This window comes from Corvus hawaiiensis, chromosome 8 (genome assembly GCF_020740725.1).
Source record: "Corvus hawaiiensis isolate bCorHaw1 chromosome 8, bCorHaw1.pri.cur, whole genome shotgun sequence".
Taxonomy (NCBI): domain Eukaryota; kingdom Metazoa; phylum Chordata; class Aves; order Passeriformes; family Corvidae; genus Corvus; species Corvus hawaiiensis.
Genome location: NC_063220.1, coordinates 2,038,443 through 2,104,484, shown reverse-complemented (window position 1 = coordinate 2,104,484; position 66,042 = coordinate 2,038,443). Strand labels below are relative to the sequence as shown.

The following is a 66,042-nucleotide window of genomic DNA, read 5'->3' as shown; positions in this document are numbered from 1 at the left end:
GGAGATCCAAGCAAATTTGCTCTGAAATGAATTGGCAGGATTCACTCAGTTCTATGATTTAATACTCCCTTGTAAATTCAAGTGGTCCTTGAGCTGTCCAAAGTTAAATTTTGCTGCCTTTTTTGTTATTTACCTTTTTTTGCTTGGTTTATCTGCCAGCATAAATTCTCTTGCCATTGTTTTTAAGGCACCCATCCTCCTCCTCAGCAGCCTTTGCTGCTCTTAGGGAACATCTTGCTGTGGGTTCTCCCCTACCAGCTTGTTTTGGTGTCGATAAATCATTCTGTCCCTTCTCAATATCCTGCTCCTTCCAGGGGGCCCATTACACACATTTTATATGAGAAATCTGTTGATCCTTTGGCTACTTTGGGTAGATTTGGAAGTTTCTTTAAGTTGATGTGTTGGGAATTGTGTCCCAAGCACCATGGGGTGGGGAGAACCTTTGTCCTTTTGCCCACCCTCCTTGTGGGGCACACACCAGCTTTCCTGCCTCTCTAGCCACGATCAGCCTGAGTTAATTTGTCTTTATTACCATTTGTAAGTGGCGGTCTTTTTAAAAAAATCTGCTTTTTATACTATTTTTTCCCCCCTGAATTAAATCCTCTCCAGATGATTTAATGTTATGATGACTATTTTCAAGGGTCAGCTCCATCTATTTCCAGAAGTAACTCCAGTGTGTTTTCCTAGAACAAGGACCACATACTAATTTTAATGAGCTGGCCTTGCAAGCAAAGGTGTCTCTGTGCAGTGCTGGGACCAGGGCATGGCCCAGAGCCAAACCCTTCCCAAATAAAGGAGCAATCCCTGTGTTTCTCCCCAAAAGGCTCCACGCTACAAACGGGAGCGTAAAGGTTCTGTCCAAGCCCCTGCTTTTCATCTGGTTTATCTAAACCTGAGTTTTACCTGTGTGTTACCTGATCAACTAAGCCGAGCCTGGTGCTGCCACAGAACAAGCGAGTCAGACACGCTCAAGCTGAAGGGGAAACAATTCAAAAGTTTAAGGATTATTCTTTATTCAGACTGTGATCCCTCAGCAAGAAATGTCTCAGGGATGTGTGTTTATCTTGGTCTGGGCCCACTTTAGCAGTTTTTACCCTTTGGCTTCACCTCAAGCAAAACAATATCAAGTGAGCCAAAAGTGATGATAAACACACACACACACACACAGAGCTCTGAAGTTTCTCCTTCCCGAGCAGGGAAAAAGCTCCACCAGCATCGTGCTGGAGTTCCTCTCATTCCCAGCACTGCCGAGTGACAGCTTTATTGTTAAATAAAACAAATTAATTGCCCCAACTGTCTTAACTAGTTGCTAGAAATGAAATTCTTCACTTGTTCAGCTGCCAAAAATAATGACAGAAATATAAACATGTAACAAAACCGAGGGTTTCTCAGGAAAGCTAAATATAATGGGCCTAATTTTGCCCTGGGCAGATGCACTGGGGCACTTCCCAGTGACTTCTGAGGGAATTTCATGAGTTTTTTTAAAGGAGAGTGTATCCCCCACACTTGACATATCAAGTGCACATCCCTCTCTCGTTGTTATTTTCACTCGTTCTTTTCTCCTGTGTACAAGTGCCTTTGTGCCTTTCTCTTTGCACAAAGACTGATCATAATAATTTCAAAATTTGCTTGTGTTCCTTACAAGGCTTGTGTCTCCCTGAAAGGATTTCCTGCAAGCCTTAGAAGGAGAAAAACCATTTTAAGTGTGCTCAGTGGAGATGAATGTTTTGAAAAGCTTGGCTGATTTCTTGGCATTCAGGAAAACCAGATGCCCCTGCCGTCACAAAAGCAAACACCCACACGTTTGCTGGTAAATGGGCAGAATTTGGGAGCCTCTGGAGTTAGGGAAAAGGGACAGAGAACATCCTGATGAGGTAAAAGGAGAAGTAATTTAATTGTCTAACTCCTTCTGTGCTCGAGAATATCAGACAGATGGGGAGGATAAAACAAGGAGCTCAATAATTAATTTTCATGTTCCTCACTAGTGGGACCTCTTTAATCCCTGTTCCTGTGATTATAGAGAAAGGTTGGATTCTGAAGTTTCACTCATTAGCTACGTGTTGTATGAAAATACCTGTATTTTCAAAAGGAATAGTGACAAGAATGAAAAATTTCTGCTATTAGAAATATCTTGGTGTCAGGGACTTTTGTGAAAGAACAAAAACTCTCTGATTCCCTCAGATAAATAATGAAACAGATGGTTGTTGGGGGGTTAAAGGTCAAACCTTCCCTGTTGACTAAAACACAAGGTTGACTTAAAAGATTTCCTGAAGTTATTCAAGATGCAGCACATCAGCCTGTGTCTCCTGCCTCCTAATGAAATGGTGTGAGCTTCCTTAAAAACACAGGCCCATTCCAGGGGCTCCTTGCAGGAATTCCGACACCCATTCCAGCTCCAAACTGAGCTCCTGCAAACTGCATCTCTAATAAAGGATATCGGTGAATAATTGGGTGAACTCGTCCAGGGATACAGGTTAGGAAAAGGCTAAATATTCACATTTAATCCATTTCCTAAGCCAACCGCTCGCCTCTCACCTGAAACAGGAGTTGATAAAGTCACCGTGGAAACCTGGGAAGTTCTCAGAAAATTATCAATAACACAATTTGGAAAAATGGGAAGAAAACAAACAAACGCTGTGTGTAGGGGCGAGCCTCTGCATTCATTAGCAGGCTCCTGTTAAAGGAGACCAGGGCATTTCTAAAGCAGCCCAACTAAAGAGACAGATGCTGGAACTCGGATGATTCGACACAATTTGAGTGCAAATTGTCCAATCACTCAAACCCACAAACACTTCAAGGTAATTTTGGTAAATCCCCATTGTGATCTAATTTCTTATTAAGGAGAATAAAGCAGGCTGCCATTGTAATTCATCAGCCCCTTGCACTGCAGAGAGATGGCTGGAGTTCATTTCATGCTTTTCGCTGCAAAAAATAGACTTCAATTTCTGGAATTACCAACAACAACCTTTGACTAAATATCTACATTATGTATTTTTATTTCGCTAAATAGAATTTAAAGCTAGAAAAAAAAAATGTAGCTGAAATCTGAGGAGGCCATTGAGATCAGAGCTGGTTCAAGGACCAAATCCATGAGTGTTATGGAGGAGCTTTCAAGGTTCAGAGCAGAGGACACGTTTGGCTTCTTGAAAGGGCATCACTGTGGTACAGAGCAGTGAGGTGTCACATTAAATGTCTCCTGTCTGCAATTTTGGTGCCATCCTAAACCCAATTAAACATCCCTTCCTCATCCAGAGCTGGACCCGGCTCCCACAACCCTCCCCAGACCACCTCTGCAGGCTGTTGCACCTTGAGGAGTGCCTGGAGGAGCTGTTCCCCACAACAAGGGAAAGACTTGGGCATTTGGTGTGCAGGATCTTGCAGGGTGGAAAAGAGACAGTGTGGGAAACTCTTTTAATCCTGTGGAAAATGTTGTAATTCCCATGGAAATTTTCTGTCATGATGAAAGGCAGCCTTCACAAAACTGAAGGAAAAATCAGCCTGATTTCCTAGAAAAATCAGACTGAGGGCCAAGAAGTGTTAGGGTCAAGTGCCTCCTCCAAGCCGGACAAAGCAGATCCTGATGTGCAACTCCCCCATCTCCTCCTAGAATTCTCCTTGCATCAAAGCTACTCTCTCCAGGCATTATACAGCAGGATAAAGTTCTCCATTCCTGGAAGTGTTTGAGGCCAGCTTGGACAGGGCTTGGAAAAATCTGGTCTAGAAGTGGTTGTCCCTACCCATGGAGATGGGTGACCTTCAACATCCCTTCCAACCCAGGCCATTCTGTGGTGATTCTGTGAACACCAGTGTGGAAAACACCTCGTGTGAGTGTATCCATGTGTGTCCATGAGCATGCAAGCACGCTTCCTCCTGCATGCACACCTTCCCTCCCCACGTCCCCATTCCGCGTCCCCGCCATCCCCTCACCGCCACCAGCGATGTCACAAACGTCCCCGCTCGCAGCAGCAGCCACAGGAATGCAATAAGTAAGACAAATAACAACCTCTTATGTGGTAATTTACAAATAAAAGTTCATTTTCCTTTCAAGGAGGAGCACAGCCGTGCGCGCGTGTGTGAGCAGAGAGGGAATTCCGCGTCTCCGCTGCCACAGGGATGAGGAACGTGGAGCCATAAGTCGACCTGATTTTTTTTTTTTTCCAAATACAAAATGACCTGTTACAGCATCCCAGGGAGAATATGAATTAGCCCAGGTCAATAGGAGGTCAAATAGACAGGGTGCTAAAATCTCTTTACTACTTTGTAGTATCTTATGCTAATTCAGTTCCCTTCTCTGTGATAAACAAAGCCAGTTGAAAGTAGATAGCATCACACAGTGATGGGTCCCAAAGCTACAATTTAATACAAATCTAGTAATTCCATTATACAACACATCCAGTTCATTTAGAGGCAACGAATACTTAAGAAGGTCCAGGATTGAAATGCCTCTGCTGATACTTTAAAAATATAAATAATCCAGTAAAATTTCATTTGTCACATAAACCTAATGGGTGTGTGAGATGGAAATGCTGTCTGTCCTTTAAAACATTTCTTAAATGCAATTCATAGGTCCTAAGTGCTTTTACACCAATATTGCAGGGGTTTAGGCACATAATCAGCAGATAAATAATTAAAAAAAAAATAAAAAAATCCTCACTGTTTTCTCTTTGCAAGAGGTGATATTATAAGAGTCTAATGAGAATTGCTGAATTAATAACGCTGAACCTCTCCCGGTGTTTTACAGGTGATGCTTTTCACCTTGGAAGGGTTTTGCAAGAGGACGCTGCCACCTCGCAGCACCTGTGGGGCACAGGAGAGGAGAGTCGTGTGAGCCAGGAGCAGCAGGGCGCTCTTGGGAAGCGCCTCCGTGTCCCTAATTTTAACAGGGATGCAGAGTCCGAGCTTGAAGAAGAGCCTCCCGGGTCAGTGCTTTGCAGGTAATCGAGAGCAGCCAAGGTAAAACTCCTTTGCACAGTGTCGGGATTGTTATGGAAATGTTTAAAATCAGATAGGAGAGTCACACGTGTCTAAAGAGACAACTAGAAAGCAGTTCCTGGGAAATAAAGAGGTGTAAACAGCTGAGGACTCAGTGCTGCTGGTCTGTTTGTTTTCCAAGAGAGCACTTAGGGCAGGAAAGTGAACGAAAAGTGAGGTGGTGATTCAACCTCAGGCCTCTAAAGTGGGTGTCTAAATTAGGGACACGAACTTCCCAAAGCCTGACAAGGATATTCCCGTGAAGGGAGACTGTGTCCTCTTCCATCTTCCCATATTATTGATGCTTTATCAGGCCACAAGACGATTTATCCCTGCTGCTTGTTGTTTCTATCGATTTTAGCAACTTCTATCCACGTCTGGGTATAAATTTCACGTCTTTCAGAGTTTTATTTTGGATTCCAGGTTTTAGATTGGATCTCCAGGCAGATACCTTCCAGCTAAGATCAGGGAGAACAGCAACAGAGCTCCTCTCCCTGCTTATTTGTAGGTTCGGGTGGTTCACCCGTGGTTTGTTACGAGCTGGGAGAGAATTAAGGGGATCTTCGAGAGGCAGGGTTTCTCTGCGCCATTCTCCTTGGAGATGCAGCATTCCAGCCCTTTTCTCTCCCCTTCAAGGACAGGGACAGCAAGGTTTGGTCAGTGCTGGTGCGGCCAGCTCTGAGTTAGGGAGGAGCTTCCGCCCTGGAGCAGGAAATCCTCTGGCTCTCCCTGGAAAAGGTAAATACAGGTGGGGACTGGACAGCAGCACCCTGGGAGGAGGAGGGGAGTCCTGGAAGTGTTTTGCAACTTGGAGGGAAATTTGCTGCTGCTGAATGGAGTTCTTTGCCATCTACTTGACATTCTCTTTCCAGGTGAGTGCCAGTGACCTTTTCACACGTCCTTGATGAACTCGTGTCCTGTCCTCCAACCCCTTTTGTACGAGATCTGCGGAGTCAACAGATCAGTTGTGTCAGATGCCAGCTGGGTTTTTATTAATAGCATCATCATTTGGGTGAGACGTGCTTTTGGAGGGATAATAACACTTTTTGTAATGATCTCAAAGCTCTGCTGTGATTAATAGTTTTTAGAAAGTCTTGCTAAAGCCACATTAATGAAAACGTTGTAAACTTTTGTTTTTCTTTCATGCTGCAAATGAAACAATCAATGCTCAGGTGAAGGAAGCTGGATTTGTGTCACCTGGAGCTATAAAGGAATTGTTTAATCTGTCAGATATATATATTTTTTTTTAGGTGGCAGATATATATATATTTTTTAGGTGGCAGTGCACTCTGTTTGCAGCCAAAATTTATTGGTAGAACTCCTGAGTTATGTTTAAACTGTGTTTCTGATTTTGGGTAAAATAATGTGCTTGCTTCAAGAAAAGCAATTTTTAAATTGGAAATTAAGTTTTTCTTTTAATAGACTTTCACTGTGTTTTAATACTGCTTCACATACATAATTCTTGCTTTTCTCTCTGGCCTTAAAGAAAATACAGTTCTATCCTAAATACCTAAAAGTTTTAAAGACAAATGGATAAAATTTCAGCATTGCCTGTTCTCTACTCTCACAAATTCCTTCTTTCAGCCAAAGAGAAGTTTATTTTATGATTTCTCTGCAGTTTTATGGGCTTTCCCCTCTGTTCAATATTCCAAGTACTCAGAGTTCACCACTGCTCCTTACTTTTACCAGTTCTCGTTGCATCACCAAAAAGATCCCAGGAGGTTCTGGCTGGAAAGATGCTGAGGATAAAACGCTGCCCAAATGAAACTGATCTGGTCAAATCTGACTTGAAATCTTGTTTTCTTTCTTTAAGCTACCTTGTGTTTGAGGGAGGTTTAGGCTGCGGTGCAGGAACAAACACGTTGTTACAACTGGACCAAATGTGAACAGTTCAACAACTGGTCTGGACTTTAATTCAATTATTGTGTTTAGTATAAATTTCCGAGTTTAGTCTTAGGATCAATGCCAGGTGAAAGAAATGATGCATTAAATAGTAGTTTCTCTCTCCAGTGCCCTTTTGGTGTGCATTCCAGCAAGGAAGTCCTGCAAGATCCTCCAGCTTCCTGAGCTGAGTTTAACTGAACTAAATAGCGACTACCCAGGAGGATTTTAAAATTTTTAATTTTAAGGATTTCTTTTTTTTTGTGGGTTTTGAGCTTTTTTATTTCCAAATTATGATACACTTTCGGTGTTCTATTTCTACACACCGCCTAGTTATTTCTGCAGCTTAAACTGGGCTCACATTGGTGATATTCAGTGAGTTCCTGCCCCGCTGAAGTCTGTGGGAAGAGTAAGCCATTTCTTTCCCTGCATGATTAGGATCTTACATGGCAAGGTGCTTCTCAGAGTATAAAACCAGCTAAAATTTCCCATCTTGTTCCACCAAGCACTGGTGCAGTCTCTCCCCAGACTTTGCATCCAAGGACTCGGCAGCTGTATGGGAAAATACCAGCGAACACATGGTGCTGGAAGGCTGCTCTCAAAGCTCAGCCTTTCCTTAGGCTTAACTCTTCCAGGAGCAGCAGACAGCACCTGCGAGCAGCTCAGCCACAGCCTAATCTTTGCATTCAAGAAGAACTATTGTTATTTCAGCACTACTTCAATCTCTACATAAAATTTGTTTCTTTTCTAAATGTCTCGTTCTTTTTATTTCTTTCTCTCTCCTGACAATCTTACTCAGAAAAAGGCAAAAATGAAAAAAAAAGTGCATTTATTTAAGCTTCAAATGCTGTCCTGCTCTGGAAAAACAAGGTTTCCCTGCTTTCCAAGCCTTCTGCATGAGACTTTAACGAGTCACATCTGGAGGTTCTTCCCGTCATGTTGCGTTATGAATCTTTATGGGCAATTAACTGGTTGGGTATGAAAACACCCACACTGGTAATGGGTCAGTGGGCACAACCAGTCTCAGAACTCAGCTCAAATTGTTACGTCTGTCTCCTAAAGAAGCAGCAGAGTGCTTTCATTCTGATGAATTTGTCGAGGCAGTTGGAGAGCATGGAGTAAACACAAAACTTTCTCTGACATGTAAATATCGACTGGTGGAAATGGACAGTGCTCCTCCCTCCTCGTCTTGAACTTCAAACAAATGGCAACAGCCAAGTCACAGCTTCTGTGGTTGCACTTGTTGTGGCCATAAAATAATTGGGATGATCTAAGTTCCTTGAACTGTTCTTGGTTTAGAGGTGTCAGTGGATTATAAAAAGTACTGCCCACATTTCCAGCTCTAGCAGGAAATGCAGCCAAAAAACCTCTGACACTGAGAAGCAGGGCTGGGTCACTGCTCACGGTTTTTGCTTCTTTCTTTTTGTGTTCTCCCTCCCTGTCTTCCCCCAGAGCTTTACAAGTGAATGTTTTTCCCTGGATATTTTCCAGGCTGATTTCTGAACCAAAGCTCGGTGTTGAGTTGTGCCAGCACCTTCAGCGTTCTGGAAGGGGCAAGGGAAGCCAAGCGTGGTGTTTTCCACCTTAGGCTTTTTCCTGATCTGGGATCAGAGCAGATTCAGCTGGAGGTTCCCAGTGCAGTGGCTGTTCTCATCCCAGCGATGCTCTGGTGCATCAGCCCCAAATTTGTGCAACACAAATCCTAAAGAGCAGCTTCCTTGCCGTTGTCCATGTGGGAATTCCTTCTCCAAAGCCCTCTGTGGTGATGGGAGAGGAGAAGAGAAAGAATTTTCCATGAACATTGGTGGTGCAGAGCAGGATTTGGAATGGCTACAGCATGTGAATACGTTGATAAAGTGTACTTTAATTAAATCCTAATGAATTTGAAGCCTGAATTTCAACAACAAAATGATGTTTAAGATGAAATACTGTGAGCTGGAGGGCCAGGCAGTGTGCCTTGGCTCAGCTCCTTGCTGCACATGGGAAGCGAAAGCAAACATTGTGAAACCAGCTCAGGTCTGAACTGTCTGCTCAAAAGAGTAACATCTCTAGTTTTTACATGAATTTTTAATTTTAGATGACACCTTTGACTGGAAGTGACAGTGGAGCAGATAATTTGTGTAATTACAGCAACAGTCATTGAGGAAGGAAGGGATCTCTCCAAAGCGTATAAAACACGAGGTGGATTTGATAGTGGATGAACCCTGTAACCAGAGCTGCAGGAACCTTCTGGCCCGGGGAGGGTACCAACCTGGGAATGCCTCGGCTCAGCTACTGGAACATCACCAGATCAGCCTCTCTCTGTGCTTAGGTGAAGCAAAGCGATAGATGAAGGGGAAGAAGGGGAGTTTTAATGAGTCTAAGGAGGTTTAGCCATCCTTGTAAGAGCAGAAATGCTAATGCAGCTCTGGCGGCAGATGGGGCTCGCTGCAGAAAGGTGTTTGGCGTGTGAAGACTACTCCATGCAAAGGACTGCAAGTTAACTTCGTCACGTGTATGCAGAATCCTGAGCAGGAAAACTGCATTCATTGACCACATAACACTTAGCCCTGCTTTCAAGCCACACCTTTTCCAGAAATGCCTTTTTAATCAGCCCTCAGGTTTTGTTCATGGCACAAGCTGGCCCGAAGGTGATAAATGTCCTTGCTGTAGCGAGAGGTTTTACACTTGGCTCTGGAAAATATGGCATATAAACAAACATCAGGGTTTCTTACAATGAATGCACAAATATGTAGAAAAAGAAGTAACCAGTAGGTATTTACAAACCAGGACTGGAAAAATACATTTCTGAGAAGGAAATTCCCTGCAATGGTTAGAGGGTGCTGCAAGGAACAAATTCTCTCTAAATACCCTGTATAAAGAAAATAATCTTGGGGACAGTAATTTGTACACACTTGAGAACTTGGTAATGATCCTAAAAGTCTGTTTTGGATAAATAGGAAAATGTTTGCAGCTGTTTAAAATGTAAAATCAAATGCAATTTTTTAATGTTGCTTAGATGAAGATCACAGCTAATTAGCCTTAGTTAAGTAAAGCACATCCTTTGAAAATTGGAGACAAGTTCCTTTGCCCTCCGAAGAATTGTCTGTTATTTACATTGTTAATATTAATATCCTGCAGCCTCTAAACTCGGAGTTGGTGTCATTGGAGACAGCCTGTAACAAACAACTCAGACCTCCAGTAAAATTATGACCTGAGATATCTTCTCTTTTGTTTTGCCACAAGTTGAAATAACCAGTGATGGAGTGGAGCCTAAAGTTCATGAGGCAAAACCCAGATTCAAGGATCATAGGCTGGTTTGGGTCAGAAGGGACCTCAAAGATCACCTTGTTTCAACTGGCTGGAAAAATCTGCATGGAAAAATGCCAGAGAGCTCCAGAAGGAGCAGGGCCTGAAAGTAAAGATTTATCCTGAGAGTTCTTGCAAACCTGCTGGAGTTTCCTTCTGTTTTGGAGGAGTAAAGAGCTGCTGGAGTTTCAGCTGGCATGAGTGAGGTGGCAGAGTGGGGTCTGTGGGTGCAGGCTTGATTTATTGTCCTGGGGAAGTGGGATGGACATTGTGTCCTCCATCACCTTCCGCTCCTCAGGCTTCTTCAGGGAAGAAGTTTTGCAGCCCTGGAGTTCAGCTCCCAAAGCACAGCTGAGTGATAATGGTGCCAGCACAGATCAGCTGGAAAACCATGGAAAATGTTCTTGGGGGTGGTGCAGAAATGAATGGACTTTATTAAAATAGAGATGAGCACTGAAGGAAAGGGGTTTCGGTGGCGAGTCAGCCAGCAGTCCTGGGGAAAGGCAGCAAAAATGCAGGAATTGGCATTAAAAGCTCCTTATTGTTCGTGCTTTGCTTGCACTTGGAGATCTTGGTAAAAAACAAACACTTTGTAAACTTTACACTGGGTGTGAACATGGGAAGACATGGGAAGGGCCTCCAGGAGCTGAGTGTCTGCTGCTGGAGTCAAACCAAACAGGAGAGAAGCACAGAACATGTCAAAACTGAGGATATTCATCAGTGCTGAAGCCTTCCAGATCCAGATGTGTCCAGAGGGGACCCAGGGATGCTAGCAGCCTTAAAAAATAAATAAATAAACAAAAAATCCCCTCATTGTCTGCTCTACTGAACTATCTGGACTGAAGATAAATATTGCAAATTTACAAAAAAATTAAATATTTACCAATAACGTGCAATTAAAAAATGAAGGCTATATAGTTTTGATTAGTTATATACAATTTTAGTAGGTTTTAATATGTTCTATATGGGTTTGATAGGTTTAATATTTAGGTTCCAGTTTCTAAACTCTATAGAAGGTTTGGAAGTCCCTGTCCCATTAATTACAGTGGGAACTGAGCATCCAGAGCCCCAAACTCACTTTGAAATCCTCTGCCTAAACATATCTTTCTCCTCAGTGTTCACAAGGTTGAATAGAAGCAAAGTTTCTGGGATATGATAATTTTGTGCTGGAATAAATCTTGTATAAGTTAAAATCCCTGGAAGCTCCAAGGTAGTAGGAGTTATGTATTGGGGAGTCTTTAACAAGATCACTGAGGAGATTACTGGTTCAATAAATGAAGATTTTTATCTGGGCTCCTTTGAGACAAGGAAGGCACCAAGGGAGTAGAGAGAAGTAAATACAACCCCAGTTTGGAGGGGAGGAGGAAAAAAAGGACTGGGGAAAATAGCCAGGATATAATAGCCCAGTACATCTGACCTTGGTGCTAGGCAGAGCTCTAGAAATATTAATAAAGGATGAGATCACAAAACATCTGGAGAAATAAACCAGTCAGCATGGTTTCATAAAGGGTAAATCCAGTCTGACAAATCAGGAGGATTTTTTTAGGGAGATGATGTGGAAAGCAGGCATGGGTGAGAATGCTGGGCTTAATTCTGTCTTTTTTGGGCTCAGGGCACTCATCTGAAAGGATTGCTCACGTAACTGGGATGTGGGTTGGAGTGATGCTGGTGTAAGAGGGAGGGGTGTGAGGTGTGAGTGGAGGCAGGAGAAAGCTCCAGCTGATTTAAAACCCCTTCTTCACTGAAAGGGTTAAACGCTGAAAGGGGCTGCCCAGGGAGGTGTGGAGTCCCCATCCCTGGAGGTGTCCAAGGAGCAGCACTCAGGGCTCTGAGCTGGTGACGAGGTGGGGATGGGGCACAGCTTGGACTCCATGGGCTGGGAGGGCTTTTCCAACCTTCACCCTGTGATCCTGAGGGTTAAACTCCAGCTCTATGCAACCTCTGGAAAAACCAGAGTGAAGGTGCTCTCCAGTGAGGTGAATAAGGTGGAGGTGATGGATTAAAGGTGCAGAGAACTCCTGTCCGAGGCTGAGGAAGGGTGGAAGAAAAGAGTCCATCAGCTCTGCCTGAGAGCAACTGTGCATTTTTACATTTGTAGCTCTGAATTGTGGGAATATTCACCCAACAAAGGCTTGGCAGAACTCTGGGTGAGAAGCAGGTGCAGAACTAATGCAAAGCAGAAGTTAAACCCGCAGAGGTGTGAACTGTGGAAATACAAGAGCTTAATCTGGCAGTTTGTAAAATACTTACCTGGATCTCTGTTGCTGCCCTGCCGCAGGCAGGGACGCTCTGGCATCGAGTGCACATCCCAGGGGTTGGGAAGGGCAGGAGACAGCAGCAATGACAGAAGCACTTGTGAAGCTGCTACATGCAGAGAGCCTGGGAAACCTGGATCTGTTCTCACTTGGGGGAAAAAACAAGCTGTTTAAAGGATGATCTGATTTGAAGATTTCAAGATGCTGAGGAGGAATTTGAGAGGAGATGAACTAGAGATAAACTCTTTAAGTTCACCCAGATTCCCAGGATGTGTGCTGATAAAACAAGTATAAAGACAGAAAAGGAGCAGAAATAAGAACGTGGATGTGTTTGATTCAAGCAGGGTGAAAAAGGAAGCAGCCTTCAATGCCATCTGGAATCAGCTCTGTCCTTTGCTAGCATAACCCATCTCTTCACTAATCACAGAGTTAAAGGCCAAATAATTAATCTTAACTATCAAGACATGCAAGGAAAGGTGTGTGGTGGGTCAGAGGGCAGGTGGTACCTTCTGTGTGTAAATGAGCTGCCCAAGTGACATGAGGAACAGGCAGAGTTGTACCTAAAGGTGTTTTCTTGGCTTTTCAGCTGCATCCTCTGCTGAATCTGCATCATTCCCAGAGGCCATTTTTTAATTTGTCTCCCTCTTTGTAAATAAAATCCCCCAAATTTGTGGTATCCGGAGGAAAACGGAATAAAATGTGAGGAGGGAAAAAAAAACCCAACCCAAACCCACCCTTTATTATAAAAATCCCATCGTATATATTAAAGATTCCTGAATTCTCTTAGAGCATGAAGTCACACTGCTGCAAGCACGACACGTGCCAAGGTCTGGGTTTGCCAGGCTCATGTAAACAGATAAAGACAAAAAGTACATCAGTCCTGAAATGCCAGTGAGCAAAGGGACGTGTCTGTGTGCTCTGACCTACAAGGAAGCACCCAGCAGAGATCTTACTAATTTTAGTGCTGGTCCAGAAATACTTCTGCTGTGTGCATGACCTGCAAAGTAGCCTAATTGTAAAGCTGTAGTAGCGTACTAATTCGTGCAGAGATGAGATGAGAAAAATGGAGGCAGAGCACCATTTTTTAGTAATGGGAGCTTCATGCGTGTTCTCTTATCCAATGTGTATTGAACTTTATGCACAAAAATAGAAATACCACTGTTGCCTCATGCTCAGTGACACTGGTGATGTGATGTGAGCCAGAACAGACAAGCACCACAGCCTCCTCTCTGCCCTAAAAAATCACGTTTTTCCATCAGATTGTAGGAGCACAGCACAAAGCCTCTCCCATTTTTCTTAATGCTATTCAAATCCACTTCCTAAACTGTGCATGTTTGGGATGGTTTTTTCTTTCTCCTTATTGCAAACAGTTGGAAAGTGAACATGGCTAAAATAAGACTCAGCTGGAACCTTAAAATAAATCTCTTACCCAATAAGAAGCAAGAAAATGTTTTTTAGGACTTGAAATTCTAGTCATAGGTTTGTGCAGTTTGTGTGCTTCTGCTCTTGGTGGGTTTGATTAGGAGTGATGGCTCTAAAATACTGGGTTTAGTACTGTTTAGTACTGGGTTTAGTATAAAATACTGTATTTTAGTAATTCAGTATTATATTTTAGTATCTGACTGCAAGTAGGAAATAAAATCTTGGGCAAACAGGGCTCTAGCACAGTGTGCTGACCCTGTTTGCCCAGAGAGGTTGTGAATTCCCCATTCCTGGCAGTGTCCAAGGCCAGGCTGGACACTGGGGCTTGGAGCACCCTGGGATAGTGGAAGGTGTCTCTGCCCATGGCAGGGGTGGAACAAAATTATTTTTAAGATCCTTTCCAAACCACACCAATCTGGAATTCTCTAATTCTATTTGTAGGGCCAAGATCCAAATGTCAAAGTTTCTGACTGCTTAAGTTCCTTTCTTTTCAGAACTGCCTGCTTTGAGAGTTCCCTGTCACTTTTTCCTGCTTTTTGTTAATTTTGACAGTTGTCTAATTGAACTAAACAGAAACTCTTGTTTCAGCTACTTCAAGTTCCTAGCAGGAGCAAAACCGGGAGTTGATAGAAGCTGGAATAACTCCAGTCTCTTCCCAGAGCATGAAGCTGTTGTGTCTATGAAACCATATTTCTTCTTTAACCTGCTTCTCATTTGTCTGCATCTTCCTCCGCTGCCTTTAGGAATGAGTCATTAATAGCTGCTATTCAGGAAAAAAGTGAGAACTCTTTCAGTCCATAATTCACCCTCACAATTCAAGCAGGGAGTCACTTTTGAAGCTTTTTCTACTGCATCATTCCAGAACCACCAAACCAGATGGAGTAGTCGGTTTGTAGAGACAACGCCAAATTCACCGTGAGGCTGCTCAGGTCTCCCTTGTAGAGTCCTCTTCTGGTCGAAAGGGTTTTATCCCAGCTCTCTACACTGGGGTCAGGTGCATGGAGCTGCTGTACAGGTATTTCTTTCCCAGTTAGGAGCTGTGCCAGTGCCTCATCCTGCTGCACAGGGTGCTGTGACCTGCCTGACCAAGCCCCGCGTGCCTCTGACCTGCCGAACGCGCTGGAAATCCGTGCTCAGCTTCAACCTGCCAGGCTCTTTTTTCACTACAGATAAAAGTCTGTTGATTTGCCAGCCCCGACTGTGAAACGCTCCTGCTGCCTGAACTATTTTCCACACAACACTTGTTTTCTTTGTAAAAGCCTTTTTCTATTGATCTGAATTGACTGGTGCAGCAAAGCCTTGTGAGTTCGATGCAAATTGTTGGCATGCACTTACCGGGAGCAGCAGAGCAATACAAAAGGATGTTTTGGCGTAGATGTGCAGCACTCTTATTTCAGGACATGTCTCCCTGTATTGATATTTGGCCTGATCTTGCTTGAAGAGTATAAGCAAGCAGTCAATTAAGGCGTTTTTAAATGTTTTGAGGAGATGCTAAAGCTAAAATCCGAGGAGGGCACGTGTTTGGGTGGAGGAATGCTGAATCTGCGTGTTTTCCTGGATTGAGCTGGAATTGACCTCAATCTTTCAGCTGAGACAACATCAACTTCTAGAATTTTATCCTACCTGTGTGTCAGGGCTGGGGGCAAACCAAAAGGCAAACAGAAATTGCATCTTTGTTTTAAAACTTACCAAACCCACTGGTTTTATGAAGTTTTTAGCCTGTTGTGCAGCTCAGTTACTTTCCCAAAGAATCATAAATAGCTTTGGGGCAGGAAAAAATCTCAATTCTTGAATGATTTATCCACAAATAGTTTAGAATGTAGGTCCTTGTTGGGGAAAACGGGCCCCACTCTTAGTGTGTTGATCTGGAGGTGGGATGAAGTTTTATTTGCTTGAGGAATATGGATACAGCAAGGATTTGGCAGTTCATCAGTGTTCATGTGGGTGCAGCCTCAAAAAGGGAGGGTGCAAATCACAAGAGCAGGGCCTATTGTGGGTAAACGTTTGCCCTCTGGTAGGTAAAGTATCCTCAAAAGGCAGCTGAAGTGTTGGTAGTGAATAAGGTTGAGGATAAGAAGGATTTGCTGTCAGAAAGGCAGATCCCTGCATCTTCTGTCCACAAAACCTGCAGGAGTGTGCAGGTGGGGGCTCACACTGTGGAAGATTTCCCTGCACAGCCCAAGCTCTGTCCCAGCAACTGCCAGCCAGCCTTTCATGGAATGGTTTGGGATGGAAGGGACCTCAAAGCCCACCCAGTGCCAGCCCTGCCATGGGCAGGGACACCTCCCACTGTCCCAGGCTGCTCCCAGCCCCAATGTCCAGCCTGGCCTTGGGCACTGCCAGGGATCCAGGGGCAGCCAGAGCTGCTCTGGGCACCCTGTGCCAGGGCCTGCCCACCCTGCCGGGGAACAATTCCTTCCCAATCTCCTATCCAGCCCTGCCCTCTGGCAGTGGGAAGCCATTCCCTGTGTCCTGTCCCTCCAGACCCTTGTCCAAATTCTCTCTCCAGCTCTCTTGGAACCCCTTTGGGTAGTGGTCCCCTTTCAGCCTTCCCTGAACACAAGCTGCAAATCCCAGTTCAGAGCTGCCAGCTAAACCATAAATTACCAGATTTATATGTGAATTAAATATCTCTGAGCCTGGCCTGCACATTTTCTTGATAGGTCAATAAACTGCCTGGGGAGTCCAGCTCCAAGTTGCATCTGTGCCGAGGCCAAAAGTGGGAATAACTCAGGAGAGCTGCATTGTGCTTCCTCTGGCAGACAAAGCTGAGTCACGTTTGGTCCATGTGTGAGGAGCAGGGAATGTTCCCTGTTCCCTGTGCTGTGCAGTGGAAGGACGTGCATCAGAAATGACCAAAAGAGAAATGTGAGCCAAAATCGTGCTTCATCCAGCAAATATCTTTGTGTGATCCCTTTGTACATGAACGGAAGAGCAGCCACAGTCAGAATGACCATCGTTCATGTGGAACATGTTTCCAGGCTGTGATTTACCTTTGTGAGGGGAAACAAGCCCCGAAAAGCTTTTAGTGCCTGTACACAGAAATAACAACATTACTGGTGGTGCCAGCTAGGAAATTTGGGACAGCATCTGGTTTGATGATGGATGAGTGACCCTCAGGTGGCCCTGGCCACAACCAAGAGCTTCTCATTAGAGAAGAAACAAGAGCTGCTCATCTTTTCCTTCATTTTTTGGGGGGTTTTGCTTTGTTTTGTTTTGTTTCTTCTAAAAATTGAAGCTTTGGGCACTTAATCTGAGTCTGGTTGCTTACTTGGAGGTCAAACCCTCTCCGTCCATCTGTCCGAGGACAATTTAACACCAATGGGTTTTCTGCTGGTTTCGTGTGCACCTCAGGTTTTTCAGAACAATTAGTTTGCATAAAGAGACAAGAATCCTCCTCTGCTCCTTCCTCCTTTCCTTGATCCTGCGTGCCAAGCTTGAGGCACCACGTGGCTTTAAGGGGGACTCGTGGGAGAGGCTCCCAGCGCCTTCTGGGGAACTGGAGAGTCCAGTGCCTGGGAGAGGTTCGAGACTGGTGGGAAGTAAAGGTGTAATGATGCTTTGCAAGTCCTCAAGAAGCAGAGCCAGGTTTCTTTCCCTGGTGATCCACAGCCCAAATCCATCAAGGCTCCCGCATCCAACTTTAAGTGCAGGAGTGGCCCCGGAGGACGAGGCGTGGGCTGCACTTAGGGCAGCAGTGTTGATTCAGGATTAAGGTGAGTAGAGCTGGCACCTCTGGGGATGTATATGATGTATATATTAGACTTTCTGAAGAACTTTTGACCTCAGCCATGCTTGTTTTGTGTTTCAGTCACCGTGATGGCTCCCACAACGTCGCGCCTCCCGAAGCTCGCGGTCGGTCGCTGGCGTGGTTAAAGAGTGGAGGATTTGAGAGGGGCCAGAATGGTTCAAGGAAATAAATCCCACTCAACCGAGTGTGACCTGAGCCCCTTGCTCCTCCAGGGCCTTTGGATCATCCCTATTTATAATCTTGTGCAGAAATATGAAAAATACTGGTGACTTGGTTGCTTCTTTACGAAGGTGAATGGGGAATTTGCGGTCTGCTCTAAACTTGCAGCTGTCTTCTCAACAGCAATATCACAGGCCTGGCACGCAGAAAATAGCTCTTCACATGGAAAGTTATTCCTGAAATCCTGGCAAGCTTCGAGTTTCAGAAGCAAATTATCCCACTGAATTACTGTGGCTGAAAAGCAAGAGCAGAGGAGCACAAAGTGAATACGTTGAGTTGTAAATTCTTCTTCTCTAGTGACTTTTGCACTTCTTCAGAACTGAATAGGGCTGGGGAGCAGAAAGGGAAAAAAAGCAGTTTATAAACTCCCAAACCATCCTGAGAGGGAAATTGTGGGGTTTTATTTAATCATAGCATGCTAAAACTGCCTTTTTTAAAGAAATAGTGAGTAGAGGTGGGAGTGTGATGTGTCTGTGCTGTCCCTGTTCCCAGCACCCTGGCCATGTGCAGGACCAGAGGAGGGACAGCACCACGAGAGCACAGCCTAATGAGAGCTGAGTGACAATGGCACTGCCACCGAAGGAAATGTGACATGCACATGAATATCAAATGAATTCATTATAATAACCGCTATTTCCATGAATACCAAATGAACTTATAATAACTGAGTTCATGAAGAGTTACCATTTTGTGACTTAAAAAAAAAAAAAGCCTAAAAAACCCCACAAAAAGAGCAAACAACCAAAATACTGGAAAAAAATTAACCTAATTCTGTTTTGGAGAAGGGATATTTAGAGAAGATGGTTGCAAAAGTGAAGTATTTAGAGTCATACAATCGTTAGTGCTGGAAAAGACCTTTAAGGCCATCAAGTCCAACTGTTCCCCAGCACTGCCAAGGCCACCACTAACCTGTGTCCCCAAGTGCCACCTCCACATGGCTTCCAAATCTCTCCAGGGAGGGGGACAACAACATTTCCACTGGTAGATGATGGTTTCTGTCTATTTATTTTATTGTTTTTTTCATATAAATCTCATTTTTGAATGCTAGCTACCAGATAATGAGGATATAGAACTTTTACATTTCTTACTGGAAAATCTTGATTTAAAGCAGGTTTTCTGGCAATAAATACCTTTGCTGTAGAATGGCAACTCTGATAACAATCTAGGAGGATATAAACTAATAAGGGTTCATATGGAGCACCTTTTAAGTGGTTCTTAATTTCCTGAAGCAGAGAAACTCTGGGTTTGCGTCAAACACCTTCTTCCACAGAAACTTCAAAAAGCTGAAATTGTGAGGTGTTTGTGTGTGATAAATATGCATCACAGACTGCAAACATCAAATCTGTAAGGAATAGTCTGCTGGGGCCAGATTCCTCCTTCCCTGCCCAGACACTGAAATTTGGGAGGTTCTAGGCCCTCCCTGCCCAGTGGGAAGATCATCCCTCTCATCCTGTCTGCTTCCCAGCCTGGTCTGTGCTGGTTTTCACTAAGTGAGGATAGTTGGGACTTTGCCATTGGTGTTGGAACACAAGAGTTTATCTGTGTGATGGTGGGATGTGGGATCAGGGAGGGTAAATGGACTTTGACTTAGTGCCCTTTGATAGGGAAGAGAAAAGCAAACCTCCATCGTTCCTCACATTGAGGGAGCAGCTACTGAAATTCCAATTAAAAGCTGTAATGGGAGCTCGGGGTGGATCTGTACCATAAGACACTTCTAGGTCAGGAGGAGGGTTGCAATAATAATAATCCCAAGTACGTTTCCTTATTTAACTTTGTTTTTTATTGTGTTCAGCCCGCAGCTGATTTTTTTTTTTTACCTTGTAACATAGTCCCTAATTGAGACACATGAAGCTCATAAGAGGCTTTAGACAAGATTCAGCTAGCCACAAAAGTCATTATCTCATTTTCATTTATTAACATGATATTTCCAATGGATTAACGAGGGTTTCCCTTTTGTTGCCTCTGCTGTGGCACTAGCCCTAAAGGGGCTGTTGCGTTTCTCCATCTCAAGTGACTTCTTACTCACATTAGATTACAGTAATGTACGTGTTCCAGGAATGACATTTATTCTACTTCTTGCATTAAAATTCCCTATTTGAAGTAGCTTTAATTGCTGGAAATAGGATGAAGTGAACTTGAGTGTTGGTTTTAGCAACGAGCTGGTATCAAAATAGCTGCTGCAAGGACTGGGCATGCAAAAATACTCTCCTTAAATTCAGGTGTCTGATCCTGCAGAATTTCTGGAATCTGCATGTTATGATGCAGAACCGGTAATTCCAATTTTCTGAGGAAGCCAGAGGTCATGCTATGAAACTGCTCCCTGTATTTTCCACAGCACTCACAGTTATTTTTCAAGCATCAGTGGTCCTGCCATTCCACGAGGCTGCAAAGAGCAAAGTAAGAGTGGATATTTTGGATAACCGGGAAAAGCGCCGGTGGGACACCCCACCAGGCCACTGCAGCGGGACGTGCTGGTGAAGCCCAGTACAGGGAGCTGTGTTATTTTCCAGTCATGTTTTCCAGCTCTGCTCGCTGCTCCCCAGCTCCTCCTGCTCTCCCAGAAGGCTTCCCAAGCAGCATTACAGCGAGGACCTGCAGAGAGCCTGTCTGCTCCAGGCACTGTCTGATCTTGTCTGACATAATTTAAACCTATGCTTCCTGCCTTAGTTTTACATTTTCCAGGGCCTGAAAGGTTCAGTGGGAAACAAAACTCACCTAAGAAAAATATCGAAGGGGGGATTTAAATCAGTAGAGCCTATTGCTGCTTTTTCTTACCTGATATAAAGGTGCTGCTGGGTGTCTGCCATTAGGTTTGATCTAAAATCAAGACCTTAATTTTTTGTGGGTGTCAGATTTCTTCTGTCCAGTCCCTCCAGAGGTCTCAGCCCTAAAGGAGGAGAGTTTAAACCTGGCATTTAGGAGAAAAAATGTGTCTGCTCCAGCCAAGCCTCCCCAGTGCAGCTGGATTTAGTGCTGCTCCTCACCTGTGCTGTGTCCAGCCCTGCTGTTTCCTGCCCGGAGCTGCACAAAGAAAGGAGTTAGCACAGAGTGATGGTGTGTTCCTTCTGGATCAACATTTCATAAGCCTGAGGATATGAAAATCTGGAAAATCAGCTGTGGAGCTTGGAAGAAGATTTCTTCCTGACTTGTCTACTGGGGAAAAAAGTATCAGGGATATTTAATCCAGGAAGCTCCATCATATGTCAGGTTTTAAGACTGTAATGGAGCTTTATAAAAACTCTTAGGAAAGCAATCACTAACAGGTTTCAACGTGAATTTGTAAACTGAATCAGCTTTGCTGCTTTTTTTTTTAAAATTTCTTCTGTACTCTCTATTCTAGAGGGTGCTTTTGGCTTTGTTTGCTAAATTACACATCAAGGCTGATGCCTTGGGAAGGGGGCTGGCAGCAACCTCAGCAATCTCAGTGCTGGCAGTGAGTGGAGAGGCTCCTGAGTGGGATCCTCTCACTTTGCTGGGTGCTACAACCGGAGTAATTCAAAGGAAAGCTTCAGATGGGTCTTTAAAGGATGGGTTTAAACTTCTTTGGAGGGAGGGCAGGAAAAATGCTTTTTTAAAAAGTGGCATCCATATAAAAAATGCTGTTATCGTTCCCCATGGTTTTTCTAATTTCCTTAATATGATACTTAAACTCATGTAGGGAAAATGGCCATAACCTGGTGGGTGGAGGGACCTGTTAAGAAACACAGAAACCCCTCAAATGACCCCAGAACTCTCTGCCTGGGATTCAAGCATTGTCACCAAGCGTTTGGCTCTGTCTCCGTGAGCCCCTTCCTGTAGTTTATATTTCACAGCAGGGTTCAGAGAGGTGCTCTGTGCTCACCAGAGCCTGAACAGAAAGGGTGTTCAGAGCATGTTCTTCCTTAATTTAAAATAAAAATAAATAAATATATAGCATGAACAGTTGGAATAAAACCTGTGTTTTGGGTAGATTCCAATAATGTGTTTTTCATTGCATGAGATGCGACGCCTGTCAACACTTCCTAGTCAGATTCGCCTCTTTTTCATGTTTTTTATACAATTCCCCCCTTTTTTTTTGTAGTAGAGAGGAGTGTCCTACATATCATGCTTCCATCTCCATACTGTAATTATTAATATAGGGTAGGGAGAGGTCACCTATGTTTTTTGGCAACAGTTACGTTCCCATGTATAAATCATGATAAAGTGCTATTGCTCTGTAGCGTGTGCTGATGTTTTCAATTTACCCTGTGTAAAATACAATTTCTTTCTTTCTCTCTTTCCCCCTTAAAAAAAAAAGAAAAAAAAAAGAGCCTTTTGTTCCTATCATATAGATAAACTCATAGATTTTGCAACCAATAAAAATAATATTAATAAATATGAGGCATTGTTACAAAGTTGGTCCTAACTATGCAGCCTAATGTTTCAGTAAGTCTGTGGTGCACATCCTTTTATAGCCAATTAAGAGGATGTTTTATTTCCCTCATTAAAAGTGCAGCCCACAGTCACCATGTTGAATCAAATAAGTACGAGTTTGCACATCCTGTGCACAACCTTTCCTCGAGGCACAGTAGCATTTGTCATCTTTATAATAAAGCTTTCCAATTTTTCTGATTAATATTTAAAAGAAATAACATGACCTGAGGAATATATATATAACATCCTTGTGCTAAGGCTTTCCATGCTCTCTGGTTTAAGGCTAAGGTGCCATTTGATCACTTGCTATTCTGCATCATTCCAAGACCTACTTTCCAGTGTTTATATGCAGCAGCAGCAGCTTCTTTGTGCTCTTTTCTTCCTCCCAGATGAGAGAGAGAGATCTCACCAGTGCTCGTTGTGTTTCAGGGGTTGCCAGGATGCTCCTGGTCTTCAGGCTCATCCTTCCATGTGGAGGTTAGGGAATGTTCCTCTAGGGATTGTCCTCTGAGCGATTACTGGGTCGTTACGGGTCCATGAACAAGTGGTCTCTGGATCAAAGTCCTTGCAGCTTCCTGGCAGAGCCGATGTGGGCTGGAGTGCTGGGCAAAGGTGAGGTCCTGCCCCTTCATTCAGCTACCAAAACCTGGCCAGTGGCTGGGGGTCACTGGGTCTCTGTCTCTTCCAGTTCAGGTGACAATTTGCTCATGTCACCACTGTGAGTGTAGAGATGACCTGGAAAAGTGTGGCTTCATCTTGTAAAGGCAAACCTGCCCCTCAGTCCGTGTCTCCTGAGGGCCTCGGGCTGGTTCAGCATTACTGAACTCAAAGATCCTCATGCCTGGGGAAGCAGGTATCTGTGTTAGGACTGGGGATGTCTGCAGGTTGTAGAAAGATTGACCATTTGCCTACATTTTTGTTATAATTTTTATTTTTGAAATAGCTGTGGTTGACAGTGCAGAGCAATAATGTATTAAACAAGGGTAAAAAATGTGTAGGCTGAGGTTTGACAGCAGAGGTGCTGGAAACTCTGGTGCAGTCATTGAAATGCATTCATTCCTTGGTCTTCCCCCCCCTCTCCGCATTGTCTCATATTCATTTTCTTTCATTTCTCCTTCCCTATAATGATTGGAGGCCAACAGAGGAAAACAAGGAGGGCTGAGATCAGTTTTGGTATTTTTTATTGGCACCCATCACTAAAGCCCCTCAGGTTCTTCAAACCATTACAAGCCATCAGAGCTAGAACAACAAAATATAAGCCTTTAAACTTAAAGGCTCAGTTGTTCAGGGCTCTCTGTAAATTACAGACAAAGCTAACAAATTTCATACATTAGTCATGGTAAAAAATATTAAATTCCATGGTTTGTCACAGATTAATAGGAAAAAAAGATTAAAACAGCAAGTTGTGTAAGTAATTCAAACAAATGGTTGTCAGAGATTCTGCATGTTTGGTAAAGAATTAAATAAGTGAATATCAGCAGCTGAACTCCTTGTGGATGAGCCAAAGCCTTTTGGAAAAGCTGAGGCTCTTTTTGAATATGGAACCGATGTTTTCCTCCATCCTGTAACACATTCAAACCAGCTGTCATGCAAAGAAAGAATTTACCATGCAGCATTGCTTGTGCTTGTCTTAATCCATCCCCACCAGTCAGGCGCTCGCTGCAGAGGGAAAAAAAGGGGAAAGCCTCCTGTGGACCAAAACTTGGAAGATGCAGAGAATTCCAAGATTAATCCTGAGGGCCGGAGTGGTTGTTGGAGGGGCCGATAATGCCGTGCACCACAGGGCAATAGTTCTGCTAAGCAGCTCCAAGAAATAACTGCAAAAAGTTCTTTATGGAGCCTTGGCACTTGGGCAAACTGGCACCAGAGCCAAAGGGATCCCATGCCTGCTCGGGAATGGGGTGGGACCCACATCTCTGGATCCGTGTGCGAGGGGCTGCGCAAGCCCTGCCCACGACACGGAACTGTCCCTGATGATCCAACTTCTGCCAAAGGAGCATTCCCCAATTTCCCTGCTGAGGAGAATAACAGGACTGTGCACAGCACACTGAGGGATGGATTTTGCAGGAATGAGCCATGTGTGCCCTCAAACTCTGACAATCTCTAAAAGTTGTCTTTTTTTCCCCTGTATTCTTTTCTTATTTATTTCTGGTTCTTTTCTGTTCTGTCAGCTGGGCAGATGAGGTAAGTCTTCCCTCCTCCTGATCTCCTGGAGCTAACAGTGGGATATCGAGAACAGAACCTCACCCTACTTATTATTTCAGCTCAGTTCAATGTACATCTGATTTTTTTTTTTTTTTTTTTCCACTCTTCACTTCTTAAACCATTGTTTTGTGTGGGAGAAGCATATGAGAAATCAAAGCTGTGGTTGATAGCAAAGGAACCGAGTACTGATTTTCTGGACTTCCCTTTTCTATCACTTCCTGTTAGGGTTCTTCCAATTTACAGCTCTCTGGAGTGTGATGCCACAAGTAGGCAACTCTTGCAATTTCCTGGGTTTAAATCTGCCATTTTGGCTCTTACTCCAATGCCCATGGCACAAAGTGCTGCTCTGGATGGCCAGACCTGGCTTTTGCCTGGGGGTACAGCTCAGGCCAAACTGGCTTTGCTGCAGAAATCTTTGCCCATTTTCTTAAGCTGGCACTGAGGAACGGGCTCTGTCTTTTCCTGGCATCACAGCAGCTCTGGGAATGCTCTCTTTGGAATGAATTCAGGCAGAGCCATGTCAGGGGTAGTTTGCTCCATCAACACTGGCTTTAGTGTTTTCAGTAAATCTCCATTTCACTCAGCACTGTTTTCATAAAATTCATAGCGAGTGAGCAGCAATCCGAGGGTGGAGAAACATCCAGCCTTTATGGTTTACCTCTTTTAATGTCATAGTTTTCCTCATAACTTTCAGGGAACCTTATCTCGTGTATGTGTTTGTTCAGCATAAAATCCGCTGGTGGGCAGGTTGTCCTCTCCCATATCCGAGTGTTTGCCGGGATGAAGGCGCTCCAGGGGCCGCCTCCACCGACAAAATTAATTGAACCTGAATTTGGGATGTGCTTTTCCCACAGTATCTCGATCCTGGCTGGAGTCAGGAAACCCCGGTCATCCCCCATGGGAACTCCCTCGCAAGAAAATTCTCAGCACAGCTCCTCAATGAAGGAGGTTGAGTGTCTTCTGACAAATCTTGGATAAGCATCTGCTTGTGATATCCTTCCAAAAACTGGAAACATTCGGCTTGCTCCACACTGAGGCATTCCAGCAGTTTGTGGAGCAGTACTGCTGATGAACTTTGGTGGACTCGAGAGGTTGTGTCTGACCTAGATTTAGAGTCAGGCTTAGATCTGTAGTGAAAGATCCCGCACTTGACATCACCAAATTGTTTCACAAACCCAAATGCTGTTAATTTTGCTGGTGATTTCCCAGACTTGTGCAAACTGCAGGATATTCTTCTACCTGCTCTTCAGCCCCATTTGAGGGCTGGCACAGGGACAAGTCCCTTGCTACCCTTTAAACTCTTCATGTAGCAGTTCTGGGACCACCAGGAATGGGAATTTTATATCAAACCTAACTGCTTTTCACTGTCCTCACAGGTTGCCAGTGCAGGTTTGAGTCTTGCTTTCCCTCTCCCTCCCAGAGGCAACCCTACACTTTCTCCCACTTCCTATTCCCTGCGTTCTGGGTCATTCCTGGGTTCATTCATTCCATAGGTTTCATTCCTGTTTAACACACACTTTGGGAAGGGAAGAAAAATGTGCACTGAGACATAAACTGCTGTCCTTCATCTGAACATCCCTGTCTGGCTCTGCTCACCCACCTCCTCCAGCTCCTCCCTGCCCCCAGCTTTCCCAAACCTGCTGGGTGGCTTCAAACAGTCTCCTTGTATCCATCCCATGTTTAAAGACTTCTCTGAAAATAGGTGAACTCCTCTAGCAAGTAACCTGCTGGAGGAGCCTGTCAAGGGCTGGCTGTACACACTTCAGTCTCGGCAAGAATCAAAGTAAAATGAGGAGAGTCTCACAGAAAAGGGTTACAGAGAGTTTCACATATTTTGCAGCCTTTTCATGGCTTAAATTACACTTCCCCTTGTTCTAGTTTTAAAAGGCAGAACAGAAAAGTTAATTTTAACACTGAAAAATGAAGGCTCTTCAATTATTTATAACATTAAAATGTACAAATGTTTGATCAATGAACTTGAAAAAAACATGCAACTACAAAACCCATTTCACAGTGTTCTAAAGTTCATGTGGCAGAGATAGAGAAGTGAAATGATTATTAACAGACGAAGAGCAGCATTTTAATAACATTCGAGCTGTAATAATGAGGCTGACAAAAGCAAGGGAATTCAAAGCCAGCACTGATCTGACGCTCCCTCCTTAACACATAGACTGTGCCTAATTTTGTGGAATGTGAGGTATTGTGAGAAAATTGCTCTCGTGCCGGAGACCCCCTCGGTGTGGTGCCCAGTGGGGTGGCAGCAGGATGAGGTACCTTTTGTTTTCAGGACTTTATTATTTTATGCTGGAGTGTTTTGAGTAAATACACAGCTGTGTCTTCATCTTTTTTTTTTTTTTCCTCAAGCTTTACCATTACCATTAATAATAGTGGAAACATCTCTTTTTTTCTCTCGTAAAAACACGGAAATAGGACATTTCCCATGAAGCAGCAAGAGGTGAGCACAGCGTGGCAGGCAAGCATCTGTAAAGGGATTATGGATCACTCCAACACCAAAATCATTGGCCAGATATTGGGATGAGCCTTGTGACACCCGGATCATGGAATGATTTGGGTTGGAAGGGACCTTAAAGCTCATCTTCCAGTGTCCAAGGTCACTCCAAGCCCTGTTCAACCTGTCCTTGGACCCTTCCAGGGATGGAGCAGCCACAGCTTCTCTGGGCAACCTGTGCCAGGGTCTCCCCACCCTCACAGGGAAGGATTTCTTCCCATTATTTAACCTAAATTCCCCCTCTTTCAGTTTGAACCCAAATCATTGCTGTTTTCCTGGAAATCATGGTGCAGGAATAAAGAGGGGTTATGGTGAGCATGAGGCTTGTCCACAGCTGTCCACACCCCCTTCCAGTTTGGGAATGAATTGTCTGGAAGCTACTCCAACTTCCTTGGCTCCTGGTGCCTTCACCCCTGGGTCTGCTCTCCAAGGGCCTGACAGCTGGGAAGGGCAGGTGGTGTCCTTCCTTCACACTAACAGGATATTTTTGTTGGATAGGTACACAGGTTTTCTTACAAAAAGAAGTTTATTTTCCAAAGACCATCCCTTCCCAGGAAAACAAACATGGTGTGATCAGCCAACTGCACTATTGCAATAAATCCCGTTTGTGCAGTGCTCTTCTGAGATAAATGCTTATTCTTTGGGAGATTAGGCTGCCTCTTACGCAACAGCAAACTGAAAACTCCGCTTTTACTGCACTGTAGCAAAACTGTGATGTTTGTAAGCAAATTTCCAAATGGGAAGGGGCACGTGGATGCTAGCTGTGAAGTGGAATGCAAGGAAAAGGGTTTATGACACTGAAACCTGGATTTATGTCCTTGTAAAGGTAAGAAAATTATACTTAGAAGGTGACAAGCCTTGTCTCTGGTTAGAGGGAAGGAAGGGCTTCCCTGGCTCTGCCAGCGCAGTAAGGGACCCTCCCACCTCTTCCCTTCCCTGGCCTGGCTTAGGAAGGAGAGCTCTAGGATGGGAGAGGTGAGACCATGGGAGAGGTCAGACAGAGCTTCTCTGCTTTTGGGGTGTTTCCCTCACCTTAACTAAGGTGACTGAGGAGAGAAAGTCCAAGCTGACCCGCTTGGTGACCATGCAGCCAAGCCAAGGTGCAGCCAAGGGAGCCTGGGGTTATCCCTTGGGGTGGGCACTGTCCCCGCCCACCCAGCGACCGCCCAGGGACCAGCTGCCCTTCCCTGAGCTGCTTCCTGAAAATCAAGAGCCCGACCTTCATGTCTTGGTCCTGCAGCTTCTAATTATGCCCTGCACAAGGCCTTAGATGTGAAGTCTGCTGCAGAAGCAGGACGGTGACGACGATGAAAGGGAGCAACATCAAAAGTGTCAGGAAGAGGGGAAGACAACGCCATATCAGTGGTGAAGCCACATGCATATTCCAATTTGCTATGTGACTGTGGTACTAATTTGGAGGCGGAAAAAAATCCGATTACACGCAGAATGGCATCCACACAGTGCCTCAGGAATATGCAAGCGGAGAGTTTCCTAACGGGGGAGTCGCGTGCTTATTGAATCTGCTCTTAACAAGCAAATAAAGTATAATTAGGGCTCATTAGGAGTGGAGGGAGGGCTGCAGTCACCCTGGCAGGATTCACAGGGAGGAAATAAGGCCACAGCACTTACATTGGGTTGGGAATGAGGAGGGAAGGGTAAGCGCTGTCCTCACTCATCCCGATCCAAGAGGATGGACTGTGTGGTTTTTGCTCTGGTGTCACAACGTTTTAAAAACACAGAAATGATCTGAAGGAGGGAGGCAAAAAAAAAAGGAAAGTTACAAAAATTCTATTAATAAAATTTAGGAGATTAATAAGTCTTAGTATTACATATAAAAATTGGCATTAAATATTTAAAAATTCTATTAATAAAATACTAGATTAATAAAGCCTAATATTAAATATAAAAAATTTATTGGGTGAAGCTCGTCAACTTTGTAGTGTGAAAACCATGGTGAGAGTCCTGCCAGTCCTTTCTTGTGACCGTGGCCATAGTTTGGAGGTGCAAGAACAGGACATTCAGAGTTGGGATGACTGACCAGGCACAGTCTGCTTGGGAATGAGCAGGAACACGGCCTGATCCATATGGGATCCTGGGAAGACCTGCCCTTTGCTCCCTGGAAAACAGCTAAAATACTCTTTGATATCATGCAGGTTGGCAACATAAGGGGAATAAGGCTGTTTCCTAACTTGGTAGTTTGGGGATCTGTGGAAATTTGTGTATCCTGATATTTTTGAACTGAGCTGGCACATCCACAGTGTTAATAGGAATTAATTTTGCCCCTGGATAGCAAAGGTGTGGTTGGACTTTCCAGACTGGGGGAGATAGACCAACACCAGGGCTTGGGTCTGGCTTCTTGCAGTACAGGAGGGATGTGGGATGCCGCAGAATTGGGCATGCTTAGGCTTAGACTGGAATAAAAGATGGGATTTAGATGTGAAAACATTTCAAATGGCAAAAATTAAATTTTGCAGAAATTATGTGGAAGAGGAGGTGTTATCTAAAATTATCCAAATCTTTCCAAGCATAGTTTCTTACTTAAATTTCTTATCCATATGGCTTTTTTTTGGATCAGTGTTCCTAATATCTTCTTCCAGTACAATGTAAACTCCCATCACTGATGATGCTTTCAGAGATTTTTTTGCCCAGAGTTAGAAAAATGAGTGCTTTTTACCTCTGCTCAGACAGTGTTTACAGCAAAGGGTAAAACTGTGTTTAAATTAGGATAAAATATTAAAATTAATATTCATTGACTTTTATGTTTCATTATCATTAGAAATTAAGTTCATTCCTGGGTAAACAGTTTATAGCAAGTTATAAATATTTTCTGTTGACCTATTAACTGGTTTAATATATTATGAAGTTATTGACAGTTGCAGTAAAATTTATAAACAGCTATTAAACCTTTTAACATACTCGATGTGTCTAAGTCTCTATAACACAGAGAAATGATTTTTTAAAGATAATCTTCTCCTGATATTAAATTCCTCCAAGATTTTAATATATTGTCAAAGTTTATGGGTCATAAAATAAACCTAGAGCTTACAAAAAAATTTACACAAGGATATTATTTAAGAAAAAGGACACGGAAGTTTTAGTGCAGTAAGAATGATGATATAAGCCACTGAAACATATAAAAGTACATACCAAATACTATGTTAAAATAACATTAAATGTCTTGTATAAATCCACAAGTCAAGGTTTCAGGGTTTTTACAGTGCCTGACTCTCTTATTGTTGTGTCTAGATAATGACACCCTCTCGGTGCAGCACTTAGAAAAGCTCATTTTTGATAGATGTAAAAGCATGAAATAACGATAGACCAAGAAATCCTAATTTGGAATTCCCTGATAATGTAAGGTTAGGGCCCATACTTCGTGGGCCTGATTCCACAATGTATTACTCCATCCTGAGCCCAATGTAAATCATTGAAAATCAATAAAAATGGGTCAGCTGGCTGGTGTAAATTGGGCTGCCGTCATTACAGGCCATGGATGGATGCCAGTTTACACCAGCTGAGAAATTGGCCAGGTGCAGTTATATCTGTGTAAAGCTGTCAGAACTCAGTGATTCATCAGCAACTGCACATTTACTGCACATTTCTCCGTTTCCTTTCCATATATATCCGTATTTAAAAGTTGGGTGGTTCGACACTGCCCTTGAAAGAAGAGTGATGTCTCCTAACCTGATCCACAGGCAATAGGAGCAGCTCGTTTCTCTCATTAGCAGGCACTGCGGGCTGGATGGAGAAGTGTCTGAGCTCCTGTGCTGCTCCTGCTGCAGGATCCTCCAGGTCCAGCTGGAGAGATGACATCCAAGCTAGGGCTGCACCAGGAGGGTGCCTTTCCCCTGTGTGTGTCTGTCACCTGTGCCTGGAAGCAGCAACGGGATAAAACTGCATCCAGAGAGCCAGAGGAGCAGCGTGGACACCTCAGGAAGTAGAACATAAAACACTGACACAGGCTGCCTAGAGAGGCGGGAGATGCTCCATCCTGGAAGTGTCCAAGGCCAGGTTGGACAGGCCTTGGAGCAACCTGGTCTAGTGGAAGGTGTCCCTGCCCATGTCAAGGGTTGGGTTTAGATGATCTTTGAGGTCCTTCCAACGCAACCCAGTCAATAATTCCACATCCTCACAGCACGTGTGCTTTGTACCTCATGTATCTACCAAGGTTAAGCTGAGGAGACCCTGCTGCCAGCCCTGGCTCTGCTGCCTGGTCTGAGGTGAGGGACAGCCCACGGCTCACCTTTCCAGCAGGCTTCTTCTCCTACCATTTTTTGAAGCTAATGAGGTTCTCCATAATTGTAGGCCCACAAATGAAGAGCTCCTGAAGATGGAGAAGAAAAGGGGGGGATCACTTCAGTGTCCACTTGCCTCTCTCAGAGGAAATATCCCAAGAAATGAGGAATAGTGGAGAAGTGTGATAGTCACAGGTAAAACCAAGAGCATGGCCATGATGAAAGAGCTCAGAGAAGACACTCTGCTTCTCTCTTGATGTCAGCTCATCCATGTACTCTGGGTGTCTCCCCTTGAGTGAGAGTGCCCCAGATCCCTCAGTGAGCAGAGCACACGCTCCAGTTTAACTGAGGTCCTGCAGGACCATCACCTACCAATAAAAGCAGCAAAACCCACAGGATATTTTTGGTGTTATGAATTCTATGCAAGCTGGGGCTTCGCCTGGTGGGCTTTCCACCCCACAGATGGGCTCCTCATGGGTCCTCTCCTGGAGGGCCAGAGCCACCCAGGTGCCAGGATCTTGGTGGGGCTGGAATCAGAGCTGGCTTGCCTTGTGCAAGCATGGATTATAACTGACGTGACTTTGTGGTTTCCTATCTCAGCTTTGAAATCTAGTAAACTCACAAAAGCTACTGTAGAGTTCAGAACAAACACAGGGGGTATGTTTAGTTATTTGTTTTTGTAGTAAAATAAAATATTTATTATACACAGACACCTACTGTGAACAGAGGGTAAGGCCACTGTGTTTTATCTCTAGGGTGTCATGTTTGACTTCCATTAGGGATGTATTATAGACCTGTGGGTTTTCATGAATTCAGAAAGTCCACTTTGAACACTGATTTCAAAGCCTACAGGGGGTGTGAGGAATGTAAGAACACTGCTTCGTAGCAAGGAACCTGTTGCATCTAACAAACACCTTGCGTTTGATAAGTCAGAGTTGAGGCAGGCTATAAAGAAGCTCTTATTTTTAATTTTTTTTCTTCCTTAGCATGATTTTAAAGGAAGATTTCCTATTGTTTGCTTTGTAACTTCAGCCCATCTGAAAGCTCAAGGTGAAGACAATGAATGAGCTCCTGAAAAATGCACCATTACATCAGCATACTTTTCCCATTTTTCCCTAATTCCCTCCCAATGAATCATACAGGAGGAGAAAACGACCTCAGCGATCAGGTGGATACCGATCCATCTCCGTAAGTGCCTCTCACATTAATGGTGCTGTCCAAAACTCTAAGTGCCACTTGTGGGTGATGTGTGGAGGGGCTGTGGGTGGAGTGTGGTGCTGGGGGAGCCAGGTCTGCCAGCCCCATGCCCCCCACATCACCCTGGGATGGATGGTGAGGGTTGGCCATGAGGAACAGCTCATGGAGCTCAGGGATGTGCTCCCCACAGCTCCTGAGCAGCCTTTGGGCTCAGCAGCTCATGGCAAGTGGGAGCATTCCCACATTCTCACAGCACAGGAGGTGATGTGGGGCCACCATCTCCATTGAGGGGTTGGAGGCAGCAATGGGAAGGTGGAGAGGCTGTCAAGGAATCTGCTGTGAAAGCATGAAACCTTCAGATGGGATTTTTCTTCTCCCTTCTGTCCCTGTTCCTGTCTGTGACTGGACAGCCAGGGAGGGATGTGTCCCCTTCTCTTCAGACCTGTGTAGCTCACCTTAAACAACGCAACACAGCTGACAACACGTGAAGTGAAAACCCCTGAAGGACAGACATCCGTGCCTCGCTCTGCACGTGGAGCCACCCAAGGCATTTGTGTTTTGTCACAGCCACCAAATTAAAAAAACCCCAAAAATGCTGAGGCTTTGTGAAATAAATGCAGGAATCAAAATCAAAGCTCTTTTGATTTAGCTCCTCCAGAAGAGGAGTATTGGTAAGTTTTGAACATTCATTCATTCCCTCGTTCTTCACTGTGTTTACTGCTGGCTGCGGAGGGAATGCACATGGATTTGTTTCCATAATGATTTCATGGAGAGGTCAAACCCCACTGAATCCAGATAAGTGCAGGAGCCAGCAGGGTCCTTCCAAGCATCGAAAAAGACTTGGCACTGCTGACTTTTTCACTGTGGGAAGGTCAGTGCAAGACATCACAGTGCCTATTAGGCTGAGCAAAACTGGGGCTGGAAAATGTGTGGTAAGAGAAAGTAAGTCTAGAAATACTCTTGCTAAGGCTAAATCCTGCTACTAACAAGACTGTTCCTAATTATACCTTCAGTTCTGCTCTACTGATGCTATTTTGACACAGGATAACATGTTCATAAGACCTTAATTCTCATTTTTCAGTCGATAAGAGTGTTTACGGGCTAAGTCTTGCCCAGCACCATGTTAAAAATACCTTTAAAGCCAGACAGTTGGGATAGAACAGCAACAGCTGTTTGGTACAGTAACCAATGGACAAAATTATTTACTTGGATCCAAATAAAATTTCAATGGGAATGAGAAAGCAGTTGAGCTAGGCAGCCTGGAAGTATTGCCTTTGTCTTGTTTTGTTCTGTTGTGCTTTTCCTGGGGATTTTACATCAAGGATGCTGCCATTGCACTCAGTAGTAAAATTCCTGTTGGCACTGTGGAAGCCAAAGTTTCACCTCATTCCGGCAAACTGCATCACACAGAGTTTTTGGTAGGGTGAGCTCACCCTTGGAAAACACTCTGGGTCCTGCTGCTCATAACTGGGATTTTCACCCTCCATCCAAGGTTGTTCAGGGAGCACAGGGCTCTTCCCAGGTCCCCCCCGCAGCACTAATGCCTGGTGAGGGAGGTGAGCAGCAATAGTCATGGACAGTAAGTCCCGACTTGGTTCTGTGCTTCCCGTTCCACTTGAATTCAACCATTAAATCTGAACTTCCAGTTCAAATTAAATATGTCATGACCAATGTCAGATATATGGACAACTTCAGAGTGGAATAACCCAAGGCAATCTGCTCTGATCGTATCATGCCTTAAGTCTCGGACTAAATCCAGGGGGAATTTAATAAAATAGCTCAGTCAAGCATTGATCTTTCCTGATGGTTTTTTTCTTCCTTTCTAATGGTCTTCTTACACACATTGCCCTCACTTCCCTCTTGGAAAACAACACAGTATCATAGAGGAATAATCCAAAGTATTTCAGCACTGCAGCTATTGTACCTTTGCTATTGACCTCCTTTCCAATCTCTCATTTGATGACAGTGGTGTAGGATGACAGAATTAAATGATTTTGTTTCTCTCCCTCTCTGCCCATGTTACATTTGGTACATAAAGTGAATGAAGTATTGTAAAATGGGATGATAGTACTGCAGGAAAAGCTGTGTGGTGTTGCACTGTTCTCCAGAGCTATTGTAAGCAGAGCCTGAACATCCTTTTAGAGGATATGGTACAGCTCTGTTTGTCCATCCCTGGCACTGTGGTGGAAAACCAAGCCCAGCACATCCTGAAAATCCAAGTGGCTGAGGTGTCCCGCTGGAGATGAAGGACTGGTGGTGCATCACAGGTTTGCAAGCAGGGGACAAGGGAGCAGCCTTGGGATGCAAGTCCTGTGGATGCTCAGAGAATGGGACATTAGCATGTAATGGACTCCTAAAAATACTATGATTTATGCCCCTTTTAGGATATAACACTATATTTAGGTGGATGATATAAGTGCACGTAGTTCATAAGTTCATGTAGTGATAGGACAAGGGGAATGGCCTTGAGCTGAAGGAGGGGGGGTTTTGTTCAGAGATTAGGAAGAAATTTTCTCTGTGAGGGTGGGCAGGCCCTGGCACAGGGTGCCCAGAGCAGCTGGGGCTGCCCCTGGATCCCTGGCAGTGTCCAAGGCCAGGCTGGACATTGGGGCTTGGAGCAGCCTGGGACAGTGGAAGGTGTCCCTGCCCATGGCAGGAGGTGGGATGGGATGAGATGGTCGTTATTCATTCCATGATTCTATATCATAGTATCTGGTAGAATATGATTTATACCAGTCTTACAAAATATTCATATTAATTCTACTCATCAACTTCTAATATTTAATACAGAATCTGATAATCAACATTATTAGATGGAGCAAAAATTGCAGTTAAGTCTAGTGTGAAAATTCCTGGGGAGTGTTGTCATTGCTGCTGTAGTGCATGAGCTGCTCTCCTTCCTCACTTCTCTCCCCATTATTTTGCTTTGAAAAAAGTTTTAGTGCAATGCTAAAGGAGAGCATCACAGTGTTGTTACCTCTGGCCTACTCAGGTGTTCCCAGGGAGAAGCAGAAGGACAGAGCTGGGGTTGAGACCAGGGGACAGTTTGCTGACAGTGAAGGTCTTTACCGGAAACCCACTGCAGAAACAGTGGCAAAAACCTGTCCCAGTGCATTGATGGCAGAGCTTAACATTCCCATAACATCCAGAAAAGAGAGCGCTGCACTGTATGACTTTGCTTTAAAAATGAGTCCTTGGGTAAGATCCCTGTCCGATTTGAAACCCTTCCAGGATTTGGAAGAGTTTCAAATAAAATTAAAAGAAAAACAAAGCTCAGGCTCCTGAGACTGCTCCACTACATACTGATGAGTGAGTGTGAGGGTATGTTTTGTCTCTAAAGAAAATAGCAGAGCCTATAGCAGTCAAGATAGTTAATAAGCATGAACATAATTTTGAATCGCCCTAGCTCTGGTTTGCCATGACCTCTGCAACTCAGCTCTGAATAAAAAGGTAAAAAAATATTCCCTTAATGCCAGATACACACCAGAAAAGATACTTAAACTCAGCAGATTTGAAAATCACAGGCATGTCTTGTTTGTCATGATGATGCCGATTGACTTTTTCATTTTATTTTATTCATTATAAAATAGAACTTTTTTTCAGGAATCTAGGAAAATACTCATTCTCTCCCAAAAGATGCAATGCATGCACTCATCAGGAAACACGGGCAGACATAATATAAGAAGTCTTCTATTCAGTGTTTGAAAGCTTTGCCTTGTTTCATTTCCCTCTAAATTTTATCTCTTGCACTTGTCTTCCCTTGCTGGGAAGTGGTTAATGCACAATCTGATTTTGTATTTTCACAAAGACAAAATGTTCCTGCTCTCTCTCAGAGCTCTCCTCACCACCTGATCAGGCTGCACAGGCTTCCCTTTGTCCTGCCCATGCCATCTGGGGAGTTCAGAGGAGTTAGGAAGAGGAAGGGAAGGATCATTTTGGAGTATGGATGGTTTGTGTCCCCCTGGCCATGCCCTGTTCCACCTCAGCCGCCATCCTACTCACCCATGTGTTTTCTTTCCTGCTCACTCATCCTACTGAGGGGGCTGTGGACTCCAAACAGCCCAGCAGAGACACCTCTTCTGCCTGTACTGACCCATTCTGTCTGTCACTCTGCTTTATTTGCACAACAGTAGATTAATTTAAAATTTCAAACCCTGAAGTTTAATTGAAGTTAGGCATTTTACTGTCTCTTCTCTCCAAATACTGACCTTAAATCTTAGAATCACAGAATTATTTTGGTTGGAAAAACCTGTAAGGTCACTGAGTCCAACTCTTCCCCAGCACTGCCAAAGCCACCACTGCCCCATGTCCCCAAGTGCCACATCTACATGGCTTTTAAGCCCCTCCGGGGATGGGGACTCCACTCTGGGAAGCTGTGCCAGGGCTGGACAACCCTTCCCATGAAAGAAATTTTCCCCAAATCCAATCTAAAACCTCTCCTGCTGTAACTTGAGACCATTTCCTCTTATCCTATTGCTCCTCAGGTCCACCTCCAAAACATGTGGGATGATCTGCCAGGGACCTGTCAACCAACACATGCTGTGGATCAGAGCTCTCTGTGGTCCACAGGCTCCTGGATGAGGTTCCATCAGTCCCTGTTCCAACAAAGTCCCTCCCAAGCAGCCAAGGCCAATTGCACCACGGAGGAATGGAGACACCCACGCTCCTTGTGTTAACTCTGAACCTTCTCAGCAAAATGGGGAATATTATGGCAGCGGTTCATTGTGCACCCACATGCACATGTGAGCGTGACAGTGAAATGTTTCACCCTTATTGTGTGTGTGTGAAATGCTGGGGGAGTTTGAAAACCCTCCAGAAGGATCGGTTCAACCAAGAGCCCTTTCTGTGCTTGCACGTGTCCTGCACTGGTAATAGCAGCAGAGCCAGGGTGTTTAGCAGCTACTTCAGAAGGACTGAGAATTACCTATAGAGAAATGGGAGGAACTTTCTGCTTTCTGTGTTAAAAAGCACCATAAACTCTCAAAGACATCAGTTTGTGTTAGTCGGGGATGTGGTTCAGCTGCAGGTGAACCAAGAGAAGGAAAGGACAGACATTGTCTAACACGTTGAGAAAAGGGTCCTGTTGCTGAGGACAGCAGTAAAAGGAGCAAAAACACACAAGTGTCGAGGAGATTTTTGTCCTTTTTGAGTGCCTGGACTTAATGGATTTTTCTGGCTGAGCTGTGTAGAACAAAAACCAGTACAGCACTTCCCGTCTCTGCTCCCCGCACTTCTCAGGGGCTGCTCGTGTCGTAAATCATTCACAACTTCACTGAGGTGATTCTTACACAGTCAATCTATGTCTTTAACACAAAATCAAGGAGGGGGGGAGAAATTAAAACATGCCTATCCCATTTTCCTGAGCCAGCATTTCTATCTCAGTAAGCATATTGTGGTGTCCAAGCCCATGTGAGAGCCAGTCAGAAATGCCAGCAGTATGTTTAATTTCAGTGCACGTGCCAGAAAGTCCAAGGTTTCTTGTTGCATCCCCAATATCCCACTTGGTTGAGGTTTTGTCCACCAGCTTCCTTCCTCTTCCTTTCTGTTTTGTTTCATCCTTGTTCATCTTCTCCTGCCCTGTGCTTGGATGGTGGCTCTGGGCTGCTCTCCCAGCTTCCCATGGGCACTTCAAAAGCCTTTCCATAGGTAAATTGGTCTTCAAAGCAGCACTTGCTAAGGCATTTTTGCTGCTCTTACTCCCCTGCAGCATGGCAAAAACGTGCACAATGCTGTGTTTGCTCCAGGTCCTCCTCAAAATTCCCTGGTGAGCTGTGCTGGGTGTACTGGGAGCAGTGGTTCTCTCGCAGCAAATAGTTTCTTGCCTTCCAAAGATGCCTCTGGTTATTTTGTTCACATGTATTTTTATATGTACATAAACACACACACACACACACATTTGCATTGTTTAAAATTCTCCCTCCTTTCCAAATCTTGTTTTCATCAAATCACAGAACAATTAAGGTTGTAAGAGTTTGATTGGAAACCACCTTGTCAACTAGATCAGAGCCCTGTGTCACATCCAGTTGCTCCTTAAACACCTCCAGGGATGGGGACTCCACCACCTCTGCCCTGGGCAGCTCCTGCCAAGGCCTGAGCACTCTTTCCATGGGGAAATTCCTGCTGCTGTCCACCCTGAGCCTGCCCTGGCCCAGCCTGAGGCCGTTCCCTCTCCTCCTGTCCCTGTTCCCTGCCAGCAGAGCCCGACCCCCCCGGCTGCCCCCTCCTGTCAGGGACTTGTGCAGAGCCACAAGGTCCCCCCTGAGCCTCCTTTGCTCCAGGCTGAGCCCCCCAGTAACTCAGTCACTCATGTTTCTTCCTCCAACAAAGAGCTAAAAAATCCACTAAATTTAGGACCTTTTGTGCCTCATTTCACATGTGCCATCAGCTGAATGCAGCTGAAACAAGTCCTAACATTGACTTCCACAATCTTGGATCAAGTGCACTGCCAGTGCTCCCTGTGATTAGATGGAACACTGGATGATGGGGTGTCCTGTTGGCAAACTGCTTTTCAAATATCATTTAAGCAGATTTCAATAGATGTTATTCAGTCTGAAGTGTAAAAGTACCATATGTACCAGCAGTAGTGAATTATTTGAGTAAATAGATTAAGAATGGCAAGTGGGACATATGTTAATGAGAAATGAAGGAGAAGGGTTTTTTCTTTTTGGAAAATCTTCCAAAAAAGAGCTGAGCAAGAGCTTGCCAGGTTTGGCATTTCAAGACAAAGCTGATTTGAGCTGAGTTCAGAAAAAGGTCTCAGTGTCAAATGTTTTCAACCTTTTTGCATTAAATGAACTGAAATTCAGCCAAACCAGATTCCTCAGATTTGGGAAAAAAAGATTCCCTCCCAAGCCCAGGAGAAGCAGGCCAAGTTTCATCCTGACAGGAACGTTTTTGCCAAAGCTATAAAAGCTGAAGTGAAAGTAATGATGCTTTATCTGGCATTTATAAGGCACTTTCATCCCAAAAGTTCCTAAAGCACATTACATGTAGCAGGCTGGATTCCCCAGTCCTGAGTCAGACATTGTTCATGCACATTCTCATTAAAATATAGGGAATTTGAGGGGGCAGGCCTGAAGACCCCATGCAGGAGCACACGTGGATCCCTTTCCCTGTCCCCTGGTGGGAATTCAGTGGCCTAGAGTGGGACCTTGGCTTTGCTGGAGATTCAGACAAGCAAAACCCAGCTGGAGAGAGGTGCTGCCCATCAGCAAACCAGTTGTGGTCCAAAACTGGATTGAGTGGCTCAGCTGCACTTTTTCTGTCACAGGGCCATGGATTTTTACCTGAACTCAATGCTTTAAACTTTCACTCCTCCGTGACTTTGTTCCAAGATTTCTCTTGGCTTTAAAATAATTCTGTTTTCCACATCACTGCCTCCCTTAATTCTATGTATATATATATATTCCCATAGATGGCACTGGAATTTCATGTTTTCTTCGTTTTGTTTTTGCCCAGATTTTCTCTGTTTGGGGCAGGCAGGTTTATTTTACCTATATTTAATTGTTAGGTTTTTACTCTTCATTGTTTTCAGGTTTTTTTTTTTTTTCTCCCTCTTGGTAATCTTGCAGAGTTCTCAGTACAAAAATGAAAAAAAAAAAAGATTAAGAAGTGGTTTTTTCCTCCTCTTTTCTCCTGGATTTGCTTATAATTTGCATATTTGACTCAATAAACAATTTTTGCCAGATTCTATGAGTAGAAGAAAGGAACATTTTAAAGGTGACTGTGAATCCTCAACTGCTGTGGAAACTGGGTGGGAGATGGGCACAGCATCCGTGGTGCATGATCTTATCCCTGTCCTCCTGCTTTGGGTTCACTCCTTACTGTTGACTAAGGGTAGAACAGGGCAAACTGATTCCCTGTATCCCCATTAAACTGAGAATATCCACTTAAGTAATAAGATTTTAATTACCCAAGTCAGAATTTCATATTAAACTCTAATCTGATACATTACCAGTCTAAATTAATGTCAAAAGGTGTCCGTATAGAGACTTGCATTCATTTAATGGTGGTTAGTTTGGGGCCTAAACAAATTATTTGCAAAGAACTCTCCAGCCCGCTGTAGAAATGGCATTTCCAATGCTAATGGACTTTTGATTTCCAATTAGTCCTCGCCTCACTTTGATCAGGAGCCGATTTACTGCGAGCGTTGGAACAAAATGGTGTTGGGAAGACGTATCCTTGGATCACTTTTGCAGTGTGCTGACAGGAATGTGTGTGTAAAGAGTCATTTAATAGCCTCGTAACTGGGGTGGGACACAGGGACCAGATGCTTGGCTTTGTGCCTTCCTTCTGGCCTCGAGAAAACTCTTGAAGAAGAACAAAATGAGCTTTTTGTCCAACCCCAAATGCGCAAACACTCCAACACTCTTCTCTTCTTGGAGCTGTTGTCTTCAAAATTCCACCCTAGGAATTCTTAGGATTAAAACACTGATTCACACAGAATCACAGAGTATCCTGAGCTGGAAGGGACCCACAAGGATTGAGTCCAGCCCCTGGCCCTGCCCAGACCCCCCAACAACCCCACCCTGGGCATCCCTTGCAGTGCTGTCCCAACGCTCCTGGAGCTCTGGCAGCCTCGGGGCCGTGCCCATTCCCTGGGGAGCCTGGGCAGTGCCCAGCACCCTCTGGGGGAAGAGCCTTTCCCTGATTTCCAACCTAAACCCCCCCTGGCACAGCTCCCTGGGTCCCTGGGTCCTGTCCCTGTCACAAAGAGCAGAGGTCAGAGCTGCCTCTGCTTCCCCTCGTGAGGCAGTTTCCCCTCATTTTTTATTTTTATTAATTGCTCCTTCTTTGTCTTTGTTGGACTCCTCAGCCATTCTACAGAAGCCAAATCCAGCACTTTAAATGGTATTTTATTAACTAAAATGAACCTTTCCCCAGTTTTAAACCCCAGAAGCCTCTTAACACCTTGTAACCACAGGTCCACACAGAATTAACTACAAAATCCCCAGAAAGGGTTAATCCTTGCTGGTAGTTTGGCCATATTAGAACAATTACAGTGATTCATTGTCTATGTCTAATGGCATAATCTGATTGTAAAGACAGCAGAGTGGGCGTTGGAAAATATACAGCAGCCCACTCTAGTCAGTGTGAGGCATAACAGGAAATGATTGTGGGTGTTAACCATGTCACAAATGCTTGGATTAAATGCTGACTCCACACCAAAAAGCCAAATAAAGATACGGGAAAGGGCCTGTATATGTTTCAATAACAATCAGGAAAGTATCTAATGTTGGGTTTAGCAACAGAAAGGAAAAGTTGGAGTGAAAAACCAAGCACAGGTGATTCCACTTAAAGCTGTATTTACTATCTTCCTAATGTGTGAGCCAATGAGGAAAACTGCTCGGAATAACTCCGGTCAGAAAGAAGGTATTTTATATTGAAATAAATAGGAAATATAACTCCTGATTATGATATTGTCATTAAGGTACTTATTTTCAATTAAGAATTTTTATTAGCTCTCATCAAGTTGAGTAATGAAAGTGCTGTAAAATATACTTCCTTTCCCACCCAGTCTGCTCCCTCCTGGCCCTTCAGGAAAGGATGGAAGAAGGGAAGGGAAGGGAAGGGAAGGGAAGGGAAGGGAAGGGAAGGGAAGGGAAGGGAAGGGAAGGGAAGGGAAGGGAAGGGAAGGGAAGGGAAGGGAAGGGAAGGGAAGGGAAGGGAAGGGAAGGGAAGGGAAGGAAAAAGAAAGGAAAGGAAAGGAAAAAGAAAGGAAAGGAAAGGGATAAAAAAGACCAGGAGAAGAGAGAGAATGATGAAAAAAATAACAATTTCTCAGTGTTCTGAGCCTGTTTCCCTTCCACCCCATCCACTGGTCAGGTTTCAGCCCTGGCCTGTGGTGCCAGCTCCTGGGCAAGCCCCTGATGGGCACTTTGTTCCTTCTGCTTCCCTTTTCCCAGGGGGAGGGCTGGCCCCTGGGCCCACATTTTGCTGATGTCCCCATGGCCAGGCTGCCTCCCAAACTCTCTCCAGGGGCAGCCATCCCACTCCCCAAGGAGAAAAGGGTCTGGGTTTGGATTGACCATTCCAATAATTTATTAAAATGGGCACATTCATTAACTTTTTAAATAATTTTTTTAATAGTTCTGGCCTCTTGGAGGAGCTAATGCAAAGCAAACACTTTTTTTTTGTTTATTTGTTTTTTAGGTAAAGGCTTTAAAATCACAATAAAGCCATTTCAATTGTAAATGTATTTGCAGCTGCATTTTATCAAATAATCTTACCCAAAATTCTGGTTTATGAAGTTACGATGATTTAAATTGTTCTTCCTCTCTCTTTCTCTCTCTCACCTTTTTCACACAAATTCTCTGGAGGATCTAAAAATAAGCCTCAAGCTATACAAGTCAGTGCTCCAGGTTTATCCCAGAGACTAAGCAGTATTTCACCAAATACCTTTATTATTTTCTGGGGTCCCTCTGCATTGTGTGAAACCTCCAAGGTTATTTGAGATCAGACGTGGAAGGAAAGTGGACACATTTGAAGCATGAGTTGGGAGGAGGAGTTTTTCAGAAGCTGTGTTGGATAAATTAAAAATGTGAATTTATCTTTTCCTGGTGCTTGGCTCACGCTTTCAGAGTCTTTTGTTTACTCCTTATTAATCTAAAAAATATCTGCAATCAGCTGGTAAAAGTGAAGGTAACCAGAGATACGTGAAATTCTGTGTCTTGCCTCTTGAAAAAACATCTTTAGCATCAAATCCATGAGCTTTGATATCTCATAGGTGAGGGTTGATTCTGTAGCATTAAATTTAATGGAAGGGAAATCACTTATTTCAGCTGGGGGAGAGTTGAGACCATGAAGAGTAGGCTTGGTTTAACCACTACTTTGTAAGATAACAGCATTTTTAGATGATTTTATTTTCCCTGATGAAATTTGAATATCTACTCCTTGGGTAAATGTTTAGATAGTGCAATGTAAATGGTTTGTAGTGCTGAGGTAAGGAGAGGGAGATCGAGAGGTGATGGAGGCCCAAATGTTCTTTGCAGAGCTCTGTATCCTTAAAATGGTATTTCCCCACTGTCCAAATACACATTCCTCTGCAGGTTGACTTCATTCCTTACAAACACAGAATCCTGGAATGCTTTGGGTTGGAAGGGACCTGAAAGATCATCCATTTCCAAATCCCTGCCATGGGACACCTTCCACTGTCCCAGGCTGCTCCAGCCTGGCCTTGGGCACTGCCAGGGATCCAGGGGCAGCCCCAGCTGCTCTGGGCACCCTGTGCCAGGGCCTGCCCACCCTCCCAGGGAACAATTCCTGCCCAATGTCCCATCTAACCCGACATTCTTTTGCTTTAAAACCATTCCCCCTTGTCCTGTCACTAAACCAGGAATATCCACGTGCAAAACAGAGCAGGGCTGAGGATGTCGAGGTAAGACCCAGCATCAGCTCACAGAGGCACAAACCCAGAGCCTGCCCAGCTTCTGAAACCACGACTGCAGTTTTCCAGGGTGATTTGTGGCCGTGGGATGGTCCCCAGGAGGAGTGTGGGGACACAGGGCACGGGTGCTGTCCTGTCCCCACCCCCAGGACTCAAAGCAGCCCCTCAAACACTTCCTTGAAGAACTAAAACTCTTTTATTGCAGGAAGAATAAAGCAGGATTTCACAGTCACTTGTCTTTGCAGTAACCAGGTTCTCACTTCCCCCAGCACTCCCTGGGGGCCACGGCTACTTCAGGTGCACTCCTCTGTTTATGGCCCTGCAGCAGGATCAGTTTTCCCTAAATCCCCTAATTCCGGCTGCTGGGGTGGGTTTGCCCAGAGAAGGGTGACTGAGGATGGCCCTGTGATTAGGTTAATTAGCTCCTTTGTGTTTTCCCCCTCTTTATGCCTCCTGTTGAAGCCCCAGGAGCAGGTTGGACATGTAGGGCTGGTGTCCATCCCTGCTGAAAGGGGTTTCTTCCTTGCTCTGCTTCCTATTCCCAAACAAGGGATGACACCGGTGGTACCTGCTGCCTTTGTGTGCTTTGGTTCCTAAAATTCTCTTTGGAATCATGGACTAGAGCACAAGTCTGATGAGGAGAGGCTGAGGGAGCTGGAAAGGGGCTCAGGCTGGAGCAAAGGAGGCTCAGGGGGGACCTTGTGGCTCTGCACAAGTCCCTGACAGGAGGGGGCAGCCGGGGGGGTCGGGCTCTGCTGGCAGGGAACAGGGCCAGGAGGAGAGGGAACGGCCTCAGGCTGGGCCAGGGCAGGCTCAGGGTGGATATTGGGGAAATTTTCTTGACTGAAAAAGGTTTGTCCAGCCCTGGCACAGCTGCCCAGGGCAGGAGTGGAGTCCCCATCCCTGGAGGGATTTAAAAGCCATGTGGATGTGGCACCTGGGGACGTGGGCAGTGGTGGCATTTGTGGGGAACAGTTGAATTTGATGATCTGAGAAGGTCTCTTCCAACCTAAACAATTCATCCTGGGGCTCTGAAGCAGAATTCAGGTTTATTGCCAGCACTGAACCTGTGGCCTCAGTCGACCATAGCTCTGCCATGAGGAATAATTCTCTCTCTCATACCTGTGAATCACCTGAGGAAAAAAAATCACAGAAACTGCCTTCACAACTCCCAGAAACATTTTAACATTGAAAACCAGTCGTGCAAATTTTGCTTGTCCTGCATGGCTCTGTTTATAACACTGTAAGATACTTTCACTTTCTTAAATCCTCCAAATTCCAGCAAGTAGCACTAAAAATGGGGCGTGCATGAGGTCCACCCCTTAATTGTTGCTCACACAATGGAATGAGGCTGTGTTTTGTAAATGAGCGTGCACAGCCCTTACGTGATTTACTTTATACCTACAGTAAATTTTCCTGCAGGGGGTTTTATGGTGCCTGGTTGAATCGTGAATGTTCAGTCAAACCTTCCTCCAGCCGAGGCAAATAGAAGCCAGATCTGCAGAGAGAAAGTAACAAGGAGTTTTTGTTGATCTGTATTCCTGCCAGGAGTAAGAGAACAGTAATTCTACCCTAATGAAAATTAAATTTACTACCTTTTGTTTGTAGCTGTATCTTAAAAAACCCCAAACGCGCACACCCTTGTTAATCACCACGAACAGCTCTCTTCAACCAGCAGAATGACAAAAGAGCACTAAAATGCTCTGGCTGGATTCCAGGTGTTTGGTTTTTTTTTTTCCTGGACTTTCCAAAGAAAATTCACACAACATGCTTTTTCCCCATGTTTTTCCATGATTCATAAACCCACTTTTATCCAGTCCATGAAAGGACCTCTCTCCATTATGTAGACCAGAGCTGACACATTTATGTGCAAAATTGCTGGAGCATTTACACCACTATTCATCAAGGCAGTGCCTGTGCTCCAGGAATATTCCAATCACCTGGTACAATCAGTTTCACACACGTGCACGAATTCTTGGAAGACGGTGTTGTTGTAACACGTAACAAAACATAACAACCACCATGCTACAGGCTCAGGGAGCCAGAAAGCTGCCTTTGCTTTCTTAGTCGTGCACAGGAATTCAAATGAACCCATGGCATTTTATTATTGATGTAATATTGAATAATAAGGGATCTGTGGAAAACGGAGAGTATCAATTGGTTCAGGAAATTGCTAATAAATACACTTTTTATTCCCAAAATGACCAGCTGAAATCCAGCCTGTGCTGCTGGAAGTTGCACTTAGCTGACTGGTTGTATGTGGCCTGTGAAAGAGGAATATTCATTTTTCTCTCTTTGGTATCAAATATTTAATCACCATCCCCTCTTGGAAGTTGCCTAGAGAAGTGTCCAAGGCCAGGGTGGACAGGGCTTGGAACATCCTGGGGTAATGAGAGGTGTCCCTGCCCATCACAGGAACTGGATGAGGTTTAAGGTCCCTTCCCACCCAAACCATCCTGGGATTCTGTGATTCCATGGCAAGGAGCTGCACATCCAGCTCATCAGGTGATTGTAAAGAAAAGGATTTATTCTGCAGCCGTGGGGTGGTCAGCACCTCACTGGCAGGTGATACCATACCCCAGGGGATATATCTTGCCCATCCTCAGATAGGATGGATTTGGATTTTCTAAATGTAGGAGAGGCAGGTATTTAACTTTCAAAATCACTGTGGCTGCCAAGTGAGAAAAGCATTTATTTCCATGAGGATTTTCTCTGAGTGTACTTGCTAAGATTTTAAAAAATTGCCTAAATAAGTATTTACATGATACTGTAACCCAGAATGGTTTCAAAGGAGCCTTTATGATCTGTCAGGTCAATAATCTGCATTTTTAAAAGTCCCTGAATACATATTTGCATGATCTGTATTTCAAAAGCTCTAGTAAATATGTATTTGCACAATAGACCATAACAATCTCTTTTAAGCCATCGTGGTCTATATATAGCGTTAATCCTCATATATTCCAAAGGAGTTTTATTTTCCAAAATAGCTTTTATTAATAAGATGTTCAGATGCTGCCGTTCTGAGGGCGATAGAAGGATGTAATCAAAAGGGATGAGGGTGGCTTTTCATGCAATTAAAAACTGATTTAAAAGTTAGGCCAGCAGTGGAAGGAAGCACTTGGGTCTAGCCTCCCTTGCAGCTCCCAGACTTCTCCCAGAAATCTCCTTTTTTGTGAAAGGGAGAAATAGGGCAGACAGGCTTTGAGTCAGGGCTTTGAGATGGATCAGCAGAGCAACAAATTTATGAACCCAAATGATTTTGCACCAGGGTCTGCTTTGAGAAATGTGCTGCTGTCTCCATGTTTCCCTGGAAAGAAAGACTGGAATCACCCTTTTCCAGAGGCATGGCTGGGTGTGAGATGCTCATATCTGATGGTGTTCTCTGGCTGGCAATGCCCAAAGCCAGGCTGGACACTGGGGCTTGGAGCAGCCTGGGGCAGTGGGAGGTGTCCCTGCCATGGCAGGGGTGGCACTGGATGGGCTTTAAGGTCCCTTCCCACCCAAACCACTCCATGACTCTGGATATGCTCAGGTCCATGTCATGGTCAGGTGCAGGTTTCCTCCATTTCTTCTGGGGATTGGACTGGAGGATCTCCAGAGGTCCCTTCCAACCTTAACTATTCCTGATTCTGGCCAAACATAAATTACCAAATTCATAATTTTTAGTCACAGCTGAAAATGGGCATCAAAGCTGAAGATGGGAGTTGAGCTTTTTAGGAGAAACTCACATCTATTAAAATTAGGAGTTCTTCATTCCAGCCAGCTTTGCTTTTCATGCATGTGAGCCTCTTAAAGACTGGGTTGGTTTGGCTTCTTTTTAAGAAAACATTTGGATAATTTTTGAAATTTTGGGTCTTGCCCTGGCTTCAAATCCTTACAGAGATTTTTCTGTCACTGTGATAAGACTCAGTTTTCACTTTCAATGCATTGAATATGATAATTTATGTATAAGTATGTTATCAGACACGGAGCAGAGGTGAACGTTGTTTTATCACTGCTAAGAGTATTATTGTGAAATTATCAATATCCTGATTGTAACAGCACCTGTCTTTAAATACCCAGTCCTGAACTAACTCTTCCTTCTGGTACAATCAGAAATTATTAGATATATACAATCAGAGGAGGTTTGATGACTTCAGTTGTCTTTGCTGTGAACAGTTATTCCATTTCTCCAGCTACTTGAATTATTGGTGCATTTTTCATATTTCTCACGTGGAATTAACTTATCTAGGTGGCACAGCTTCAGTTTGAGTGCTTCACTCCCAGCAGTTACAACTTTTGGTTGTGGGAGGGCAAAACCTAAACAAATAAACCTAAATAAATAGACCTAAATAAATAAACCTAAATAAATAAACCTAAATAAAGAGACCTAAATAAATCCCCTGTCCCCAGACTTTGGCCACTCTGCCTCCACCTCGGCCGAGGTCTTCCTGCTCCTCCTCCTCCTCTCTGGGCATCTGGTGCAGGTAAGGGAAGGAGCCTGCACATATTGTTTCTGTTTGCAAAGGAAATACACCCTGCACTTTCTCTGCACATAAATTCAGCCAAAGTGGTATGGCATTAATCAGGTGCAGAATCTGGAAAAATCATACCAAGACTTTGTGTCTTATATTAAAAACAGCAACTTAGGTCTGGCTAGTTTGTTTATTGAAAATGTTTTATTAACACTGTACCTCGCAGAAAGTGAAGAATACGACAAAATGGGATTATTTCTCCATCCACCCCCAGCTCAGATTTTCTGCATAAACTATTTGGAGCATGAGCTGTAAGAATAAACAGATTGGTGCTGGATCCTACATGGAGTGTAAGTCCCACAGATCCTGGGGAGTGGCAAAACAGTCCTGGGTATTTCCAGACTTAGAAGGGTTCCTCACATAAATCTGAGTCAAAGATTAAACTCAAGCTTCCCAAAGCTCACCTGGCTTTCTCTGCAGGGCTATGAAACAGCAGCTTGGCTTCTCTGTGTTTGGATTTGGATCACACAGAGTAGCAGGAGAAAATCCCACCTAGTCCAGCATCATCCCAGCCCCGAGCAGAGCAGACGTAAGAGCCCCAAACACACACTCCTACAGCATCCCTCATTTTCCCTGCACTGATAATTGCCCATTAACATAATGCAAACTGAAACCCCTCTCCTAATGCCAGAGCCCCGGCACACAAAGCTTTCCTTGCTCCATTAAAAAGACAATTTTGCCCGTGCAGTAATGGAAAACGTCAGGTTCAAAGAGGAAAGTGGATGCCTCTAAGTATTTCATATTTTACAGGAATATGTCTTAAGTGAAATACTGCCTGACAGATAAATTACTCCGGCTTTGCATACGGGCCTGGCTGATTTAGTGCTACCAGCACTGCAGATGGTTGGCGACAACTTTGTAGGTGCTTAAACATCTTAGTACACGAGTGCAATTCTTGCACTAATGCAAACCACTTGTGGAATGACCCCTCCTATGTAATGTTTTCCATTGAGAGAACTGATTTGGACTTCCAGAGGAAAAAAAAATGTAATATACAAATTACTCCAGGTAACCCAGAGCCTTTAAAAAGAAAAGAAATGCAATTATATCTGCTCTCAGCAACCACAGTTTAATGAAAACAGAAGTCTGAAATGGTCTTTCTAAGTTTCAGAACTTGCATCAGGTCCCTACTTATTAGCTGAGTGGTTGTACCAGCAATTTGTTTTTGTAATTATGTTCTTTGTGGTCTATACAGTTTTCAAATAGTGATGCTAAAAGGACAGCTGGAAATACTGCGAGTTGCTTACCTAATCCCCAGTGAGAATAAAAATAGATAACAGTAAATGAGACTGTGTGGAGGGAGCTAAATTAACAGGCAAAGCTGAGGGTTTTTTTAAAGACACAGTATACTTCAATGTGTGCGTTAGAAGATGGAGATGAAATGTATTAAATATCAGTAGGAATACTCGGCCCTTTGATGACTTGAATGAGGAGCAGAGCTCATTCCCTGACTTGAAACACCCCGGTCTTGTACAAAGCAAATAATGAGCTTGACCACAAAATGCTGATATTTCCCACGGAAAAGGGAACACCGAGGCAAAATGGTTGGTAATGGAGCAACGCTGGTTCTCCTTCCTAAGCCCGTGTTTATGCTCCAAAGAAGCTCCCAGATTCCTGTTTAACCGGGAATTTGAATAGGCTTCAAAGGCGGTCACTGCTGCGGTAGCGGCGCTTTCTGGGCACCGGGGAGCTGTGCTCACATCCTGGCTGGAGATGGGGAGGCTGCGTCTCTCGGGAGACCTGCAAATACCCCTTTTTAAAGAAACACAGCCAACTTCAGAGAACCTGGAAGTACATCAGCTCCAGCTTGAGGCTCGCACAGCCACACCACCAGGCGTTGCTGGGATATCCTTCCTTTGGTTTTCTGAGCACAACCTCCCTCGTTTCACTTCCATTTGTCAGGATGGCGTTGGCACTTGCCGTCAGTATTTAAATCTCTTCAAAGCTTCATTGTTGAAGGACAGAGGCCACCTGTAGCTGCACGCTGTGGATGCACCTTCCCTCCACGAATCAAGGGCCACCAAGGCTTTGAAATTTGAGATGAACAAGGATTTTTACCTGCATTTGCGTAGCTAACAAGCGAGCCAGGCTACTGGCGGGTATCAATCAGCATTTCATTATGCCATTTTTCATTAGCCGAGGATGTGACCTGCACTATTCCCTCCTGCAAAGCAACAGCTCGGAGCTGTCATTTCCTTGAAGCTATAAAGGTAAAGGCCTGATGGAGCAGGGAGCTGACATTTGCTCGGGGAAGCTCGCAGGAGCAGTGGGCAGCTCCCAGCCCCACACCTGCCGTGGAAATCCAACCCTCAGCACTCAAGAGTTTCTCTTCCTGACATCCCCTTTCTTCTTGCAGATTCCTCCCAGGTCTGGGAGGGAAGGGCTGGGCTGCACGAAATCCAAATGTGCAGAGCAGAGCCAAGAGGAAATTGGTGTTTCACCAAAAGCAGGAGCCAAACGAGCTCCCCGCGTGTGCTTGGCTGCAGCCTGGGTGTGGTGGGGTTGTGTGAGGAGAACCTGGGGTCACACAGATCCAAGGGCTGTGCTGGAGGTCCTAATCCAGAGAAAACTGAAATCAAGGGAAAGGCTGACCTTGATTTCAAGGAAGTCCCTGAAACATTAAGTGAATTATTTTCTGAATGTGTCCAAAAGATCAGTGAGTGGTCGCCTTGGGAAATGATTCCTTGGAATTGTTCAGTGGTTCTCTGCAGTTCCAGGTATTTTGAGAAGCACCAACAGGACTTACCTGTGGTTTTATACCCCCAGGTTCCTCTAACTGAATCCATCCATTCCCCCCAATCCTGACAGGTTAATGAATGGTCTGCTGTGATAAATAAAATCCCTCCACATCCCTAGAGATGGGGAGGGGAACGTTTGCTCCTGGGCTGTAAAATTTGGCTGTGCGGGAGGGGGTCTTTTGTGTGGTTTTTTTTGGTATTAGTGAGCCAATATAAAGCGTGGTGTATTTTCCTTGAGGACTTGGTCTCTGTATCCGAGGCCAGGTAAGAACAGAACAAGAGGGAAGTCGCTTGGTTTCATGCCTGGAGTGAGGCTTAAGCTGTTCAAGGCCAGAATAAACATGAAGCAAATGAAAAAAAATGCAAGAGGAGAGAGGTGCTGTGGTTTAGCAATGAGCAGAGCTTGGAAGAGGAGGCTCAGTTGCTTCCCCCTGGGAATGCCTGGGCTGCCATACCTGCTGCCACTGCCCAACTTCCCAGCTCCAGGCAGACTGGGATCCTGAGCCAATTTTCTTGTATTCCAAGGATGCTCCATCACAGGTTGTTTCCAGCTCCATCCTGCTGCACTTCGCTGGGAGTAGCTGAGTGTTTCTGATCACCTCCACAAACCTGGAGCTGTTCCACCTCTTGGTCTGGCTCCACATGGCAGGATGAGGTTTCACAGAATTACGGAATCACAGTTGGGTTGGAAAGGATCTTAAAGCTCATCTCATTCCACCCCATGAGCAGGGACACCTTCCACTATCTCAGGCTGCTCCAAGCCCCATCCAACCTGGCCTTGGACACTGCCAGGGAAGGGGCATCCACAGCTTCTCTGGGCAATGTGTTCCAAAACCTGTTCCGTGACTTCTCTGGGGAGCCTGTTTGGCCTATACTACAACTGACTTTTAAACTGTGTTTTGCTGTGACCATTTCCAACCCTGAGTTTGTTTCCACTTTCAAAAAGTTCACAGACTAAGCCTAAATCTAAATCTTAAACCCTAAAAGTTAGTAAAACCTAAAAATCCAGTATTGATAATCTTAAAAACTGATTTGTGAGATGAAATTTCAATCATACACCTTTTACCTGCAGGCATATGGAAAACTATAGATTATGCACAGTGATATAAAATCCCCCAAAGGCAGATTTATCCTGGGTATTTAGTCCACCAAGCCGAACTATTAAGAACATTTCAGGGAAAAAAAAGAAAGCCAAAACACATCTTTTCTTTCCTCTAAAGTGACATAAACAGAGCAGTACAGTCAATGGTCAGAGAGGGTGGTAACTCCAGAAGAGAGGCAGTCTGGATGTTCAAAGTGAAAAGGATTTTCAGGATTACAGACTGATTTCTCATTTCCTCCTCACTTGCAGCTCCCCCGCAAAAGGGAGATGGGGAACAAAGGGGGCTTCTCTCTCCCTCTGGTTAAGGAACCGAAGTGCAACAACTGCTGAAGTTCCACCTACAAACCCAAAGAACCTGCCCTTGGACACCAGTGTAATGTTCAGCAAAACCCTTCTACTGGCAGGTAATTTTAAATTTTAACCATATTTCTTATTTCTCTGCGGCAGCCTCCAGGCCATGATGCTGTGAGTTCACTAAACAAAATCTAAAATCACAGGCCCACAACAAACTGAAGAGATGGGGAGCTGCTAATGAGTTATTGTGGCACAACACACACCCTCACAGCTGCTGCCAGCTAGCCTCAGGATGCCTCTGAAGTCCTTCAGTGGCTCCAAATTTGGGGAAACACCTTCCCAGATTGCTCAGAGTGCAGGGTGGAATTTGTAGGGAAATGCAGACTCCAGCTCAGGTATCCACACAAGGTTATCACAGAGCCGCAGGATGTCCTGAGCTCAAGGGTCCCACAAAGGTCACCCAGTCCAGCTCCTGGCTCTGCACAGAACCACTCCAAGAATCCCACCACGTGCCTGAGAGCGTTGTCCAAACATTCCTTGAGCTCTGGCAGGGCTGGTGTCATGACCACTGCCCTGAGGAGCCTGTTCAGTGCCCGACCTTCCTCCGTGGGAAGAGCCTTTTCCTAATCTCTGACCTAATATATAATGTCCATATAAAAATCCTTTCCAAAACGTTGAGCAGGAGCAGTTTGCGTGGCTGAGCTGTGGGGTGAGCCCGCTGGCCCTGCCTGGGTGGCTCAGCACCCTCCTTCCCCTGCCTGGATGGGAGCCTGTTGTGCTGGAGAGCCGGAGCCGAGGCCAGGCTGCGCTCAGCATCCCTCCCGACAAATCCCCTGGCTGCTGGCAGTCCCTGAGCCCTGTCCCTGAGCCGGGACTGCCACCCCGACCAAATTAAAGAGCACAGATTTACAAGGAGGATAAAGCCGAAGCATCCCCCGGGGCAGCGCCTGCTGCCACCTTGGAAAGAGCCTGGGGACAGGGAGCAGCTCCGCAGCTGGATGCGGGGGAGGGGGCTGGTGCCGGTGCAGGGCTCGCTGCTTTTCCCAGCAGGAGGAATGTGCCTTTCCCCCGCGCAGAGCCGAGCTGGCGAGCGCGGTGCTGTCTCGTGTGCCAGCTCTGCGGGGCTGCCCCTGCTCCCGATCCATCTGCAGATGCAGCCCGTGCCAGCGGCTGGGCAGGGTGGGATGCGCCGGGGTGGCCATCAGAGGGAAAAGTCCACTACATAATTAAAAAAAAAAACAAACCAAAAAAACCCTCAACAAAAAAAACCAAAATTCATGGTTTTCCTCGCTACTCGGATTTTTCCCCTCTTCTGTTTAAAATTCCCTGGTGGGTTTAATCAAGCTTGATCAATTTAGGGATTTTTTTTGGGGGGGGGAAGGAAACCACTCAATTTTTTTTTTTTTTTTTTTTTTTTTTTTGGTGTCTTTTAAAACCAAAGGGAAATAACGGCAGCTCCGCCAAGCAGGTTTTCCCAAGTTCTCACAGCTCTACATTATGTGGCTCTGTGACTGGAGCAGGCTCCAAGCCTGACTTCCAAACGACCTGGAAAGGGTCCTAAACCAATGTGGCTGCAGGCGAGTGGGAGCTCAGCTCAGTGGATGCTGCAGCACTGGAGGAGACAGACAGGAATCCCAAATTGTGAAATGTGCCTCCCCTCCAAAAGGCAGAAAAACTCACAGACTCCCGGCTTGTCGTTTTAAAGGTATTTTGTGACATTGTTTTCCTGGGTAAGGCTCAGCTTAAAGCTCTTTCACCCAAAAAAAAAAAAGAAATAAAAAGCAAAGTTATTCTATCATCTTGTTATCTCTGTGGGAAATAAAAGAAGTGGTAAATACACGACAACAATTGCTTTTTACCTTTCCATCACTCCAAATATTGAATCTAGCCCTGGCTGAGTCCCAGATGGTGAAGCATTTAACTTCATTTTCTAACCTCTTTTGGGGCTCCGTTTAATTTATTAAGAGGTTACTCTCAGGACAGATCACGCGACACGTAAGTGTAAATTGAACCCGGTGTATCTGTGATTTACTAACTGGGTGACTTGAAAGCTCCAAGGTGGTAGTTCTGTAGCCCAGGAGCTGCGAGTGTGTGCTGGATACCTGCGGAGAGGGCAGGGACAGAGGCCCAAATCTTCAGGATTTCCTTGCCCACTATGGTGTCACATCTTAGGGCTTCTTGCTGCCTCTCCTCTGAGCTGTGCAAGCAGAGAGCTCAGATTTCAGGTCCTTCCACAGCCTCAGCCCTGGCCAGGAAGGGGATGTCTTGGACGTCGCTCTGATGAACACCGTTAGCTCCTCCACATCCAGGTCAAGCCATATTCCCACTTTTTCTTCTCCTGTTGCAAGAATTCACCGTGTTTCTGGTGCCTGTTGAGCTGAGCGTGTACCAGAGCTGGAAAGCCACCCTTGTTTTCCAGGCTTTTCATGCTTCTTTAAGTATTGCTCCTTCCAGGGCACTGCACCATCCCCTGCTGCTGTCTCAGCACAGAGTCCTTGGGTGTCTCTGCTCACCTGCTCCTCGTGGTCATGGCACCACCAGCCACACTTGTGGCCACCCTGCTGGTTCCAAAATCCAGGGATTATCACCTGGACAAGGCACTCCACGGGAATAGAACCCCGTCAAGGAATGGCCAGCAAACCCAGCGCTGGTGCAAGAGCATCACCTCCCCTTCAATGCACAGGGTTGTGCCCAGCAGGGCTCTGGGATAAAGCCTTCCAAGAGGAGATTGGGGACCTCCAGGCTGCTTCCCAGGTGAAGGAAGAGTGCTCAAGGACTTCACTGCAAGGGAAAGGAGTGGGATGTGTGCCAGGGAGAGCTGGTGGAGGCGATGGAGCTGTTTGCTGCTCGGCCGCTCTTTTATTGGAGCTTCTGGAACGCGCCGGGGCTGAGATTATTAATTTGTTACTATGTGGATTCCAGCTGTTGATCCCGTGTTTTACCCCGAACAGGAAAAACAGCCACTCTCTGAGGCTGAGAGGAAATGGACTGGGGAGTTGGTGGTGCAGGAGAATCCACCCAAGCTGGTGGCGTTGGCCAGTGGGGCTCAGGACGATGCTCACGGCTCGGGGAAGGCGATTTGGAATTTGGCAGGGCACGGGGCTGGATCTCCACAGCTGGGGGGAGCTGAAGAGCTGCTGAAAAGGGCTTTGGATGGAATAAACCTCCTCCTCTGAGGCAGGGCAGGGGCTGTGGCGGGGAGGGGGAGTGCAGGGACCCGGCCATATGTTTGAGGCCAGTTATTATAAATTACCCCCACTCCTGCCTCGGTGCCGTGTCCAAGATGAGGCGAGCGTGTTTTATTAGGAGCAGAGATAAACTCATGCTCTCGGCTCCGTGGGGTGGGTTGGCTCGTGGGGTCTTCCCAGCAGCTCCCACAGGTAAACTCAATTCTCCCACCCTCGAGCAGCACCTTGACCTGGCATTTTGCAAGCCGGCCCCGTTGGTTTCCCCTGTCCACTGCTGATAGTGGATGTTTAAATCAATTACACAGACATTTAAGTCTCTTTCACATGCCAGCACATGGCCCTTGTAAGCCTTCAGGGTTGGGGGCAAGCAGGGGTGTGTTGGCTTTTGCGAGCAGTGTGTACATTAATTCCAACCTAAAGAGCTGCAGTAAATCACTTAATGCCTGAATCAAGTCAGTTGTTGTTGTTTTGGTGAATTGGGACCATATTGGGGACCATAATAACCTAATAATGGACAGTGCAGGCATAGACCACACTGTAATGTATATTGTAGGGAATATGGTAATAGTCTGAAATGGCAATTCTCCTAAATAAATAGCACATCAACTTACTTAAACCTAATCATAAATGGGACAAATTGGACCCATGTGCAAACAGAAACCTGAGCAGAACGCAGGAGTTAAAGAAGCCATTGTTTCCCAGCCTGACCCTGGGCAGAGAAAGCCTGTGTCAGGTTACATCTGTTAAAATGATTCTAATGCCAGCCCAGTATTTTAATTATAAATATATAAAACATTTAATAAGAAGACATTCTGGGCTTTCTAAGCCTTTAAAAACTGGATGTGGGCGGAGCGGGTAGAATGGTATTCCATGTGCCCCAGACAGAGTGCCAGCGTATAATGATTGAATGTTTTCCTGTAATAAATTGAAAAAGTCTGGTTTGTAAGAATGGATCCAAATCACTTGGCATTAGAAAGGTAATTTGTTACCTAGCTTCCTCCTGGAAACAGACTGCTTCCAAGTTTGCTGGAACTTAGTTTCTAGGGACTGTGATGTCCAAAAAGAGAAAGAAAGAGCAACCAGGATGCTCAGGGCTCTGATGTTAAAACACACACGCACTGTTCTTTTCTGCCTCTCTTTTTTTTTTTCTTCTCAGTTTTCCAGTCCTCCCTCTCATGGCTCCAACCACAAGATTCAGCAGCCAAAAAAAGAGGGAAAAAAAAAAAAAGAGGTTACTCAGGACAAAAGCCAGATCTATAGCCACCTTCTTTGTACCTTTCCAAATCTCAAGCCTGCTTAATTATGATTAATTGCCACATGGATAATCAGATACAGTTTCAAAAGGTTGGAGATGACAGTCCAAGGACACCAGGGAAGAAGGAAGGTTCGCCTTTGTTACAAAAGCAAAAAAGAAGAAGAAAAAAAAAATACCAGGTCCCTTCCTCAGCCCATAACCTTTTCTTATTTTAACAATTCCAAACGGAATTAATACCATCAGTATATTGTTCCTGCTCCTGGGAATTGAACTTCAACTGTACAATTTCTGCAGCTGTCAGTTTTTGCAGCCCTCCTGTCAATAACGTGATGTTGGGGTGCCCTTCTTCTTGAATGAAAGCAGTTTCAAGTTTCTGCTTTATGTCTGTGCTTTCTGGGTGGTGTGACATGATGAGAAAGTATAAAAAATAATAACAGCAGTTAAAAAGCTTCCACTCTTGACTTAACTGGATCAAATGTAATAGACTACAGTCTTTTCTCCTGATTTCCTTTGCTTGTTTTAGAAAACACTGTGAAAAGTGCAGGAGATTTTGTCTTGCCAGCTCTTTCCTCCATTTAAAATCCCTTTGGCTAAGTCAAGGATCACAGTATGTCATTTCTAGCCTAACAGAAGTGCTGGGCCTTGTTCAGCTCCTATTACTAGGAGGCAAATCCCTAGGTTGCAGGCGCCAGTGTTTCTGCGTTTGGCTCCATTCCCAGTATTGTTTCCTTCATTACATTCCAGAGTGCCTCTCAGCCAGTTAATGTTTGCACTGGGAGGTCCAAATATCCAGCAATCAGCACTGAACTTTTCTCTTTTTGTTGAGAATTGCAGGTTTCAAATGCAATCACTGGCTTTAAAGAAAAACTTACAGGTGAACACAACAGCACTAATTTCCATTTTATTCACTAACAGTTATATTTGCAGCAGTTTCTCCATACGCACTCGTAAAACGCCTTCAGAAGATGTCTGGCTTTTTCAGACCTTGTACAGGTTGCAGTTGTTTGGGAATTTTGGGGTGCGGGCTGCCCTTTGCACACCTCTCCCACCCCAAAGCCCCCATCAGCACGACCCCCATGCTTGGGCATTAATGCTGGAAATTCTTCCTAATAATACAAATACACCCTTATTTTTATTTCAAACACAGTGAAATATATTTTAGTGGACAAAGATAGTGGATGCAATAATTTGGGTGGTGTGAAGGGTCAACATCAGGCTCAGCCCTGTGAGGTTTGGTTTCTAAATTACTTTTTTTGGTATAGTTTTATTTTCTCTTGGTGCCATTTAATTGATAGAGCAAGGATAACTTGCAGCCTTTTGTGCTGTTTTCAGTATTGAGAGGCATAGAGAGGATTCATAGTTGTTTTTTCTATGAATATTGAATATCTTCCCATGTGTCTGATCATGGGTGGCTCCATGAGCTGCTCCCAGGACGGGTGGACATATCTGAGAGCAGCACCTTGGATTCTCCTGCCACCTGAAACTTCTGTAAACAGCGAGGAAACTTTCTGTAAATAACAGAGGAAAATATCTTTATTTTCAGAAGCTGTGCCAGGCTGCACCTCAGGCAATTTGAATTGTACTATAGGAACACTGTCAATAAGACAGCCCTGTACAGTTTCCTTTCTACAGGTTTACTATTAAGTTACAAGAACCAACCACAGGTCATAGGCTCGATTACACAATTAAACAAATCCACGATATTTCCTCGTGGGGAAATGAAAAACAAAAATGTAGAGGTTGGGAAATCCTCAGTGTTTTCCATAAAGCCTCCAGCTATGCTTCCACCCATGATCATATGTCATACGGATGGTGTCACCGTGTCCTAAGGGTGCTCGCTCGCAGCGATGATATCGGATTCATGGAAGTGGATATGCTCAGAGAGAATACTAATGCTAACTCAGCCTAAATAACAACACTGCCAAAGGAGGCAAGCAAGAGATGAAATACAGTGGATTTCAGGAGGCAACAAGCTCTCATTTATTAAGATCACAGGCATTTTACAGGTTACAAATCATAAAGCAGAAATAACTTCATAATATACAGGTCAGGAATGTGCCTGGGATATTGAGGAACTATTTCCTTGGCAATAATCTGCCAGAGATAGTCAGGAGCGTGCGTTTTCTGGCACAACAAATCACTGCTGATTAATTTTGTCTGCCTTTGTCTCAGAGAAGCAACGAGACACTTCAGCGTGTGTTTTGTACTTACTCCACTTCCGCGCTATTCTTCTTTGGCGCATAATTTTTTGCAAGACAGGCCGAACACAATACTCTTTGTTTTACCCCTTTGACATCATTTTTGCCTGAGCACAGCCTGTCTGACTCAGTTAAGTCAGCAGAACTGAGGCACAGGCTGCTGTGGCAGCCCAGCCTGGAGGGTGATGCTGGTCTGAGACCAGAGAAGGAATTTTGGGAGAGGAGAAGCCCCTCTGCCACCACTGGAAAGTGCACCCAGTGAGGAGATGTAGAAGGTTCCTTCACAATGGACCTGTAGCAGCAACAGCAAATTGAAATCTTCTTCCTCTTTGCTGACACTCACGGATAAATCCCAGCTCTGGTCGTGGAAATTACTGCAAGAAGAGAAGCTGGAGTTTCTCGCTTGAGGAGCAGCACAAGCAGGGCTGGATGCAGCTGGGAAGATGTGGGAAGGGCTGGATGGCACTGTGGCATCTTTCCCCAGGCTTTTTTTATTGGATCCTGGAGCCAGCCGGGCTGGATGGTGGTCAGCCTCACACAGGAACTTCACAGCACCGCTGGAAGAGCAATAGATGCGATAAACACCAAAGGCAATGTCAAACCCCAGAACTTTCCTAACATTAACTTAATATTCACTGCTACTAAACATCAACAGATCAGAATGGAGTCTCTCCAAAGGAGGTGTAAACTTCCCCAGGCACCCTGTGTGGCAGCCACCAGTTGTTATTGGACTATTCTCTCCACTTTCCCTAAGTTTCAGTGCTTTGACAGAGATTCCCTGTTCCAGACTGGTTATAATGAATCACCCTGAAAGAGAGAACCTTCAGGAAGTGAGAGTGGTGTGTGGTAAATCAGGGCTCAGGAGGACATGGGCAGGCAGAATTCACTGCTATGACAGACAAACACTGAGCAGGAACATCCAGAGGAAGGAGGTTTTGAAGTGTGTTCATCAGAGAGGGCCATTCCCAGCCTGGCCTTGGACACTGCCAGGGATCCAGGGGCAGCCACAGCTTCTCAGGGCACCCTGTGCCAGGGCCTGCCCACCTTCCCAGGGAAGGGTTTCTTCCCAACACCCCATCTAATCCTGCCCTCTGGAAGTTAAACCTGCCCTCTTTCAGTTTTGATTGCTTCAGGTAGAGCAACATCTCCCAAAGTCACCTCCCACCTCCACATCTCCCAAATGAGAGGAAAATAATGAACCCCAACCTTGGGTGATGCTGCCCAAAAACCTACGAGTGGAGGAAGCCTCTGCTGCTGTTGTGGGTAGCTGCAGTGATTCCTGGCTCTCCTACTTGCATTGGGAGAGCAGAGAAAATGTTCATGGAGGACTTTTCTAGGTGGGGCTGAAGGAGACCGGGAGAGGTGGCTTGTTTCTCTCTTTACCTAATTTGTCTTCCACAGGATTGGAGCCATCACGGAAAATAGCGTTGCTGTTGTCAATACCCGCCTCCTACTCACATTCCCAAAGCTCCCACCTTCATCCTCATCCCTTTTTCCCTCCAGAATTACAACCAAACCAAAACCATGCTCGTAACATTGCTCGCAATTCCAAAAAAAACCCAAAAGAAAACAAACAGCCAGCAGATGCTGATTTTCTCACTTAACTGCACATATTTTATAGCAATTCTCTCTGATTTTCTCCCAAGACACCCACCTGACCCTCCTTTCTCTCCAGTCTCTCCCAGTAGTGGCCAAACACTTCTAATCATGGAAGATTCAGCCCATGGAAATAAGCTGCAACTAAGACAAATTTACCCTCTGACCTCAAGGCCTCTGAGTGCACAACAGAGCCCAAGAAATGTCTTTGCTAAAAGGAATGCATTTGCCTTGGATTTTTAGACCAAACCAAATTAATGCTACAAGGAGAAATTTGTAATTTTTTTTCTCTTTCACAAAGCCACCAATAAAATAAAAACAATTCCATGCCTCTGGAAGGAAGAATGACAAAATGCATTTTCCAAGAATGGCCAAGCAACTAAAAATGGATCGTAAATATTTTTGCTTCTCTCTACGTAACTGCAAGTGATTTACAAGCATGAATTAATTTTTAATTTATGCACCGCAATGGAGCAGGGATTAGTTAGACCAGAATTTTTCAAAGTTGTCCATAGACAATTTGGTTGGGAGAGCACCTCCAGAGCAAATCCTTCTCTAGTTCTGGTGGGAGCCCAAAATCTCTATGGTAACTGAAATAATAACCTAGGGAGGAAAAGAGGAAGCTTGGAAAACTGTTCAAATGAATTTCGGCTGCCTTTGTTACCTGAAAGTATGGAGGAGGCTCCACGTCACCAGAGCAGTTGGATTTCTGTGCACCACCGAGTGCTTGGAGGGTTTCACGTCCAGTCAGGACCAGTTCAGGCCCAGTTTAGGGTGGGCTGAGATGCACCGACTGAACTGAGGTTTCCTGCTCACACCCCAACTCCTTTGCAAGACCTGGGAACAGAACTTCCCAGCCTTTCCCATCCACCAGGAGCAAAGCTTATATTTCTCAGTCTGGATTATTATTTTCTTTTTCAGATTAACGAAAACAGAAATGAGAGAGAAAGAAAACGGGTGACTCATGGCAGTCTCTTTGCTGAAACACAGCTGCCCTTGTCCCAGGAACAGGATTCTTAGAGCCTGCATCCAAAATTTATTGCAAAATAAAAGTGGAACTTTTAAAAACAACCACGCTAAATGATGTTTCTCTTTCTTTTTTTTTCATCTGTATTTGTGAGTGTAGGTCCAGGCTGCAGCCAGGGTCAAGGGGAGGACTGGAAACTCGAGAGAAACTGAATTCTTGTGAGATTTTCAGGCAAATTTTGCAAACCCACACAGGCTCTATTGGCTGGAAAAACTTCAAAATCATTTTGTGGTTTGCAAAGCTTTGATGCTTCTGGACTTTCTGGGATTGCTTTGGTGTCAGGTCAATATGACAGCACCCACACCACCACGCTCAGGTAATGTTGGATTTTTCCTCTGGTACTGCTGCTGGAAATGTGCAGGAAATCCTGTGTCCAGTGATCCCAAATCAAGAAGCAAAAAGCCTGTGGACACGTGTACATCCCCTCCTAAATTTAATGGTGAGATTTTTCCATTTTAGGGAAAACATTCCATGGTTTGCTACAATATTTCTGCTTTCAAAACACAGGTTTTAGGTCTAACTTGAAGAACTTTGAATTGGCACCACTCTCAGATCAGTAATTTATTTGTCACTCGAATTTATGCTTTGGGAATCATGGAATCACGGAATGGTGTGGGTTGGAAAGTGCCCTAAGGACCATCGAGTTCCAATCCCCTGCCACGGACAGGGACACCTTCCACTGGAAAATCTGCCTGATTCAGGAGCTGTGCTCGGAACTGGCATAACCCTAAATCTTAAGCTGCTCCTTAAATCGGGATAACACAGCTGGCACTGCACAGTGCTTCAGAGAGAAAGGGGGAAAAGGATGTTATGGAATCAAGGAGTGCTTCTGAAGCAGCTTTTACTCACCCTGAATAAAAGAGAAGAGCTTTGGCTGTGATTGATTGATATTTGCAACCTCCCCTTCCAGAACCACGCTGAGTAGGAAACACGTGCAGAAGGTGCACAGGGAGACAGCACAGAGGAAAATGGGAGGTGGGAGGGAAAGAAAGATGACCTGGTTTTGCTTCCAAGCTAATTTTACATCACTTTAACTATATTTAGTTACATTTCGATTTAATTGGGCTCCAGCAGTTGGACTGAGATTTTTGTTGTTGTTCTCTGAGTAATTTAAATTTCTAAGACTTCGTGGTGGTTGTTGTTGGTTTTTTTCCGAAGGCTTTGTGACCTTCTTCCATGAGTTTATTTTAGATATAGTGGAATGTCCCAGAGAAAATTCCAAATGGTCCTTAATAGATGAAATGTTTCCAGAAAGGAGAAATTCTCAGTGGACTATGAAACTATTTTTCAATCATGGTGTATGGCACACAAACCACAGCTGAGGGTTTTTTTCAGTAGGAAACTATTGCCCAGTGGGTTAAAAGAAAATAAAGGATAATGGGATTTTTCCGTAAGGCTGGAGCCATTCGCAGGGGTTTGCTCCCCACTAGATGTCACTGGAACTGTTTGAAATGTTTGGAACCAACAACCCCAAATTCCCCAGGTTTTGAGCTTCCTGACGAACATCAGACTTGGAGCAGGTTCCACTCAAGCTTTGCTCTGGCACGGGAACCTTGCAAGGGAATCCAGACTGGGAGATGTTAATCATGCCAAGTTCATGGTTTCGCATGGATCTGGGGAGAAGAAAGGTAAATTCATGAAGGTTGGCATTGTCCTTGGAGGTTTTGTCCTCGGGGAAATCCATCTGGAAACAAAGAGAACGCCTGGGCTCAGCCATCATTTGGCTGCGGGCTCTTCACAGGCAGAGCAGGGTCCTGCAAAAGCTGTGCGGCACCTTTTGCTGAGTCAGCAGTGCCCAGTGCTGGGACAGCCACTCCCACCATGGAGTGCAGGTGACATCTGGGTGTCACCTGGTCCACCATTAAAAACAAAAAACCCTGGAAACTTTGTCAACCTCTGTCCTGAAGTTTTCCATGGCTCTTGTCAGCCGTGCCAACATTCACCCCGTGCCACGAAGGAAAACCCCTCAGATTATTAGGTCCACTATTTAAATTCTCCCTGTAGTTCCAACTGACTACAGGAATCTTCTTCCATTCTTATTCCAAATTCAGTTTAGTGTGATTATGTGGCCATGCATCAAATATGGCAGTATAATATGTCCTTTCATCTACTTGCCATAATACATCCCTTTTAGTGCCACATAAATCCCTGGAAATATCGCTGTCTTCTGCTCTTGAGATCCTTCATGTGCCTCTTTGCCTTACTGCCTTCCTCTCCTATTGTTTCTCCAAGCTGAATTAATTCCCTTTTTCCCCCCCAATGTCGCTGCTCTGCTCTTGCTGCTGCTCCTGAGAAGGCACCAGTGAAACCACAGCCCTCCCAGTGCCAGAGAGGAGCCCAGAGATCCCAGCTGCTGGCACGGCATCCTTCTGGCAGTGCCAGCACCTTGGCTCTCCTCTCCCTGGAGGAGGCTGCTCAGAGTTGCTCCGTCTCCCCCTGCAGAGGTGCCGGGGAGCCGCACCTGCAATCAGAGCAAAGGCAGACATCCTCGTGGAGCTGAGGAACTGCAGCTGAGGAATTCCAGCAGTCAGCGAGGTGCTCCTAATCCTCCCTGAGCACTGCAGCACCCCAGCAATGACAGAGTTTTCTCCTTTGCCCAGGATCTGTGTGTGCCAATGCTGGGAGACCCTGCAGCACAGGGAGGCTCTGCAGCACCACCCTGGGCTGCTAAAGAGCTGCCTTTCTTTTTCCAGTGACCATTTGAGCCATGCATGAGTTAATAACAGCAGGCTGCATCCCTTTCATGTAGTCAAGCAGACTCCAAATGCCATGAAGCTCTTCCCATCCTCAAGAGTGTAATCCTGGCACCAGCACTGGCATCTGCTTCTTTAGAGTCATGGAATGATTTTGTTGGAAGGGACCTTAAAGGCCATCCAGTCCATCCCCTGCCATGGGCAGGGACACCTCCCACTTTCCCAGGTTGTTCCATCCTGGCCTTGGGCACTGCCAGGGATCCAGAGGCAGCCCCAGCTGCTCTGGGCACCCTGTGCCAGGGCCTGCCCACCCTCCCAGGGAAGAATTTCTTCCTAATTGCCTCCTTTAGTGAAACTCCTCTTTGTAATTCCTTCTCCAGGAATAATCCCATTGTCATCAAGGCTTCTTGCCTTGCCCCAGACAGGTGATGGAGGCCACCAGCCTGGCTGTGCCCTACAGCAGCACACGATCCCACACACCTGCCCAGCCAGCCTCCTGTGTCTCACAGAGCACACGCTGCCCTCGATTTGTTTAATTAGTTAGTAACCTAATTGTACCACCTCAGCATAACCCCTTAGTAGGCATCGTTGAGTTATTTGGGAGAAACAAAACAAAAAGGGTCTATTCCCTTACAAAATGTCTGTATTAAGTTGTTATTATATTAAGCCAGCAAACTTTCAACCTATTCAATATTCGGTAAATTTAAAAAAATGAATTGAAGCTCCTTGTCTATTTTAATATGTACTCCTGAAGACATTTTCCCATTTTTTTATGGTTTAATTAAAGCCTCATGGCAATGGTAGGCTTCCTCCTACCTACTATGCCAGTGGTTAAAAATTACGGGGTTTCAAGTACCCTGCATGGCTTTAATTGCTCTGCTGAAGATAAAAGAGCAGTGATATTTTTATCACAGCAGCAAAATTAAAAGTGAGCCCCCACCTTGCCCCTGCCCCACACACTGATGTCCAGACCTTAACTCATGAGATATTTTGGGAATATTTCTTACTGCTGCTTGTCCTGGAGAGCAAAGGAACTTCCCTGCCCCACTTCTTAATATTAAAAAAGAAAAAAAGTGTAGAAATCTCTAAATAAAGAAAGTCCTGGAAGAGAACATTCAAGGCAGGACAATGCAGAGGAAGGTTACGAGTATATTAGGATAAGGGCACCACAATTATATGAAGAAAGTCTGGAGAGAAAAGATTACATTGTTCTGACAACAACATTTTTCAAACATTTAGACCTTTAATATCATTAATTTAAAGTACAAGATTAAATATTTTATGCAAATATTAGACAACAGCAAAGAGCTCCGCATATTAGGATTTAAAACAAATTGAAAGCATGCAAGACATATTCATTTCTTAAGCAGTTTAGTTAAAAAATCGGTATTGTCTCTATTAGGATTAACTGACAGTACCTCTTTGTGTTCAAATGGATTTAACTTCACTGTGGTTTGTTTTCCTGATATCATTGTCCTCCAATAATCGTGGATAAAGGGAAATGTAAAAGGACAGATCAAGTCAAAATATATCTTCACATCATAAACACAGAATTATGTTTAAATTTCATTACTAAATGGGATTTTGGCTTCATATACCGTGCCTAATCCTGCACCATAAAAGATGTATAAAAGCTCCTGACAAATTCTAACAGACTTTGTGGAAGTTGCATATATTGATTAAAACATCAAGCAGCTACATGCAAACCAATAATGAATTACTTCTT

At 44.8% G+C, this 66,042-nt stretch overlaps 1 long non-coding RNA gene across 1 annotated transcript; it reads left to right on the top strand.

The window, feature by feature from the left end:
- The first annotated feature begins 5,764 nt into the window (after positions 1-5,764).
- Positions 5,765-61,617, top strand: LOC125329632. The gene is made up of 3 exons (XR_007205224.1): positions 5,765-5,843; positions 52,315-52,469; positions 61,518-61,617. It is a non-coding gene; the product is annotated as an uncharacterized LOC125329632 (long non-coding RNA).
- The last annotated feature ends 4,425 nt before the right edge of the window (positions 61,618-66,042 follow it).